The sequence below is a fragment of the Xiphias gladius genome, chromosome 21 (assembly GCF_016859285.1).
Source record: "Xiphias gladius isolate SHS-SW01 ecotype Sanya breed wild chromosome 21, ASM1685928v1, whole genome shotgun sequence".
Classification (NCBI taxonomy): domain Eukaryota; kingdom Metazoa; phylum Chordata; class Actinopteri; order Istiophoriformes; family Xiphiidae; genus Xiphias; species Xiphias gladius.
In genome coordinates this window covers 27,456,693-27,523,028 of record NC_053420.1, presented here as the reverse complement: position 1 = coordinate 27,523,028, position 66,336 = coordinate 27,456,693, and the positions used below count along the sequence as shown (strand labels likewise).

General features: G+C 39.0%; 1 protein-coding gene across 4 annotated transcripts; it reads right to left on the bottom strand.

Annotated features, from left to right (window-relative positions):
• Window positions 1–9,530: 9,530 nt before the first annotated feature.
• On the bottom strand, window positions 9,531–54,182 carry LOC120783469 (contactin-4). Of its 4 annotated transcripts, XM_040116518.1 has the most exons (22): window positions 54,118–54,182; window positions 49,694–49,817; window positions 49,257–49,432; window positions 47,454–47,549; window positions 44,133–44,336; window positions 43,496–43,598; window positions 43,152–43,336; window positions 39,653–39,795; window positions 39,323–39,452; window positions 37,466–37,616; window positions 32,897–33,024; window positions 32,166–32,338; window positions 30,221–30,338; window positions 28,131–28,289; window positions 27,128–27,277; window positions 26,471–26,541; window positions 25,808–26,042; window positions 25,581–25,696; window positions 16,638–16,818; window positions 12,645–12,757; window positions 11,812–11,980; window positions 9,531–10,665 (listed from the first exon to the last, which is right to left on the bottom strand). In XM_040116518.1, the coding sequence occupies exons 1-22, from the start codon at window positions 54,176–54,178 to the stop codon at window positions 10,577–10,579; spliced, it is 3,075 nt and encodes a 1,024-aa protein (XP_039972452.1). In that variant the 5' UTR covers window positions 54,179–54,182; the 3' UTR covers window positions 9,531–10,576. The 4 variants fall into 4 exon arrangements, 3 of the variants coding, with proteins under 3 accessions (XP_039972452.1, XP_039972451.1, XP_039972453.1); XM_040116517.1 differs by lacking the exon at window positions 9,531–10,665 and having other exon boundaries at window positions 11,708–11,980; XM_040116519.1 differs by lacking the exon at window positions 9,531–10,665 and having other exon boundaries at window positions 11,862–12,002.
• Between the last annotated feature and the right edge of the window lie 12,154 nt (window positions 54,183–66,336).

The following is a 66,336-nucleotide window of genomic DNA, read 5'->3' as shown; positions in this document are numbered from 1 at the left end:
ATGATCGTATTTTAAAAACAAGCTTCAGACTTCTCAAAATAAGGCAGTGAGTTGTTATTCTGAAACTCCCCATGGGAACTCACCTTGACCCTTCTCATTTTGGATGGTTGAAGAAGGAGTATCTCAGATGGAATTGTGCATGGTACATATGATTGTGCCTGGTGCTGTTCCTCAATAAGTATAAAATTATTTCATCCAGGTGAGAGATATTCAACGCCATTCAACAAGGGGCAGGTCCACTGACTTTGTTCCCCTCAGGTTTAACAGTAACGTGGGGAAAGATACTCTTATGTACATGGCAGTTAAACTGTGGAGTAAATTGCCAGGAAATCTCAAAATCATGAGCAGTTTGGGAGGCTTCAAGCTGATGCTGGTTATTTATAGTTATATTATTATATTGAATAATAGGGTATCTTTCAATATTTTATTTTTTTGGTGTGTTTTGTGGTAGTTTATTTATTATGGACAGTCCCACACTTGTATTTAACTGCTGAGGGGGCTGTGAAGCGATTTTGATATACTAATGTCTTTATCTCTGACGTTCAGAGTCTTTAATTGGTTTTTTTAACTGAGTGGCGAGTAGGGCCATGCATTGTCCAACGAAGCACTGAGGTAGTGACTGATGTTCACATAGTGAGAAATTTGCTTGATGTATTGTATTATCGTTTTTAATTGTTTGATAATGTGTTTGTGTCATTCTTTCCATGTCACATCTTCCATCTTGACCCTCTCCTGCACACTCCCATCCCAAAAGAGACCACAATAGAAATAAGCCTCTGGGCTTTATGGTGTTATTCTGACTTTTTATTTTATCTATTCACAAAATGCCTTGCCAAAGCTTGTGTGTGTGCTTTCTTTGATGAAACTGTCAAATACAATTAATCAATCAATCAATCAGTATGGCTGTGGATTCTTCTTGTTATTTGAACAATAGCTCAAATGACTAACAATGTGTAATCTGCAAGGGGCTGTTTTCCTTCTGTCTTTTGTTTTGAGGCAACACAGACTTTTCCCCAAAATTGTGACATCTAATCAAGAAAGACGCTGCATGAATAAACTTTAGTCTACTTTCTGCTCACATCAACTCCAATTCCAGAAGAAAGCCACTGAAAGCTCTGATAAGCCCACTGGACTTCATCGGCCCAGGACCAAACAGCAGCTATATAATGCTAGTGACTAGCTGTATCTAGCAAACAGATATTTTCCTCAGGAGTTGGTGGAGACCAAAACAGAAGGAAATGAACTTCATCAAGTCACGAGAAACATGACTCCGAATGCTATTGTTGCTCCATGTGTGCGGGATGTGGAAAACAGTTAAGTTGTATACATACCATAACAACTTTATGAGGTGATAATAGGTCACTGTAGGGTTTGCTTAGTGTTTGCTTGTTCTGCTGCCTCCAAGTAATTTAAAAGAATGAATGCAGCTTTAGACGATCATTACCTGCTGCGACAGTGGGGCTGGTATTGTTTTCACCTTGTGAGTCTACGTGTGTGTGTGTGTGTGTGTGTGTGCACGCGCGCCTGTGTGTGCGTGTGTGTCATCGTTGTTACATGTCGTCCTGGAGTGGAACTATAACAGAGGCAGTGCTGAGATTTTTGAACACAACAACATTGCTAAAAAAATAGGCTCCAGCAGGGCCAGAAACAGGAGCATTCAGATAGTCAGACAGGTTATAAAATACTCCAAGGTCAGCTTAATTTATTTAAAAGACAGACTTCAGACTAAGGTCCAACTTTGACATATTGTACTTTCTGTGGCTGTGCATACAGTTTTTTTCTGTGCAATGAGAGATTAGTACTGACATTTTGGCTGAACTCACTTTTTAATTCTACCGCCAAATAAAGTGGTTTGGACAATCTAGATAGATTGCTGGCTGGTTTACAACCTTTCCGAGCGTCTCACTGTTACTGTTTTTCTGCCCTGTCACACCCTGTCAGGTGTAGCTATTTCACCGTGTTCCCTGATTTCTCTGTTGTGTATAATGGTACCAAAACTGAATTATAATGATCCAAATGCATGCTTTAAGCTTTGTGTTTGGGCTAAAGCTAAGTCTGTAAAAGGCCTTGTTTGTTACAACACTGACTTTGTAACAATATTACGCCCTCCTTCATCTATGGATATTAGCTTTTTCTTCTGTGATATATCTTGATTTAGGATTCCGGACAACAAAATTATCCAGTGTAACAGTTAGATACTGTAAATGCTGGTCTCCACAGACCACAGTGGTGCAGTGTTTGTCAGTCTGAGCCTTCAGCAGTGGTCTCACACACAGATCCTTTCCTCTGTGAACCTGGGAGGAGAGCTCCACAGGCTGCCTGTCAGCTGTCCCATGGTGCTTGGAGAAGGCTCATGGTCTTTTTAATTCCCAGCCAATCTTCTGTCCATCACACCCCTTTATCCCTACTTTAGAGCTCAGCTCAGGTCCACACACTGTCACTTTTCTGACATATCTCACAGCCTACAACTCAACAATACCAGAAAATATTGTCAGCTCCTCCCCACCCCCAACTCACTTTCAATATGAACAAAAAATCATATTTTCAAACTGGATGTAGGAACAGAGATGCCCACCTACCTTCGCACAACAATCGACTCTATATTTGACTTTTCTTAGGAGAGTGTGTGTCTGTGTGTGTGTGTGTGTGTGTGTGTGTGTGTGCGATGGCCATGACATGTAGAATAAAATAAGAGCTCTGGGTTTAGCTCATGACAGATCATCCCATGCTTATCAAGTGACCCAAGCAGTTTCTTCAGATTGCCCCACACGACTTGTCACATGTTGGTGTTAATAATGAGCGGAGGTGGATTCAAAACCGCACAACATGCACAGCCCAGCAAAGGTAAAGAAGCCTTGAACGCTGCCATTCTCAGGAGATTTCCATGAATAAAGGATTAGCTACAAGCTGTGCGTCAAGCTCTGGTTCTTCCAGTTGCTTTACATATTTAAGGCCAAATTTTGCACCCACAGAACAGGCAGCTTAAAGTTAAAAGAGATTGTGCAGCAGTTTTTCAAAGTGGGAATGAGTCTTAGAGGAGTACATTGATGTAAGCTGTTGAAATTCTTGACATGTATATCTTATCAGGTCTCCAATTTATATTATGTGTCAAACAAGGTAGGTTAAATATGCACATTGCAGTGCTAAATTAAAGTTTTGTCCTAAAAGTTCATCCATAGCCTCTATTCCAACATGTCTTTGAGTTTCCTTTTGCAAATTTCTATCTGAAACTGTTTATTTTTTGGCCTTAAAAAGCTAACTTGGACATATTTACACTAAATCAGTTTATTTATGACACAGAGATTATGAGCCAAGATCAGAAAGCTTCCAGTGAGCTCTGAGGAAAGTCACATCCCTGCAGATTTTATCTTCCAAGACTAATGACTAAAGGATAAACTCCCTAATCCATCATACATTTAATTGGTTTAACCAAGATCTTTGCTACTGATACCAACTTTATGTGTGTATGTACATAACTTTGATTATAGATTTTGCCTCTCTAAAGACCAGGTGATATTATGAGACCGGAAGTCAGAGACACAGTCTTTCAAAATACCTGTGCTTTGTTTGGTAAGATGATGGTTTTCTCTTGATGAATAAGCCTTTTTGTTTTTTTTAAGGGTTTAGCAGCTAACACAACACTGGCCTTATTTGAACAGAAACATGACTATTGGTGCAATTTCAGAGGCTAGAACAGGCCCTTTATCTGTTCTAGTAACTCTCTGTGCTCACATATACAGTAATATAATACAGCTGAATTCCCAATAAAGCTGTTCTCACTTACATGGTTTTCTGTTTGTATTGTCTGACAACGGAACGATTATGAAATAGTGACTGAAACGCGGCCCATTAAGGCTACATGTTAACCAGCAGTCACTTCCAAGCCATTTCCAAGCTGCCGCTCTGCACTGCTGAAATCCAGATTTTACAACTGTGATGTCGTCTGACAAAATCACCATAAACATAAATTAAAGACAACGGCTCTGCTGTGATTTCGGCTGTATTTACTTGTAAATTGATCATTCAGAGAGAAAGTTAGAAGGAGATTCACGTCTACGCAGCTGCCGTGCGGTCAGTTGAATGTAGAGATGTGTGCCGACCTCGCACTCGTGGGGCAACACTGGCGACTCGCTTCTACAGAGAGTAGCTAAGGTTTGTCCAAAAAGTCAATAGATTTGTCGCAAGGTGCTTTTGTGAAGAAAAGTCGCTAAAATCCAAATCCAAACATTCTACAGAGACTGCAAATTGTCTTCTATTTGAAAAAATTAAAAAGCCTTTTGGATAAAGGTCATGCTGTGGTAGTAGTCTTCTCAGATTTACGAGAAAAAAAAAAAAAAAAAACTCCCCAAATTTTCTGATCATACAACACAATAGTTTGACTTTTACCCCAGGGGAAGAGTACAATGTGTGAGGGTCAATGGGGAAATGTTCACCCTCTGTGCCAATAGCCTGAGGATATCCCAGGGGTCTGTTCCGTGTCCATTGCTATCTAGTATGTACTGTATATCAACGACCTACCTCAGAGATGTCCTGGGTTTGGCTGACAAATGTATGCAGATGATAGAGTCATTTATAAATCTGCTAGAACAACTAGCAGGGCCACTGACCAACTCACTGAATCCTTACATTCTGTATCGCAGTGGCTTGAGTCCTCTCGCTGAACACTGAATGAATAATTTCAAAAAAACAGTTTCATGAAAATGAAACATCCATGGTACAAAAAAAATAAATAAAAAAGAATGAGGTCATCAGTGAGGCTAAAGTACTTAGCAATCCTCTTGGACTCACATCTAAGATTTGATAAACAAATTAAAAATTTTTGCAAAAAAGTTAAATCCAATTTCAACTGCTTTGGATTTGGACTCATCAGATATCAGTATCTGCCGTTCAGTAAAGCCCAGCTCTACATTGCATGCCATGATATTTTCGCCTCTATCATACTGCATCACTTCCTAGTCACAAGCCTCACAATCAACTCTAAAACCCATCCCATTACTGTATAACCAGACAAGGAAAATCATGGACAGAAAAACAATTACGTGGCAACCATTGTCACATCTTGGAGAAGCAGCTTCAGCTTCATAAACTATTCCCACCTAAAGTTTACTTTTAAATGCTGGCATGGTCATGCTCCCTCCCTGCTTAATGAATTTGTTTCACGACACCAGTGCTCCAGTACAGTCAGGGCACGGGCCTTAATAAATAGTAACTGTCACACCGCAGTGTGCAAAACCGTATTTGGACAATCAGCCCCTTGTGTTAAGGGACCAAAACTTGGAACTGTTTACCCACTGAGCTGAAAGTACAACACAATTTTCATGTTTATAATATAGGTTTTAAATCATGGCTAAAAGAGAAGCACCATTGTTCTTGTACCTAGTACCCCTGTGTAGACACAACTGTATCTTTATTGTATTCGTATTTTACTTTTAAACCTGTATTATATTTGTACCTGTATTGTATGTTTTTTTTATAATTTAATTTCCTTTCTTTTTACTTTTAAAAAGCCTCTTGTGGACAGGTGGTGTAAATTAGTGTTTCGCTACAGACACTAAATACAGTGCATCTGGTGCTTGTGCATTATTGTATGTTGCAGCACCAATGTTATTGTTATGTCCAAGTCAGACGAAGTAAACTAAACTATACTAAACTAGGGCCCATTTCATGGATTACTTTTGATTTAACCCTGAATTTGTTGCCTTTGACTTATTTTAGAGTTGTGATGAATTCACACCAGATCCGGGGCCAGTTGTTTAAATGATGCGTACGCACAAAACCCATCCACACGTAAACTGCTATTCATAAAGGAGAAATGTGCAGTGAGAATGTGTGTGTGCCTCAGGCCTATTTCAGATGATGGTTACACACAGTTTTCTAGAGCCAGCTGCAGGTGAAATGATAGGGAGGAGATTAAATGTAAAATATAAAACAATAAAACATTGTAGACGTAGGTGTTTTGCCAATTTTCCTCATTGTGTTGATATTTTTTGAAATTTAAACAGCAATTTGCAAAATTACATTAAAATTTTAAATAATTATTAATGAGAGATGATTTTTATCATTCTTTTTATTTACATCTGAGACATTATTGTATTTGACTGTCAGTGATCTTTTAATTACATCCTGAGCTGTGAAGCAGGCTTCTCAGTAAAGTCTGTTTCAACATGAAAGTCTTTCATATAATTCATCATATAAATTAATCTCTGATCATCTTTCAGATGCTTAATAATGGTTATTGAGATATCACAGCGATGCGACATAGTCGCATCACTTCTTCTTTTCTTCTTCTTCTTCTCAGAGACAGCTCTAATGAATTTTGGAGTGGCCATAAGTGCTGATATTCAAATGAATGTTTGGGTCTGATTCCATATCCATTTAAGGAAAACCTTGGGAGTGGAACTTGGGGATCATGCTCGTGTGCCCAGTTCTATAAAGATTGAGATTCATAAAGCGGAATCAGGCGTACACGCAGCTTTATAAATCTGACGAAAAGAACGCATATACATATTTCTGTCTTTGTGCATGCACACAGTTTTAGGCGTGAATCTACAGAGAGTTTTATGCATCTGGCCCCCGGTGTGTGACGTTCAGTTCAGGGGATGGTTGCAGCCCTCGATTAATTGCCCTGGATGATCAACGATCTGGCTACTGGATTTCCCAAGTGGCTTCTGTCAAAAGATCTGTTATAAGCTGCAGTGAGCTCGCTTAAATATTACTGGAGAAGTATTGTACATGTTGTAGCTAACTGTAGTCTCAGTTGAGAATGTGCTGTGATAGCAGAACACATTATGTTGTCCACGTCTTTTTTTTCCATCTTGCATTCTATTAAAAGTGGTATTGCAGAAAGAATGGCTTCCACTCTCTTGTGATATTTCTGATATTTCAGTTTTTCTTTTTTAATGAATCTCAAAAAATTCTAAAATTCTGTTTTGGCTTTGTCGTAATGGGTTACTGAGTGTAGATTGATGAGGGGAAAAGGAATTTAAACAATTTTAGCATAAGGCTGCAACATAATAAAAATTTTAAAAACTTGAAGGGGTTGGGAAAACTTGCTGAATGCACTGTATGGATCTATATGTTCTTTTTTAGGTCAGCAGTTACACCATAAGTTTGATTGCTTTTAATGTATTTGTATCAGGTGTATAAACTTTATATTCCCTACAAGCGCACATCCCAGCGGAGAGAAACTGTCACTTACCTGTTGGAAGTCCATTATAAAGCTGTCAAGTACATAAATCATGTTTTTTCCAAAGCAACCTCTGGAAAGTAATCTTTTGCTAATTGTAGTCCTGAGGGAAAACTCTCTCTTTTTTTCACTAGTGCAACCCGTCTTCGCCTGACGGGGTAAGGAAGCTGCAGTATCACCATATTTGCTGTGATTCTCTGCTGCACGCTCCGCAGAACAGTGGAAATCTCCTCGGACCAATTTTGCAAAATAAATAAATATAAACTTATTGAAGGTTTCAATGTGAAAATTTTATTGAGTCTTCTCATCATCTCACAGAGATTTCTTATTATATTAATACAAAGCTATCACATTACTGAAGTAACAAATTGCAGATTCAGTTAGAGACAGCATGTTAATAATAAATGAAAAGGGCAGAAATATCATAAATACAAATTTGAGACATCATAATTAGTTACTGTATTACAACAGAAGATAAAACCATTAATTAGGCAAATGTAAAGGGATTTCAGGTTTAAGTAAATGGAACAGCACTAAACCAGCCTTCAAGGAAAAAGCAACAAAGTTTGGACTGATATAGATTTCATGTAAGCGGTAGATTTACAGTAAACAGCAAATGTATATAGGCAAAACTGATATAATAAATATTTTTAGCACTTCAGTCATTGAAATAAAAAATAGAGCACACAAATAGGTATGAGGGTCAAACAGTTTTGCCCTCTGAAGTTTGTCATTTCAACACCTGCAGCCCCGCTTTAGGAAAACAAACATGTATTTTACTTTTCAGGACAATAAAAATACATGAATTTATGATAGATGTGTTGTTAGTATATCTTGTGATCGATCTTTAATAATGATGCGTGTTGTCCCAAAAATGTTGCACGTGTTGAAATGACAGACCGTATGAGTGTAAAAAAAAAAGGCATCAACTGATATGAAATAAAAGCTGTGCATAGAAAAAAAAAATCTGACATCTAAAATTTACAGTAGCATTTCTTTACCATTCAAAACGGCAACAACATTTCTCCGATGACCTTTACTACTCAGTAGTGCACTGTATGAAGGTGACAAGTAACTGAAAAAACAACCCCCTAAAATGTGTTCACCTGCAACTATTTTGCACAAGGGAAATATGTCTTGGAGGAAGCGCAATAATGTGGTAATGCAGATCGTTTTTTCTTCATCGTATCATAAAATGCTGAACGTAAATTATCTGCAAAAAAATATTTCATTACTTTAATGTGGTGTCCTGTCATGTGCTTAAGTTAAGGTGCTGTATGTGAAATTGCAGGATATGAAGGTCGTTATTCAGAAATGTCCTATCCATGGTGGAAAGTAACTGTTCAAAGACAAATGTTATTTATATTTGATCAAGTTATGCTTGGGCAGCTAGGTTAGATGGAGTATCAATATTCTACAATGTACTTAGTTATGGTGGATGCTGATGTCTGCGATTAATAAAAAGCACAATAAATGCACAGTTCTTTGGGAGAGCTGTCATACTTACGCATCTGTCAATTTTGGGTCTATAATAAATTTTAGTTTGACCTCTTGTATGCCATCTACTACAGTTAGTCATTAATTTCCCCCACGCACAATTACGTAAAATACAATTTTACAAATAAAATAAATAAAGTATTCTACATTCTACATTTTATGTGTGATAGAGGTTTGCCCTTAAGGGTGTTGTAAAGACTGCTTGACAACAGGTTTGAAGAATGCAAAGCAGCTTTGTTAAACAGTTAAGATGAAGAATTCATCTTAACTGGGCTTGAACCTCCTCCCATTATACAGCCCACTTAAACAGCAAATCCAGGTGTTTTCTTGATACGTCTTTAAAAACTATCAGAAGATGATCCAGGGTGTCCTTGCATAAAACCAAGACAGAAAACTTTTAAAGCTGTCCTAACGCTGTGGATGATTGCAGGCTGGTGTTAAAGTGTTATTAGTGAAGATTGTCTGTTTAGATGAATTTGGCGACACCTGTGGTGAGTGTTGGTTGCACCAGGTTACACTTAACCTGAACGGTTTCATGCAAAATGAAATATGGAGTGTCGACTATGGCGGCAGCAGTCTGACAGATATAACTGGAAGAATCTGTACAGCTATGACCAAAATAAACCAGCACGGCCAGACACAAACAATGCACAACGGCAGGGCTGAACTAGAACACCTACAGTGGACGAAATGCAGTCAATATTAAAATGAGTGCTTTATTAAAAAAGCGCCAGATTTTTAGAAGAGTTTTACTTTGAATCTGAGGACAAATAATGCAAAAAGTAGAAGTTTTGATTTTATAACAAAATGTAAAATATTTTGTTGCACAGCGTGGCTGTGCCTGCAGGGGGAGCTGAATTAAGTCTGATAAATTTCCCGTACTGTTAGTCATACTTAGTTATGGATATATGTATATATACTGTATATATACACCATTCAGCCACAGTATTAAAACCGGAACTGGCTTTAATGTGTTGGCTGACTGGTGTATATTTCATGTTGTATGAAACCAAAGGAGGAACCATTGTGTCTTACTAGTTGGCTAACCAAACACACACAGGATATTGGGTGTATGCATAATTTTCTGTGGATACTTGTACATCCCATACCGGTACAGTACCATTTTAGGAAATTTTACCAAGGGTTACATGGGAACATCAGTCCCATTGTCATATCTGTGCACTAACTATGGAGCTAGAGATGGGAGTTAATTAGCTTAGCTTAGCATAAAGGCAGGAATCAGGGGAAAACAGCTAAAAATCAAAAACAAATATTTCCTGAAATGTCATATTATTCCTTTAATTTTATGGAGTAATTTTGACTCCACCATTAATACAATCGAATATATTTTCATATAAAAATGTCAAGGATTAATGCTTTCAGTTCAAATGAAAAGAACCAAGTAAATAGACATTAACTGAAGTTTTCAAATTGCATATACTATAGTAGGTCAAACTTGTACCTTCGTTTCTATAACATTCATGGGGGTCACAGCAAGCCAAGAAATAACTTGGAATTTGAGGCAAAAAGGTGGAAACATACATGAGACTAGGACATGAACCTGTGCGCAGGTTCATCTCACAAATAAAGACAAGAAATTCATCTTTCCATGTTTACCAAATGCATGCATCCTGGAGGATTGCAGTAATCCTGAAAATAGGCAGATGAAAATATGTTGTAACTGGGCTGCTGCCTATGAATAACAATACAGCCGCATATTCATGGCAATTTGACAACCTGTCAGAACACTCCCATCATTCAGTTCGGGTTTGCAAACCAGTGGCCGAGAAACTCTCCAGTTAGCTGCTCATTCCACAAATCTGACATGTAGAAGAGAATCATACAAATTATATTCATTCTAATGTCCAAAGCTAAATATAAAGGCATCGGAAGCTACAAAGTGAACATAGAAAATATAAAAAACATCATAAAACAGAAAATCTTCATTGAAACTGGGCACACCCATCCTTTTGAGTTAAGACCTAGGAAGAAAAGAAAAAAGCTATTATTAGCAGTGATATATGTTTTGTGTACTCTTTTTGTGATACGCAGTCATACTCAGTTGTTCCAAATTTCAAGCAAGTCTGGTTAATTAAAGCTGAATTATGGTCATTTAGTTTATATTGTTGCTGTGGTGCCCCCGATAGGCAAAATCCCATCAAATCTTACAGGTTCACTATATTGTTGGTATAACTGTCATCTAAATTTAGCTGTACTTGTCAAACGTATTGGTAATTCATGTATGATAGAGTATAGTTATGGCAAAAAAAAGTCTGCATGAAATATGAAAAAAACAAACCAAAGTTTGTTTTTGAATGGAAAAAACATTTTTGACCAAGGAATTCAGGGAAACTACAGTAAGAGCTATGAATAAAAATGTAACGTGCTCTCTAAATGGCCACATGGTGGCACTATCTTCACCAAAACCTAGTGAGATCTTCCTAAGCCAAACAAATGTCTTTAGCCCACCAAGTATCACTAAAGGAATAGTTCAATATTTTCGGAAATACACTTCTGATGAGGGGTTCATTTTGGCGTTAGGTTCATCAAGAAATAGCTCCAACGTGTAACTCCCCCCAAAACAACACATTATTGCAAATTTCTGTGTATGCATGATTCATACTATACAGTGTGTAAATTAGTCAGCTTTAGATGTGCTGGTGGGGAATTTTTTTAACTTTAGAGAGCCTGCCTAGCTGTTTCTACCTGTTTCCAGTCCTTATGCTAAGCTAGGATAACTACGTTATGATTCCAGCTCCGTGCTTAATGCTTGATATCAATCTTCTCATCTTACTCTTAGAAAGAAAGCAATTAGGTGTATTTCCCAAAATGTTGAACTACTCTTTTAAGTTTTTGAGATGACCTGCTAGCCAACAAACACGGAAGACTGAAACATAACCTTCAGGATGGAGATAACTTTTCACATTTTGTCTCTTTATCGTACTTGTAAGGTGCAGTCTTATTACTATTTAAATGTCTATTCTGAACGCCTTGTTCAAGTTACAGTGAAGCTGATAAACAGTATCAGTCACACTGGGGATTAGTTACACAGAGTGCACCCATCCCATTGCTCCTCTGCCTAATTCCAACTCTAATCATGTGCATGCTGCAGATTGGTTGAAACTTACTGGACATCTTTGGTATGCGGATGGGGCCACTGCTGGTGCCGTCGCCCCCTTTGGTAAGAGCTCTGATCTCAATTAGGTAGTCCTCTCCGGAAGGGATCTGCAGCTCCACACTGGTCTTATTGGTTTCCAGAACAGTTGTCCTGTCATGCCAGTTCTGACGATACACAACCTGGAGGAGGGGAGCATGGATCCTAGTATGAAATTAAACATTTCAAAACAGGACTTCAGACATCCTTTTTTATTCAATAGCCCTTTTATCTTCATCAAAATGCAGCAAAATGTTTTATTTCATAGTTTGGAAGAAACGCGCAGCACAAAAAGCCAAACTTGTGTATTTAGTTATGAAACATGGAAAATATGTAAGAAACTTTCTTTTTTTACTTCACAGTGTTACTTTTGCCGAATTATTAAAATATTCCTGTCTACATGCGCTGCACGTTCCCTTACAACAGAGCTCCACAAAAGACTTATCATTAAATGAGCGAGGCTGCATATCTCTCGAGAATAAAAAAATGTATATATTTGTGGATAGCATTATCAAAAACAGTGGTTTTTTTCTACACAAGTATGCAAAGTGGATCAAATATAATTCACAGTTGTACTGGTTGCAAGAAGATGAATTTCCCTTTGTGGCATTACACCTTTCATTTTATCACCCGGAACAGATCTTTTAATTTTGAAAGGCCAGACAGGGCCAATCCATAATGTAACACTGGAGTGCTGAGGTCTATCTTTCCACTGCAATGAGAAAGCCATTTATTGGGATGACAGCTGCTGAGGCTCTATTTGTTTCCACAGTTGCGGAGTTTCTCCTATTAGTCTGATAAACTCACCTTGTATCCTGTCACCTCAGACTCATTTTCCATCGCCTTGACATGTTCCCAGTTTAGAAAGATCTTAGAGTTGGTCAGGTTCCACTCAATATTCCCCGGAGGCTGACTTGGAGCTGCAAGAAATGAAATTATATAGACACAAGTTTCACAAACGAATGCATAAACCAATGACATAAATAGTAATCTCTAAACCATCACTACAGTCAGCCTTGATTCAATCATCTGGTGTTGCAGCAGAATGCATTTCACACTTTATACGCTTCAACCTTCAGGAACACACTGCAGAAAAAATGAGTTCAACAAAAATAGAAAATACATGCTCTTTGGTTACCCTTTGCAGAGTACCTCACCAACAGGCTGCAGTGTATCAGGCTGCAAGGCTGCTTGTCAGACATGGTGACGAGCAACACTGGCGCACTCAAGGAACTGTACAGTCACCTTTTTTGTTCACCCTTTACACCTCTGACTTCTGCTTCGACACGGGACTGTGCCACTTACGGAGGTTCTCGGATGACTCCTCCGTTGTCGGCTGTACCACGGATGACAAGGAGGAGGGGTACGGACACCTAGTTGAAAACTTCACAGGATGTTGCGAGAGCAACCCCCTTTAGCTCAACATTGGGAAAACCAAGGAGCTGGTGGTGCGAGAGGCCCCCCCACCCCTGTTGCTATGAAGGGGGAGGGAGTGGAGACGATTGACACCTACTAGTTTTCTTAGGGTGCAGCCCTAAGAAAAAACTGGACTGGTCAGACAGCACCCAGGCCCTCTACAGGAAAGGACAGAGTAGACTGTTTCTCCTTTCTGGGGAGGCTCAGGTCCTTCAATTTGAGAAATAGGCTACTATGGATATTTTACCAGTCTGTAGTGGCCAGTGTTATCCTCTTTGCTGTGGTGTGCTAGAGAGGTGGCACTGGACTTGTATTGCCAACAAACTGGGCAAGCTGGTGAGAAACACCAGCTCTGTGGTGGGGATGAACTGGACGGTGTTCAGGCAGTGACGGAGAAGAGGATTAGAGGGAAGCTACCATGGACAACCCCTCCCATCCTCTGAGCCGGCTCATGAGCAAGTTCAGCCACAGACTCATCCAGCCACGTGCCTCAAAGCACTTAGGGGGCTCTTTCGTGTCATCAGCCATCAGACTCCACGATGCACCGGGTACCCAGTACCTCCTACCTCCACCGACTGAGACTCAACACCATACACCAATCATAGTTAAACAGTCACCACCACAGATATTGCACTTGTACAGACAAACAGATACTGTATGAGGCCGGACCAAGTCTGACAGTCTCTGCCACCTAGTACTGAGCATCCGGGACCGCCACATGGACTTGGGTTAAATTTGATCCCGAGTGGTAGCGTGCTGCGCTTGCTTCTTGCTGCAGTGCATTCGATGCATTCACTTATCTCTTAAAGTATAGGTTCACAGTTTTGAAACCTGTCTTAAAACATTTATATTTGAACACTAAAACAGTTTTTTTCTTGCTATAATCATTCCTCCAGTTCATGCTGGCCTTTAAGAGATACCTTCCTAAAACGCTTTTAGTGGTGGGGGCAAAATCCACAGTCCTTGTTTTGTGCAAAATGTATTCCAGCTGTAAGTTTATCTGAATCTACTAAGAGCAGTCTGAGTTAGACAAATGAAGTGGTATCTTTTAAAGTTACAGTCTTTTCTAGTATAAAACTCCCTCTTTCTGTTTCCCCAGGCTGTGTTTCCCTGGAGAGATACTAAGGAGGGAATTTTGTACTAATAAAACTATAACTTAGGAAGATATCCACTTGATTTAATTCAGGTTGCTGTAGCCACAAATTATCTTCACATAAACTTTTGAATACATATTTGCACGGAAAGAGGAAGGTGGCTCTTGTCCCCCATCACAGCCATTGGAAGCACAATAGGAAGGGATCTTTGAATGACCAGTATGAACTGGAGGAATTATAAGAGCAAGCAGAAAAACATTTCAGTGTCAAACCTGAACCTAGCTATTGTTTTGAAAACAGTTGTGTTTCATTTTATACTGTTTTTTTGTTACCCAGCTGTAGCAAACTGGAGAAAACAAGGTTTGAACAGCGTTTAACAGAAGGCAAGAGTAGACGCTGAGTGCAGATTTCAGATTACAGCCTTCTGTTCAGAATATTTTGAATCTTGTTCTTAATGAAAAGAAATGTATTTCTGTTGTTTAGCCCCTTTCACTATTTGAAAACTTGCCGAGGTAAAAAACGTTTGACTGTATAATCAGAAAGAAGTCCCATGTTAATATGGTGTTTGCTAACAAAAATAGGATGCAAAGAGAGTAGTAGTAAAAAGCAGCTGTGATGTGGGAGTGTGTGTGAATGTAAGGTGGGAACAGTTGGAACTGATTTCTTCAGTTGACAATAGTGCAAGCAATTAACTGTATGGAGCTACCAAACAAATGTAAGGATATCAATGGCCTTTCTTCCTCAAAACATAGTGATCTTTATATAAAAAAAAAACATTTATTTATTTATTTTGCGTTCAGAAAATTTGCAAACTCAAATCTGATATCCCGCTCACACCTCACTGAGGCCTGTGATGACATCACCGTAGTCATGGCAAAACTGGGTTTAAACTGGAGGAATATTACTCCATGTGTGATTTGGATAAAAGTTTACGACCTGATGTAAATCCTTTGCAGGATATGGAGAAATAAACAGACTGCCTGAATACTTTGGCCATTTTATTTTCCGTTTTGTGTATCACCACTAAAGGACTCTAGGTTGATGATTGATGATTTGATGATTTGATGAAAAAGTTAATTTTTTTTTCTTTTTCTTACTGTCTCTGACTAAGGAGTTTTATTTTACTTTATTTTCTTTTCAGACACCAGTATGTGATTTACATGATTCTGTGTAGAATTTTCAAGCAAACTGAAACACAGTTTTGGGGTTTGTGTCACCTATTCTCAAACAATACATAAAGAAACAATTGAGGAGAACTGTAATAATAATTATTGCAGGTAAAAATTTTGTAAACAGCTTAAAATAGCTTTAAAATGTTCAGTCATTTAAAGTGAAATATATCATAAGAGTCACATTTTACAGTAAGTTGAAGCACTTATGTGAGTCAGCTAAAGCTGACACCCTGAAATGACTTCAAATGTCAGTTGAAGTGTCAGTTGAAGCATAAGCACTGAAAGGATTCGAGGTGTCACTTTAAGTATTAAGAGTTAAGACAGGTAAAATTAGTTAAAGTGTAATTGCTGACATCATATGAAACTTCTGTGTAACAACCGTAGACAGTTGAATTGTCAGCACGAATGTAAAAACTGAAAGAGTAAGAGCTGGAAGCAGGTGAAGTGTTAGCTGATCAATAAGGAGTCAAAGCAGCTGAACTGTCCGTCTGTGTCTAAGCAATGAAATCAGTTCAGCTATCATTTGAAGAGTGAGATATGAAAGCAATGTTTAAGTTAAAGCTGAAATACAGTCACTGTCACTCCTCCCCTCCACATTGGCCAGAAAGAAAACCCCTGCTCTCAAAACTCTTTAATTACATTTTTCTGTAAATGTTATTTTAATATGATCTTTACGTTATACACTTTCTCTACACCGCCAGGTATGTAGTTCTGTTGGAGAATTTCCAATTTTGCCTATATAGTTTATTTTTTATATATATCAGAAGTGTGAATCAAATGTTCACACTTAATACAAGAATAAGACTGGAAAAGTCCCAAAATATATGTGTAATTATAGAATGTAAACTCCTCTTCATGTCATTAAAATGCCCAAAGTCCCTGAAATATTGTCATATGATCCTGGCTTCCTGGCAAGTATGGATAGACAGATTGATTACAGCAACCAACAACCCTTTCAGCATACATACAGCACGGCATGTGAGTATTATATTAAAATATACTTGAAACTATCCTCTAAGAAAGACCCTTAACCCAAAGAAATAAAGGTGGTTGAAGTAACTGGCCAAGCGCAATATGAAACACATCACTTTTTTTTTTAATCCTGTGTGTCGACTCACGTGGTTTTTTGGTAGTGATGTTAAATGCAGGGCTGCAGGGTCCAAGTCCAGCGCTGTTTTGGGCTCTGACTGAGATCAGATAGACTGTGCTGCCCTTTAAGCCAGAAAGTAGAGCTGTGGTGTTGATAACCCTCACTCTGTTTGCTTCGCTCTGCTGAGAGCCATCCTCCCAAAACAGAACCTAGACCAAAGAAACAAGGATTACCATGGATCTCCAGCCATATTGCCTTCCTTTGCCTTTTTCCCTTTTTAAACTGTTTTCAAATCTGTAAAGCGGTGGCGACTGAGTCAAGTCAAAGCAATTTTATTTTGCCAATTTCCTACTGAGAGCGTAACAATGTGCTTATAAAAAAGAGCATCCTGTACAGCAGAGCCAGTTGGCATACAGTATGTGGTAGCATTTTGGGGCTTTTTTCACCAGTTCATTAAGTTGTAAGAAATCTGAGGTCATGAAGGTTTAAGTTTTTAATATATTAAAGCTGTGGTTCTATAGGACCTCACTTAAAAGAGTTTCATACTATCAGCTCCGCTACTGTAGGTCCTGAGGCAGTCCAACCCACATTTTTAAACTACCAAGTGATACTGTATCTGACAATCAGCAATACTAAAAGCAGCACTGGGAGTGAGGAGTACGAGGATAAGAAGCTTGTCAGGATCTGTATTCATAGGAAGATCATTTATGACCCGAGAACACGTGACAGAAAAAGCCGACAGGACAGTGTCAAACAGATGGTTTGAAAGCGGGCACTTATTCAATTGGCAGCACGCAGGTTTGCAGGGATCTTGCTTGGGAAAAGGCAGATTAGCGACAGGGCCTGGAGTTGCTGATAACAGATGCATCTATGTGTTTTTCTTTTTCCACCAGCAGGTTTAATTATAGCAGTTTTACCGGCACTTGGGAAAATACCTAAAATACCTTAGCAGGAGAAGGTTACAGTTTTTTACACCACATCTAAGAGTCTAAAAACAAACTCAAAGAGGGATGAAAGAGAGGGATCTAAGGAGACTTAAGCTGCCTTGCTGCATCTTAAAGTCTTATGGAGACAGTGGGAAGTGCATCATACCACCAATACAGTGTTTTAATGACACCGACTTGTGTGAGAAGCACAAACACTGAAATGTTGCTTAGTTCCCTAGAATATACATAAATTCTGTATTATTATGTTATTATATTATTTGTTATCATTATTCTAAGTAATATAACGAAAAAATTATTTAGATGTACACTGACTCAGTTGCCAGTTTATTAGGTAAACCTGGCTAAAACCAGTGCCGTCTAACACCAACGTTCTACCAATGTTCAAAGCAACTGCGCTCAAGGTACTGGTCAGGTGCCTTCTGCAAGGGAAACAATCAAAGGTGAAGGGGGCTTTGGCACTCTGAAAGATGTCTCCGAATTCTGTTCTTTATTTTCATCGATAAACTTACATGGCTGAGTGGAGACAGACGTCTCGGCATAAATGTCTACTGCAGTGTGGACAATCCCTATTACACCTCAGGTATTTCCACCTACCCAATGTGACTAGTGCAGGTGGTACTCATAACACTGATTAATGCTGACTCTTGTCAATTAGAAACATTCACGACCAAGACCAAACCAAACCAGTGGAAAAATTAAGGACAAAAAAAACAAATATGAAACGACTGTACTGTACAACTGAATAGTAACCAAAATAAAATCATACATACGTTACACATTTAGTTAAATAACCACATACATAAATTAAATCAAATCAAAAACTGGACTGCAACCATCAAGCTGCAGGCCGTGGGAATTAAGATATTTAATCTATAAATCCACCTTGCCTCAAATTTTAACAGCGCATTGTCTATGTTATACTCCCAACTTCTTGATTGTATGGTATCAATACCGTTGCACCTTAAATCTTTTTCAGTGTGGTACACCATAAAATGGTGTGCTACTGGTGAATTGACATCACACCTCTTAATAGAGCTCCTATGTTCATTCGGGTGAATTCTTAATTTCCTTGTTGTACTCCAAACACAGAGCATGTTACAAGGACAGAATGTAAATAACACTGCAGGAATTTCAGGTTATACACGTTTTAATGTTGTATGTCCTACTGGTGTATACACATGTCGTTCGGACTATGTAACTGCAAGCTCCGCAGTTTCTCCTGTATTACAAAAGTCCTGCAATAAATCCTACCTTCTTTGGGGTGTGCTGTTTGTGGTGCTGTTGGAACTATTACGTTATACAGAGAGGTGTTTCGCTTACTCTCATAGATATAAATGGGTGGACAAAATTACTGAATACAGTTCAACAGCACCAAAAAACTGTATCCTGCAAAATGATCATACAGTTGAATCAACACCTCTACGCCAACATTCTAACCCTCATGAAGGTAGGATTTATTGCAGGACTGTTGTATTATACTGCATTTGTTTTAGCTAGATCCTAATAAACTGACAACTGAGTGTATAAAACCAGCCCAATTATTAAAATTAACTGACATACACAAAAGAGTTCACATTTACAAGGAGCCCTTTAGTAATGACCAGGTATGCAATTCTAAAATTTGTACCCTGGGGAGCTTTGACCATTTGCAGAGCTATGGAGAAATTTTTACAATTAGTGGGTCACTTTTTTTTATTATCATGCACAGGGGCAGCACGATACACATTCCTGCTGATGGTTTTTCCACGGATTTACAGCTAGTGGCAATACAAAAAAGCATAGCAATATGTCAACAAAGGCAGGATAGAAGAAGATTGCTAGGTAGTAAAAATGGATGTAAACGATGAAGGATGTAGAATATTTTAACAAATCAACTTTGCTAATGTTTTATCAGGAATGAAGTGCATCCAACGTGTTCGTTAGACCTCAAAAATAAATACAGTGCATTTGGGGGAGTAACATGTAAACATAAATTTTGCTTGTTTACAAGAAAACTCCACAGGGTACCTTCATATTTAGAGATGGTCATTTCAGTAACTTTTGAACCATAACCGTGAGTCTAACGAAGTCTCAGCCAGAGACGAGGCTGGATTACAGACAAGTTGTGTTAAATCAAATAATGACAATCAAGTGAGGCAAACCCCGTGGAAAACCCCTGGCTGGCGGTGCGGAGAAGATGCACGAAAAAAAGAAAGCCGGCTTTGTGTGCTAAGATAGCGGATTTACTTAAGCAATCTGCAGGTGATGGTGATGATGGTGAGGATTATTCTATGCCACCTCCTGGGAACTTAAGGTAGGCTATCGGCAGTACTCCTTTGCATTAGAAAGTCAGTAGGTTATCTGTGTGCATATGTTTGTGGCATAAAACAGTGGCACAATCCAAATGCTATTTTGGAATATAAAATGAGGAAATGTCACACAAGGCCCATTTTATATAAACAAGACGGTGTATGTAAACAAACAGATTGTGTTATACTGTTGAACAATTGATTTTTTCTATCTTCAGATGATGGGTATGTATAGGTCTGACAAGTATGAAAACATTGTTTGCGTGTGGGTGTGTTTGTTTGTGACCTAAACCAGGGAAGCAAAATGGACAGCAAAAGTCCATCAACCATGATTTGTAACCAACCAGCTAACTGAGCCACATGCTGGTGAGCTCTGTGTGAACCTTTCATGTATCTTTTCTGCCTGTTATGTTCTCACCATGAAATCTCAACATTTTACACACAAACCAAAACCACTGTGAATATAGTGTTTTTTTCTGATATAATGTGTATATAATATGCTTAATTTGATATTCTATATTGTTCTTTATGTGAATTTAGTTTTCTGTAAATATAGTGTGCTTTGTGTGTGTATATGTAGTGTGAATATAGTGTGCTCCTGTGGATGGTCTGCTGGGTCTAATTTAGTTCTGTGTTTAAACACTGTGTTTTGCAATAAATTAAATAATTCTGATAATGAAAACAGGCTATGAAGTCAAATTAGGTGTCAGGTGATCATTACATAAGTTCAACTTTGAATTTTTGCTCTTCCTCCGCCAAAAATGGGGAGGACTGCCTTGGAAAACTTGTTTCATCATTTACATATTAGCCTAATGCAAACACTACAAACTGAAAGATTGTGTTTTTTTTTAAAAATAATTATTCGTTAATCGACAAACATGTGTCAGTTTGAATTTGTTTTGTCAAATTGGGGCCGCTTGACGGTAAATTCCTGGGCTGTTTTTGTTGCCAGTCCTCCCCTTGGTCAAGGCTGACTTGAATTTGCAGTTGTTATCTTCTAACACAACATTGGAGGACATTTAGGCAATGCTTCCAGTGCCTAAATGGTATTCTTTGGCCACCATGTATGAAGAGCCCTTTGGGGCTGATCTACCCTGCCGGGACAGATTGGCAGAGCCATACAAGAGCTTTCTACACTCTCTCCTACACATCTGACTGCTCAGCCTTTGGGAATGGTCGTGGAAAACATTTTATCAGTGCAGATGGCAGTATTGCTTCTACTTATGAACCTGATTCTTCATTTATTCCTTTATTAATCCCTTTTAATGGAAAAATAGCATATTGATGGTGTATAGTGATATCTTAATTGTTGAACAAAAACTTTTTTTTACTGAACGGAATGCAGAATATATCCATCAAAAACCATCAAAAGAACAAATAACTAACAAGGTACAAACATCTTTTTTCCCAAGACTCAAGTCCTAAACTGAATGTAAACATACTCTGAGAGCATGCATCCCATCAATCATGCTTCACAGTTTCCAGCTACACTGTTTTCCCATCAGAAGACTCAGCAGCGTCTCTGGAAACAATTTACAACCAGTCCTAAATAAGGGCTGATTCTTCTTCCCATCATTACAAGCCTCTGATAAAATGATTTTTGGCAAAGCACTGTGCTCTGGCAGAGTATATGGACAGAACATCATGAATGGGCTATGCTCTCCAGTTTCACTGCCTCCCTCCCTCTTTGGCTGAAGTGCAAGACTCACTATGGGAGGCTCTGGTTATCCTCTTCTGGGAGAGTCAGGAGAAACTACAGAATGAGGTTATTTTTGGAGTTCCTCCTGAGGACAACAGGTACAATGGTTTGTATTTTACAGTAGCTATTTTCTGGGAGTCAGAAAAAGTGGCTATACTAATCTTCTAAAATGATATCCAAAAAGACACTCTGTTTCTTTTATGTGTTTAATGTGATGAGCTACTGGAACTCACACTTGCTTTCTGCCAGATATGCTGCCAGTGGGAGTTCCTGCACTTTCACTTTTCTTGGAATAGTGTACAAGAACAACAAGCTACCATTTGGCATTTCTATTGCCCCTCATCCCTTTTAAAAGTGTGAAAATATGACATTAGAGCGACTGCAGTCTTCTTCTAACTAGATGCCCTAATTCTGGTAGCCTAGGCCAGGGAGTGTTTAGTTCAGGCATTTCCAAATGCCATCGCAGTTTACAATCATCTAACAGAAAAGGAGTCCCGAAACCCAACAAATGTATCACTGCGCATTATATCTACACAGGCTGCTTAGTGAAAGCAGGACATTAGCAGAGCAGCCTTGGTCTAACCAAGCCCATTGGTCGCTTGGGCTTGGTTAGACTGGACTGTTCTGCTGATGTGCTGCTTTCACTATGGGCTGTCCCAGATCAGTTTTCAGAATCTGCACGGCCCCAATTATGACACCTCATCAGCCCACTGGTGTGCCAGAGTTGGAGTTAGCCCATGGCTAGAAATGCAAGTGGGAAAAGCACTGTAACTGTTCATAATGTAAATGCACACGTGTTTTCCATAAATTTTTACACCTATGGAAAATATTACAACTGTCACACTTCTCTAAACCAACAACTTTAACTGTCGATCAGTATTTTTTGGACTGATCAGTAGAGTAATGACCTGATCCATTAGTTAACTAAACCATTAGTTGAAACTGAATTTTGTTTTTTGTTTTTTCCTCTACTAAAATGATGCACCATCCTTCATGTGAGATTTAATATCAAACTTTTGCATAAACTTTCAACAGTGGTGAAATCCTGAAACTAAACACCTACTTGAACATGAAATAAGCCACTTTCCAAAAGTAGTCTCACCATCTGTTCATCCAGACTCTAATGTTTGATAATTACTCTATATTTTGCAGTTGCAACAGTATGTAACTCAAATTAGAAACCACAGTGAAACATAACTGGGTGCTGTAGCAGCTTTTTACAGTACACTTGTTGGCACTGTACCCAGCCTCTATGATTCAAATGATTCACTAAAACATGATGTGGGGTAATTTAAGCTTCAGTTAGATCAACTAGCTGACATGTCACAAAAACCCAGTGAAAAGTTTGTCATTGTGTGCATTTGAATAATTATCTGCAGTACTGCCATGTTGTTGACACCAGATGAAGCTGGTCCACCCAGCTGCAAAAATACTATTTAATGATATAAATCCTACAGAGAGACAATTCAATTTTTTTCAATAGGTAAGGTAGGTTAGGTAAACCTTTCACTTCGTACAATGCAGCAGTAAACTTGAACTTAAAAATACTGAGATCTGGTCCTGTAGTTATCAAGGATCCCTCCCTAAAATCGTGGTGAAAGTTAACCTACGACTAAAAACACTGCGAACTCTGATTCAGACTTGAGTGTGACTTATGAAGCATCCGACAGTTACTCTCAGCAAGGAGAAGGAGGAGAGAGTGAGATGTCACTGTTTTATTACACAACACAATTGCACAAAGTAGAAATTATGATGACATTTTGTAGTTTTTCTGACAGTTGTGGGTTGAATTCTTTGAGAGTGCACCACCTTTTTATGTAAGCTTTATGCGTATTGGTAAATCATAGGTAACTGAGTTATCAAGATTTTGAATGCAATACTATGATGTCAAAATTCATACAAAGCTTAAATCTTATAATGATATTTAACAATAAACCATTTGCATTAGGCTGTAAGTAAGCACGGGCAAGCCACTTGCAAGGATTAAACACTAAATGTACTGTACAGACCTATATAAATTAAACTTGTAGTCTAGATAATATGCTTCAGCTGGGTCCTGATCACATCCTATTCATGCCAATGCAGTTTCTTTATTTTACAATGCCTGTGCATCATGGCACCACCTCTTGCATTTGTTGTGCAATAGTGCAAACAGAGCAAACAAACTGTGGGCCATCTCCATTGAAAAACCTGAAATTTTGTCTTCTCTTCCAGTGGCCACCTCACTCTCCGACTAGACTTTCTTATGAACATGTGTATCCTTACAGGTGGCGAAATGATTTATGTCTGTAATATCACACAGCGTTAGGATATACAGCATAAGAAAACTAGCATACTTCTTAGATACAACCCCTCCATCTGTTTTTTAACAAATTAATGAATGAATAAATGAATAAATCCATGATTTGCATGAATCAAGCTTTTTCCCATAAAGGCCCCGTTACACTGCGATTTTGGGCTGTATAAGACACAAGTTGACTCTTGTGATAGAACCCTGGTAAAATCTTTGGTCGTCAATCCAAAACAGTGATCATAGATCGCACTGTGAGACACGTCCATCGACGGCCAATTTGGAGTTTTGGTGATCAAAGACAAAGTGTCCGATATGTAGGATCAAATTCTCACAGTGTGACTGCGACTACGACACACGTCTACAAACCAACCAATTGGAACACGACATGAAGTGACGCAGGATACGCTGGCCAACTTTGTAAGTGCCATTTTTGAATAAAGTTTAGGAAATAAAATCTGCACCTTTTTCCCTTGCCCCAAGCAGATCCACCATCTCCCTCTCCTCCTCCTCTCTTCCTCTCTGTTTGTGGCATAGATGTGTCACCACCAAGCTTGCTTATTGTTTTGCTACATTTTTTTCTATTTACATCGTAGTGCTCTATGATTCACCAGGCATTCATTGCGCAATGTGACATGCCTCAAATTGATACTGTACAGTCTGTCACAGATTGTGAACCAGGATTTTATTAGACCCATCCTGCACAGTGTGACTTACGGTAAACTTAAACAGTCATTGTTATTGAACAGTCTAAAGCCGCTTTAACTTGACACTGAATGGTGGGAAAAGGAATGAATCTGCGCATTATCCGAAGAGCTGTAGGACCAAAAGAGAGATTTATTATTGCTGAAATTGTTTGGTGTGACAGACCCAAATCATCAGTGTTCTCTCTATTGCATCCCGTACCAGGTCCATCAAAATATTATTTGATGCCAGCTCCTGGCAGCTCCTAACAGGTTAGGACTCCTCTGGAGTTCTACTAAATATCGGGAGAGACAGGAGTGATTTCCTGAGTTAAGAAATCATCACTCTTTTTGGCCTTTCAGGAGTGATTTTCTACTCTAAAATGCTTGATAAATACGGGCCTTGTTTTATACAAATAATAAGAAACTAAATACTATTTCAACATTAAAAAGTTTTCAAAATACATGTATATTGTTAAGGAGCTGTGCTTTTTTTAATTTGGAGCAAATCTGTACAATTAGTTTCCCTATGTTTAGCATGAAATACTCTTAGCACAGCTCCGCTGCTCCATCTCTGTTCGAACACACGCCACTATGGTTCTTTAAACTCCTGTCTTATAACAGCCCGTGGACCAAACAATGGCGATGAGCTCACAGCTTCTCAGCATCGGTCAGGCCACCTGGGGATCCGCTACCAAGGAAAATATTTAGGTTTTCCACGCCAAATCCTGGAGAGCATTTGTTGTAGAGGATAGTGATGCATGATGTTCACACTTTCTTTGATTCATTTATTTTTTTTTAATATCAACTCACAGACAGCCTTGGGTATTGAGCTCTTTTGGAGACTGGAGCAGCTGCCAACAGACCTCTTCATCCCCTAGATTAGCCTTTGAAAAATTTGCCACTCCAACACATACAGTATTTTAACGAGTATTTCCATGTTGTCACCATAGGCAGTTAACTGAACGCCAGCTTATTGTACTGTCAGTCATTCTGGGATTAATGTCTACTCCTTGTTTCAATATTCCTCGTAGGACTATAATTTCAACTTTTCTTTTTCATACCTCATATGCAATGATCTTCTCACTGTTGGACCTGGGGGGAATTGGTTCCCAGTACACCTCAATCTCAGAGGCAGACATATCGCGGCCCCACACTCTTGATGGTGCCTCAGAGGGCTCTAAGAATGGATAGATCATGAATTATGCATCTTTGCAATTAAGAGTGAAAGCATACATTTTCTTGGCTTAACACAATCAACTTTGCAGCATGTGCAGGTCAGTCAAATCACCTTTCTCTGCAGAAAACACTTTAACAACACGGCTGAACTGCCCCTCTCCCAGGCTGTTGTACACTCCCACTTTCACTTCAAACTGGGACAGTGGTGCGATGCTGTCATTTCTGTAAATATATGTGGATGCATCAGGTGATGCCAGCACTGTCTGGATCCAGGTGCTGCTGCCGAGTGGGCGGAAAGCCACGACATAGCCAAAGTCCTCTCCGCTCTGCTGTTCCTCTGGAACTGGCTGAGATAGGAACAGAAAAGTTACGCCTGTGACCCAAACAACTGTGAGCAGAAATTAAATTAGGGAGTTGTAAAAAAAATTGAACAGAAATTGTATTTTGTTTTCCAAAAACTGTTGAGAAAATGTACTAGTACAGCATCTTGCTATGCTTTGAACCTAATCCAAGAAATAGAGAGTTGTCACCTAATTTTCCATTCACACATACATTTACAATTTGCTCTAGCTCCATATCTTGGTTTTAATTTACACAACAAGGGAAGTCGGCAGGCAGCAAATCAGAAAAACTGTGCTTTTAATTAAAAGCCACTGCACTGATGCCAGACGCCTGCAAACACACTAACTCTGCCAGAAGTCCATTCTCATCAAAATATTCAAAGAATGCTGTGTCACTATGAAGGCCCACTCAAAAATACCAATGATCCTCTTACCTCCCATATGATGACAAGTTCCCCTCGAGATCCTCCGCCGCCACTCACATTAACTGGTGCAACCTTGGGAACTAAAAAGGCAGAAAGGAAACTTAATCATCCCGCAGTTTGAACCGTTATGTCTAAAGTAGGTGCAGAGGATTCCGTCAAACCACACAGCTTTGAATGAGGTGATCACAGCCACTGTGTAGAGCTTCTAATGAAAACAAAACATGGTTAATCACACAGCGGAAGAATTAGGTTTTTGTTGACAGTGGCATTACCACCCGTTAATAGCCCAGCGCCGTATATCAGGCCCATGTTTGAGGCACAATGGGAAACTTGTTCCCTTGTGATTCAACCAGCAGGATGGAATTACTCAGCTAAACAGCTCAAAATAGACACTTTCATGTCGATGCCTCATGGCATGTATGGATAGGTCACATTTTCCGTTGATGTAATCATTAATTAATCATGGCATAAGTTCCTGAGTGCTAAAACACACACACAAGCTTAGTGCTGATACTTTCACTGGCATGATAAGGAACAACGGAATTGAAATGGGTAACATCACACAGGACACTGACGGATAGCAAAACTAATCAAACAGTTAAATTACATTTTCCAAATGGGGCTGATTAATTTGTTGTGAAGAGAAACAACAAATTGAGAGGATACCTGCTGCTTTGGTTCGAATCGGTTTTGATGGCGTGCTGGGTTCTCCTACACCAACACTGTTGATTGCCAACACCCTGAATTCATAATCCACCCAGGGGTTCAAATCTTTCACTGTTGCGTGCATCATCTGTCCAGGCACAGAATCAGGAACTAGGATTAAAGAATTTAAAATTGAGATGTGTTTTGTTTTTCTTATTTTTTACTGAGTCACATTTCACATTTTGTCTCCAACACATATTAACAAATATTTCACAAACACGTGAAGTACATCAAACTGAAATGGTGACATTTGTAAATCTTTTAATACTATTCCAGTTACAATACAATCAAAGGTGACATCAGTCCAACAACTCTACATGTTCTGTAATTGTTCCTTGATATTGCATAGCAATGCCTGCATCCCACAATGAAATTTTACACATTCATGACAATGCAATTACAATAAGCATTTTGTAGTTCATATATTTTATTAGACTGGTCACGGAAGGTCCACATTCCCTCTATATTACATATAGTTATTTGAATATGCTGCCTATGCACTGCAGTGTTTCCAGAGCTGCATCATGACTTATGTCAGCAACCGACTGGGAAAAACACAATTCTGGAGAGAACAAATGTAACAGTGGAGTTTTTACCATTTTTTTTTCAGGAGAAACACACTGGGTATGTACAGGGAACAGTACTGGGAAACAGAACTGAATTTTTGGGAAAAATGGTAGAAAAACTACTTACTTCTTCTCACCGTATAATTAAAGAGTAAAAAGGAGAGAACAGTCAAGACTTGAAGACTCGTGTGCTCTTTTATAAAGTGTGCTGCCATCTAAAAAGCTTGCAGACTGTCTTTCATTCATAGGAATATCTATGGAAGACTTTTCTCTCTTCGAATCTCAGAAAGAGAAAACAGTCTCCTAAATGACTGTAGCCTCACAGATTACAGTGCTTCCTCAGTATTGACTTACACTGATTGAAAATAAAAAGTGTTTGACGGTGGTGCAGCTGTTACCTGTTCTCACATTCTGCCAGCCTATAGAGAAAGGGGTCCTGGCCTGCACCATGTACATGATAACAGGACTGTGGTTGTCAGTTCCAGAGCCCCAGGACAGCTGCACAGTGGTGTCAGTTATGTCAGTCACCACCAGGCCCTCCGGGGCTCCAGGAGGTCCTGCAATACCCAAGAACAAGGAGAGATACCTGCATCAGTCTCAGTGCACAACAACAGCCAAAACAAATGAAATCACATCATGTTAGCTTCTTGCATGGCAGACTGTGACACCGCCAGAGGTGTTATTTGTTTCATAACGGAGCAAACAACCCCAATTCATGGCTTGTGGAGATATAATGGGCTCTTCTGGGAGTGCCTCTCTAATCAATACACTGAATAGTGCAGCTCCGTGGGAACCTAGTTAGACCCTCAGCTGTATCGGCTTACATTTGCGTGAGGCCAGAGAATTTCAGTTAAACTTTAACTTCAAGTATCCCCACTCTTGAATTGTTTGGGCTATGACGTTATAAATTCCGTGCTCATGAAAACTGTTCTACAATTTTTAAACTTTGAAAAAAAAAAACATGGTCAGGTGAATGATGCTGTACTGTCAAATGACAAGCACATTTAGAACTTAGACAGTGTGCCTTCTCCCAGACAGGAAAAAGAAAGAATTCTCTTTATGGAGCCCAGTTGCCTAAACTTGCTAAGTGAGAGGAGAGAAATCAGTAAACATGGGACAACATTAATGACTGTGGATTTAGAAAAAACAAGGCAGGATTTTCAATGGTGATCTCATTAAAATTAGGGAAAGCAGAAACATGAGATCAAACAAACAGGCCGGGACTTGACATGAGATTTCCTGCTAAGCCCCACAAATCCGCAAAAGTAGCACTGAGCCCTCAGCGGGACTACCTGCTGATGGAAGAAGATCACTGGGTATCAACAATACTTGGTTTCAGATTATGCATACAGAAACATACAGTATAATCTGTATGTAAAAGTTGCACCGTCTGGCTTTGGCTGCAGACTCTTGATGCCATGTATAGTCTTCTCTCACATTTGGTTACGTGTTTCAATCATGGGCGATTGGTTGTGATCGTGACTGACTGTGGTTGGAACAGCAAAATTCTCAATACCATTTGACTGCAAGAAAAAAAAAAAAGATTCGATCTGTATTGATAAATATCAAATTTCAAATATATAGTGTATAAGTGTATAACAGGCTGTGCATTGTAGTCTAGCGAGGGGGTGCTCCAAAAATGCATTGTCTGTCTCACTGATTGCCTACCGTCCTGTCCGTTAGCTAGGCTATTGTTGTTTTTTACCACTAATCTAAAATGGAGAAGGATAATCATGACACCAAATCATATGAGAAGTAAAGCGTGAAAGCAATTTAAAATCGGCACAATAGATGAAAACTGTTGTGAATAAAGTCAGGTGTTGGCTGACTATACTCAGGTTTCCATCCAATGAAGCTAAAATTTCAACCAGATCTCTAAAGTAGCAAAAGAAATGAAAAATGCAATTTAATGTTTGTTTCCATTCACTACTGTTATCTGGTCCCAAATCAAAAGAATCAAAAGTAACCTGGGACCCTTGAATTAAACTAACCCCTGATGCTTAGCACATCAACCTCAAATACTTGTCTTAAGATATTTAAGGTATTTAAATTTCAACATCAAAGATGCAATCCACAAAATATATGGTGTTGAATCTGTTGAAAAGTTACTCAGTAAAATATTTTATCTTAAATAAAGCTGGTCTCTGATCTTTTACTTAGCCCTGAAGCTTTTGTGGTAATTTACCTGTATCTCCAAAAGATGAGCTAAGTGTAGTGATCATGGAGCCCACGGCTTAAAAACAGAATAACTCTTTAATTTCAAAAAGTTCACAGCTGTCAATCTGAAAGTCTAGTAAAGTAAAGTTTTTCGCAATCTCTGAAAACTGACATCTTGGTGATAGATCTCTTATCTGATAGCAGTGAGATATGTGTGTCGTAATCTTAAGAAACTCACACACACACTACCACATCAAACAAGAAATGGAAAAACCTCCATAGAGAGTGCTACAAAATGACAAGCAGTTTAAGTAAGAAGGAACAGGCATACCTCTGACGATTAGGTCTGCGGCTGCTGAAACTGTGTCGACTTCAGTGTGTACCATACAGACATACTTCCCAGAATGCTTCAGCTGAATGTTCCTCACCATCAGGTCACCTGCAAATCCCTAATGACAAAGACACATACGTGTAAGAGTCTCGGAGCTGGTGAAAAACACAAAAGGCAGCAAAGTCAAAAGAAGTATGAACAATCCTCGGAAGACACTAAATTTCTTTCGCAGTCATATGCTGTAAATCCTGAACAAAAGAAGCTTGGAGGATTCCAACACAGGACCACTACAAAAAAAAATTACATGATAATCTGGGCAATACACATTAATTCAGTTTTATATTGTAAGGAATGATGCAAAAAAAATGAAAATCAGTGTTTTGAAACACCTTCTTCCTTGGATCAGTGTTGTGTTTACACTTTGTCATTACAGCTCAGGTGAATGGCTCTAGCAGGAATTGTTATTGTTACAGTTGCTTTTTGGACTTATCTACTGTGTGTACACACACATACACACGGATGATTTTCAAAAGTTTTCTTTCAGCAAAATATAATGATTCAGAAATCAGTCCCTTTGTGTAAAAAGCAAAGGCAAGTTTTACAACTGTTGTGATTATGCTCACTGTGGAAATGTCAGTGTTGTACAGCGACTTTGGTGGGCCTGGTGTGCTCAGCCAGAGGGAACATAAATCTTGTAATCACAAAAATTTAGCATCCTTTGTTTTGGGAGAAATTGATTGATTTCACCTCAGGGCAGGAGAAATGTCATCCCTGTTTACAGGTTTTCCCTTCAGACACAACACACGGTAACATCTGCTGGCGTCTCTGAATTAAGTGTATACGAGTTGACATGAGCTTAAAGGCAAAATCATAAAACAAGCATTCCCATGGTGCTTTTATGTTCTCATACAATTAATTTGATTTATACTTAAAGGAACAGTTTGACATTTTTGTAAAAATACCACTCTCATGTCTGTGCATTATGGAGCTAGAGCCAAGAGGCGCTTAGCCTAGCTGGGCTGGAGGCAATTCAAAAATACGCTAACAAGCACCTCTATAGCTCACTAAAGAAGTGAAAGATTGAAGATTAAAATGTTTTTAAAAATAGTAGAAGGCAAAAGACAGCAGCAGGTTAGCTTAGCTTATTTTAGAGCTTAGACTAGAGACAGGAAAACAGCTAGCTTCGCTCTGTCGAACCACTAAAGCTCACTAATTGACACATATCTTAGCGTTCATGAATTGCCATTTCACTAAGCTAACCGGCTGCTGCCTGTAGCCTTATATTCAACAGACACACATGAGAGTGTTTTATCTGGAGATCTGATGCATGCCATAGCTGGGAAAGAGGACAGTGGCACACGTTGCCGCAGCTCACAGTAACATACAGCATGTCAAGATTTCACATTGTTACATCACTTTTTTTTCAAACCAAACTAGTGATCCTACTGACCTACCAACAGCTGCAGGTGCTTTGGGGCGTATTTTTGAGCTTCAGAGAAAGATTAGCTGTTTCCCCCTGTTTCCAGTCTATATTTCCTGCTAGGCCTTTTTACTGCAGAGATACGACAGTGGTATCCATCTCATCAAACTCTCAACACGAAAGCAAATTTTAAAAAAAGGTCCCAAAATGTCAAACTAATCCTTTCTAGGACACACAGTCTGTAGCACACCATCCCTAATGTTTCCTAAAGTTTCTCTACCATTGAACAGCTGCAGTGGGTCTCCTGGTATTACAAAGCCTGTTACCGTCCAAAACAATATTTTTAATCCAGGTTTTGATGAAGAATTAGATAGCTGAGAAGCATTCAGGGAAATCCAATGCACACTGAAATCATCTCTCATCTCAACTCTATCAGAGACTATCATGAAAAGTGATGTAGGTCAAATCCTTGCAACTGATTTTTTAATATCACCATGCACGAGTGTTCACCCACATTATACATACCCCTCCAATCATTTCAAAGTGCTCCTGCCTGCTGAAATCAATGGCTTTGCCGTTGAAAAACCACTTAAAAATGGGGCTCAGGGAGGAATCACTGGACACCTCACATGGCAACACAAGGCTCTGTCCCACGGTGGCGTCCAAACTCAAGGGTGGAACCATGATTTTGGTGGGTTCTATGGCATTATGGGAAAAGGAGAGGGGTGAATCATCTGTTACTGCATGTAGCCCTTTATTTCTTTAAAATCCAGCCAGATGAAGGTTATACGCTTTAATTTGCCCAAAATAGTGAGACAGATTATGCTCTATCATTGAATTAAGTGACCTTAAATAATTTCACTTAGGCAGGGAATGCCTAACTCAGTAATGAATAATTAAACACACTGCAATCACAATGTCAACTAGAAAGAAAAAATCTCTAATAATTATTATTTAAAAACCCAAATCTGAAAGTGCTACAGCAGCTTTTTTTAAATTTAATGTTGGTGAGAAAATATTCTTCTCACACAGCCATAGACGGCAGTGGTTTGCCCCACTCTGCTACATGAACAATAACTCACAGCTGACAAAACCATGGATGACTTATACGTCTGTCAGACCACCGGGAACATAAAATAGCTATATATTTCATTATCAATTTCATGCTTGAGCTGCTATTTTTTCCTTTAACAAAAGTTTAAACCCTTGGCTTAGAAGGTACAGTAGTGGAAACCTGTGGGAAAAAAAAGAAACACCTTTCACCACCAGCGTTCCTGTGCTGCTGGATGTTCCGAAATGGTTTCTGGCCACACATGTGTACCTGCCTCCGTCAGATTTTGATGTGTTGGTGATACGCAGAGTCCCATCCTCCATGATAGTCTGTCTGAAGAGAATGACAAAACTGAAACAGCGCATCATGAGTTCAGATCTCTCATTTCCTTATCATTTCTTAATTGTTAATTGAATGAGAAGTGATGATAAGAATCAAATGAACTACCTTCTGGCTGAGATGTGGTCTCATTTCTCAAGCCATTTGAACTTCTGTCCTACCATTAATTTCATTTTGAATGAAGGCTTCAGAATCTATTCCAAAAGTCTATTTTGTATGCCTCAGAAAATAACAATTATCTTAGCTGAGGCAGAACAGATTTGCTCTAGGGTCAGCATAATATTGACAGCACAATAGCTTAAATGCACATATTAAGTGGATACACAACAGGCCACCAGGGCCGGGCCGGACGGAGAGAGGAAGAGGAGAGAGCAGCAATGAAGAGAGGCAATTTGAATGGGATCTTTACCTGCAGCCTTATCACTCTACAACACGTGGAGATGGTATCAACGCTCTATAAACCGTTTCTGTAAAGCAATAACATGGATATATGCATCTAGAAGCACCTAAGTTGAAAAAATGTCAAGCTGGCCTCATGGGAGAAATAAAAAGGGGGTCTGATGAATGCGCTTGAAATAAACGTGACTGAAACAACAATTACATAGAGGAATCATGAACTCGTTATTGTAAGGGTGTAAAAGCTTGTGACTTACTTTCATGAACTACATTTCCCTTTGATGTTAGATTCTATATATATATTTATATAAACGCACCGTGATTAAATTGGCAGTTGTGCTTTCAATAATTATGGTAGTATAAAAAAAAGAAATTCTTTGTAAACCTAAACCTCTTTTTGTTAATGCACTAACCCAACTTAAAATAATTTTAAGTTTCTCATACTTTCTTATAAAAAGGACTGTTCTGTCCTTTACCTTTTTTCAGCACTGAGTAGTGACTGTAGGTATTCCTTTCAGGCAGCATATAGCCCCAACAACTGCCAATAAGCCAATAAGATAAGATAAGACAGCCAGTCTGTACCCTGAGAGGCGAAACCGAAGGCAAAAAAGTCAAGTGAGTGCTCACCACACCATTCGTTGCTGTTCGTTAAGCTCTTTGCTCCTGAGTGCACTTTAATAATTGAAGACAACTGAGATGAGTGTGTCAACATTTTTTTCATCCCAGGTCTCAGGACAATGACAGGTTATTGTTCTTAGAGACTTGTGTCAGAAAATCAACCAGAAACAATGAAAATGAGGGGGATAAAAATAGGATTGTAAAAAGTGAGAGGAACATCTCCAGTGGAAATTACACCCTTTTTAGCCTGGAATAGTTCATTTGGTGCCTTAGTTCTGAACAGACAAGTTGAAAAGCATGTAAACATATGCATAAATGAGGCAGATAATGCTCTCCTGTTGTGACCTTTGGATTCAGTATATCAAACAGAAATACTGTGAGCAGCCAGCTCAAAAATCAAACAATTTCATATTGGCTCCCAGGAATAAATATGTATTCACTTGGGCTGAGCTGAGACCCAGAGAGCATGTCTGACACAGGGTGCTTTGCGCTGATTTATTGACAAAAATATCAAACGTTGAGTGATGGAGGCGCACTGAGAACATGACCTGAGGGCCAATGAGCTGCAAAACAAATAGAAACATAAAGAACTATCTGCTTTGTAGACAAACTCTGTTCCATGCTGTGAATTTCTATTCTTGTCCAAATGCACTGCCTGGGTAATGCCTGGGTAAGTTTTTCCCCTTTCCTCATCACCAGGCCATGGAAAATATGATAACTAATCAATCCCACTGGTCATATGTTGAGGCACGTCCAGTGAGTTACAGAAAGCCTATGGAGAGCTGGCTGTACATATTGATCCAAGCCTGAGCCCAAAAGAAAATGAGAAGGGAAAAAGCAGCAACAGAGCAGCCATACACTTTGCACTTCATCTGACACATAACCAGTATCCAAATTAAAACTAAATTAGAGTTAGCATATGCTCTATTGTTAAATAAGGACTATAAGGGGTACTTTGGTCAGATTGTCATGAATCTTTCTCTCTTTTTAGCATCTACATTTTGGCCCACGATAAATAAAGATTTTGACAGTCAAACCACTCTCCCGTAAATTTAGCTGAGAACCAGATGCTGGTTACATCAGATAGGGATTTTTCCAAAGAGAATGAACAGCTCTTACAAGATACAGGAGCTTTTTTAGTCGAATGAGATAAAACTAAGTGAGATTCCTTTTTATTATCCTGTTGAAGCCATTTTTAGTTACACTTTCACTTTTTTAATTATTACGTTTGTGATCATTCACTCATATCTTAGAACTGAAATAAATGAGAATGAACTGTATTAACCAAAAAGATTATTATTGAAAACTTTACTCAAGCCCCCCGCCAGCATGTTAATCTCAGCTACTAAGGTTTATCTTCCTGTACTCACTCATGTTAATGAGTGAACCTTCAAGATTCATCATAAGAACCTGATGAAAAATCAAGTGCCCTTGATACTGCTATTAAAGCAATTATTTTACCATTTGTAACTTTTTCTTGTGAAGGAAATCTCAGAAATTCAGTAGAAACTTTCTTTAACAGATTCCAATGCTCAACTCGACTTTCCTGACAAAAGATTGAGGAAAGTAATGTTAAAAGTTAAGTTACCACAGGACTAACTGTGCCCACAAAAATATTGCAGCATTTGGGTAAAAGCCTTGTATCTTACCAACATAAACTTTGCAGGAACTGACAACAAAGAGGCTTTTTTAAGTTTTATGAGAATGTACTTTTAGGTTGACGGGTTAAGCCCAAGAGTCACGTTTGCAAAGTCCCATTTGATCCCCAGAGTTATTAAAATAGACGCTGAATCCCAGTTCTTTCACTGTAATGCACCCTTGAAAACAGTCATACATAATCCAGTGTCACGTGATGCAGAATGGCTCAAGGCAATGATTATTCTTTAATTAGAGCAGCTACTGTATAAAATAGAAAGTTTTGGACTTCTGGACCATTTTCATTTGAAATCAGTGTATCTACTGAGGGAACAAAATTGAGTAAAATAACAAATAGATGTTAATATGAGAATATAACTTTGAAATAAAGATATTTAAAACAGAAAACAATTGAGGAGGGAAAAATAGATATGCAAATATCTTTTGAATTCTAATATTTATGTATTTATAACAGAAAACCTGCTGTTAAAATCAATAGAGAAAGAAAATTACTACAAGTACAAGTTACAAAAGCAACAATGTTCTTGAGACAGACTGAAATCTACACTGTTCTTGTTGCCCACTGTATTTGCAAGTCTCCCCTTTGGGAAGTTGTTGTAAGTCACTAAAGTCGCTGCCTGAACGGAGCAAGGAGGCAAGGCTCTCAGAGAAAATTGATGCTATTAGGTTAATTATACGGTTCGAGACTGACAAGGCCTTCTGATGGTGTTTCACCCAAAAGACATGCTTTCAATTGCATGTCTGATATTGTGCGGGGATGCTGAACAATGGCTTTTACAGGGGAAACACCAGGATTGCCAATACTGTCCTTCCTTCCCCTAGGAAATTGCCTAAATCCGCCAATATTATGTCATTAGACTAAAATAATGATGTCAACACTGGGAGGTATGGAGTTTCATTTTGGAGCATCTCTAAGAGAGTCCCATAACGCTGTGGGTGGATTAACACTGGAAAGCAGTTTCCACTGATTGTTGATGACTGCTAGACAGATCTGAAGTTTTTCTGGTGAGCGCAGAATTTGAGTCTCTTTACTTTTTAGACCTTTCTAGCAGTTAACCAGCTCAGCCCTTATTTTGCTGAACCTACATGAACATTTACCTCCCCCTTCTTTTCCACCAAACGTTTAATGAAAGCAGCTCTCATACTGTGCTTGAACTTTGCTGGCTGTTATTGTGTATTAGTCTCTGTGAAGGCTGAGTGCAGCAACAAACTGTTTGTTTTAGTTTGTAGGTGGTGTGTCAGAACTTAAATCATGACATGGTGTGGCCTGTCATGTCGCCTGAGGTAAAGTTTCACTGAAGGATGCAGTTAGATTGTTTTTCTCCGTGGTTTTCACACCAACAGCGTCCCTGCAGGATGTCTGTTATACATCCAGCACTTTGACTGCCTTGAAGAGCCACGGAAATGTGGGACACTGGATGCTTTGAAGTCTCAAACAACTTAATCATATTGTGCTCTTGACATAAAACTGATAGACTCGGAATCATGGTTTCACTCTTAGATCCATTAAAAAGGCATCAGTCAAAGTTTCTATATGTCAGCAGAAAACCAACATCTATATCTATTTGAAGAATAAGATTTCTAGCTGGAAAAAAAAAATCTTCAACCAAATAAGGCTGTTTTATGCAACCCTGACTTCTAAAGTCCCCTTGAGCAGAAGCATAAATAACAATGAGACCTAGAAATGAACATGACCACAAGAATAAACCCTTTAACAGATGCCATCAGTGGCATGAGCAGTGGTGCATACAGTACAATACCCTACCTCTTGCTGTCCTTCAGGAGTTCACCCCCTCTCCACCAGGAGATTGTAGCCCTTGGGGAAGCGTGGGGGCGACACTCTAAGACCACCTCACCACCCCTCTGGATCACTGTTGACTTCTTCACGGGGCGCCGGGTGAAGTTAGGTGGGGAGGCTGAAGAACAGACCCAAGTTAAGGCCATTTTTCTCGCTTTGTGGAGGGGCAACAGCTGTGCATAGGCCAAAATGTCAACTGCATCATCGGCAATTGCAGCAATTGCATTTCAACACCAGACTGGCTTACTTGGTGAAAGAATTATGTAAATTAACGAGCAGGACCATGGCTCAGTGAGGAGCCACTTCAGCCTGTTTTCATTTATTTATCGTGTGATTGCTGCCAATGCACTATTGTTATCCTCATTTTCTTGGCATGCTACTATGTTAAGCATTTTTAGGAGATACGTGCTATTACTTTAGTCCAGATATCTGTAACAGTTGATTTTATATGATTTGGGGTTGTTTTTTTTTTGGCTGGACCGTAACAGCCGCGCAAGCCCTATAAACACAAATGTCCATGACTGAATAAAGTTACACCATTGGTCAGCTGGATGCTTTGTGACTGAGTGATAAAGTTACACCATTGGTCAGCCATCTGAGTGTTGGAGTTTCCCCATTGGCTGTTGCTATTTCAAAATGAATTAGTAGAAACAGTCTCTATTGCACCATCAGGGGTGTTTACAGGCAGTGTTGCCAACTTAGCGCCTTTGTCGCTAAAATTTATCGACTTTTCAGACCCTTTTATCGACTTTTCTTCACAAAAACACCTTGCGACAAATCCAGCACCTTTTTGGACAAACTTTAGATACTTTCCGTAGAAGAGAGTCACCAGTGCTGCCCCATGAGCGCTAGGTCGTGCTTTCCTTACGCAGGCACACCTCTCTCTGTCTCATCCAACTGACCACACAGCAGCTGAACAGGCATGAATGAGCTTCTAACTTTCTCTCTGAGTGATCATTTTACAATATAGCCGAAATTGCAGCAGAGCTGTTGTCTTTAACTCATGTGTATGGCGGTTTTGTCAGATGATGTCACGGTTAAAAAATCGTATTTTAGCAGTGCCGAGAGGCAGCTTGGAAATGGCTCGGAAGTGACTCCTGGTTAACAAGTAGTCTTAATGGAGGGAGAGATGGCGATTCCGTCACTATTTCATACTTGTTCCGTTGTCTCATCAGAGAAAAAGAAAAACATTTAATTTAATTGGGATTTTGGCTGAGTTAAAATACTGTATATGTGAATACAAAGAGTAGGAGAGAAGCAAACAGATAAAGGTTGGTCCAGCCATATACTAGGTTTTGACTTAGTCTTGTTATTGAATGTTTTTTTTATGGGGAATAAGCAAAACATGATGAAACGTGAAATATCTTAAAAACTTTAAATGCTACAGGACTGAAACTTGGTCAAATGTTTTAGCTAGTATCTTGGCAACAATTCAAGCATAGAAGAGAAATTCAGGTGTCTATGGATTTAGTGGATGATGCTGAAGAGATTGATATAGGCAATACCCAAATTGTTCTGCTATTTTGAATTTTTTGCTAGCTATACTTTGACTCCCTATCCTACATCTTTCCTCCAAACTTCACTAAACTCCATACATGCCATGGATGGATGACCCCGAACACTGCCCATATGCTTGATTTGAGATATTATTTATTGTTTTTCCTTTATTGGCTAACAACTTTTGTGTAAAATCAACTCAATCTACTATAACTCTTAAATGCTTCATCCAATTGCAACCAAACACAATGTACATTCATTGTATCTCTGCCTTGCCTCTGGTACAGTTCATTGTAAATGATACAGGTCAAAAAAACTGCTTCTTACCCACAACCTTCAGCTCAGCGCTGGCATAGACAGCTCCATGTTCATTCTCTGCCACACACTGATACATCCCTGAGTCCAACAGACTAATCCTTGATAGGGTCAGTCTACCAGCTTCCACATGGATCCTACCCTGAAATCAGGCCAATTGATTAATGTTGGATAACATTGTACCAATTTGTTCAGTTTTTTACTTTTAATGAACTCTACTTCTAAAAGGAATTGTTCAATTATTTATTATTTAGTGCATTTTATGTGTGTAAAATCAAAATCGTGTCTATAACTATTTTTTTTTATAAATGTCAAATCTTAGTGTTACTTATGGTTTCTTACCTCTGCCGTTAATGGCTGACCGTTCTTCAACCATCTGTATGTTGGCCTCGGCTTACCGACTGCTTTACATTCCCATTGCAGATTAGCATCTATTGCCATATGAGCATCTTTCAGTGTCTGGACCCAGTGCAGATGTTCAACATCTGTGAAGAGGACCAATGCATATGAAAATTTTTTGACAAAAAATGTCAAAATTGAATATCAGATATACTGTATTTACTGTAGTGTTACCAATATCTGAGAGCCTTGTCATTATGAATTTGAACATTTAAGTCCAAGAACCGAGGAGTTTAATGATATTTTGCAATAAAAAATTTTTGTGAATATAAAATATGGATTGTGGTAGCAGGTAAATTTTATGAGTTTTTTTTTCCCAAAAAAGAAAATGGAAAATGGGTGTTCACTCTTAGCATGAAGTAAATTTCAATATTGTTATGATTGGACTGGACTGATTTTGCGGTATTCGGGTCCGATTTACATACACGAAAGGCCATGGCAAATTTGCACTACTTGTTTCATTCAATTTGCATTCACAGTCTGTGTGTAATTAGCTCCTGAATTACTAGGGCAGCAGCTCATTACACAGCTAGTGCCTGGGACTGACCCCAAGGTGCACTGTGCGGTAGGCACAGTTCTGAGAGATTTGAGATTATCAAGTTCAGAAAAGAAATGAAGATTACTCATTAAATTGCAATACAGCCTGACCTGTGGGCCTCCTTGTATTATTAAAGAAACAGGGGTCAATAAACAAAAAGATAAAAGAAAATATAACAGAAAAACTGTTAATACATGCCCCGTAATTAGACATGAGAAAGCTGAGAGAGAAGAGTGGGATAGAGAGGCAAGTCAAGCAATAGGGAGGAGGGTGGGGATGATGTTGATGCTGAGCTCTCATTGCAGTACTGAGGTGAATGTAGCCAAATTCAGACTGTAAATGCCTTAAAACCCCAAAAAGAAAAAAAAAAAAGCAGTTGCTTCCTACAGGGATTTCACAGTTCAGTGATTGTCAAGTTCAATTTTAATGAGTTCAAAACCATAAATCCTTTTCCCCTCCTTATTTGGTGTTCTAAAATATAGTAAGATATTGTTCATTTATTCGTGTTATATTACTGACCTGTTTTCTTTCTAAGAATCTATTTTAGTTATTTAGCTTTTATTAATTAATTTATTTTTATCCAACTAAGTCATTGGAGCTTTCTTCATGTTTCTGTGTGTTGTCTGTCCCACCATGACCTACTTACTTCAATTTATTACCCTTCAGAAGTGCAGGATTTTCCATGTGAAACCTGAATGCGTCTGATGTCATAAAAAAAAAACTAATAATGACCCTTGAAAACACTGTTTTTGTATATGTCATACAGAGGGGAGAATAACTAGTATTGTCAGAGGTTTCAATCAAGCTAGAACATGCTTTAGCAATATTGCTAGATTTACATATTCATTTTGTACAAATCTGTATTAGGCAACATCATGCAGAACTATAAAATCACCAAATATTTCCAGGTGACACCCTAATTTACCATGCCTCTTCTGTGCTCCTGTGCCAGTCTGTTCATATAACCGGTTCTTGCATGAGGCCCAATGTCTCGGTATTGGGACAAAAAAATATATCTAAAATGGGCAGAGTGATATCTGCTATTAAAAGGTGTCACTCAAGACTATTTCCAGGCGCATTAAAGCAGGTTGTACATTGCTTTTGACGCATCTGGACGATTGTCCTGTGACATGATCCAGTACGACTAAAAAAGTTCAGATATGTGTATGTATGTTCTAAAACACCCAAATTCTATTTTCACGAGAATAATCTTTTCTAAGAAAACACAGTATTAAAAAAATAGACAAGTGACAATGGATAGGGTAGCTCTTCACTAACCCTAAGCTAACAGAGAACTTTTTTTAAACAGGGCAGCCTTGAAATAATTTTCTATCTTTCATCAGAACAGCTGAAAGTTTTCTGATGAGTCAGATTCATTTGAGACTATTCAGACTGACACAGGGCATATATACAGTAGTTTATGGCAAGAATTTGCAGTAGAGGGGAATTGTGTTGTCCTAAATTGTATTTGTAGACTCATACTGTACCTTGTATAATTTGATTTTGATCTTATAACCTGATTTATATGAAAGTACATGGAAATATCCATTTATCTATGTAAGTGTCTTACATTTATTTTTGATCAACATAATCATTTGAAATTTTTTTCCCACCCATGGACCCCAGGAAGAGTAGCTGCTGTACTGGTACAAGCTAATGGAGAACTAATGATATATACAAAAAATTGAACTTGGTGGACTCGTGAATCGTTGACAGCCACATCAAGTCAATAATCAAGTCTGGACATCATCTCAAAAACATAATAAGAATAGTTAACTAAGGATTCATGTCCTTGCAGGACTTGTCCATGCTTTTCTCTCATTGCAGGTTTGACTACTGCAATGGTCTTGATCTCATACAAAGTGCAGCTGCTGAGTCCTAAGTTTCAAATGATGCTTGTCTTTAAATCTCTCAGTAGCTTAGGAACAATCTATATCTCTGACTTTCTTTTTCCAAAATGAATTCTCTCTGCCTCTCAAGTAGTGGTTTGGTAACAGAGTCCAAATTAAACATGGAGAAGCCGCATTGAGTTACTTCAGTGGAAAAATCTTCCAGAAGTTTTAGGACTTGGCTGGACTGTGACTACCTTTAAATCCAGGTTAAAACCATTCATGTCCTCCACTGATTTCCACATAGCAGCTGACATGTATTTCTATGTTTTATCCTTTTTCATTTCTTTTAAAATGGTTCCTGTCTTTTGAAGATGTGCTTGCCTTTTGAATGTATAATGTAAAGCACCTTGAATTGCCTTTTTGTATGAGATGGGCCACACAGACAAACCTGTCTTGCACGGTTTTTTGTCAACAACCATTTACAGCTCAATTTTAGCACTGCTGAAATTAAACTGTATGTTGTAGAATCAAACATTCTTCGTAAAACCAAATTTACAGACTGATATGCATATTTTTTTTAGCTCCCTATCAACACATGCACCACAAAAGACAGGAACAGGGGAGACTCTCTCTCTTCTCTCTGCCTACAGAAGACAGTTGTGAATATTCAGTGATGTTCATTTCAAAGTTTGCAGTTTGACAGCCGGTTCCTTTCCACTCTGTGGACGTGTTAGACCTATCCGTACATATGAGTAATCTCTTTTTCTACTTCAAGCCACTGGGTTAAAGGAAATATTGAGTATGCCGAGGGAGATCTCTAACATCATGATCACAAAAAATCAAAGATAATGATCTCAAATTAAGTCCAGATTTTTCTGGCATTTCATACTGAGAAAATAACCTAATTACTTCAGGTAGAACAAATACTAAAGCACTTTTGATATTTTCCCCCAAAATGCGTATACTAATCAATGATATAATAAAGTGTATATATGGATATTAAATACTATTGATTAAGGAGAAAACAATTCAGGAAGAGAGACAGAAAGAAAAATGTATACATGGTTCTTACTGTGGAATATAAGTTGCCCTCTGGCAACATTTCGTCCTCTGCTGTTTTCGGCCACACACTCATACACACCAGCATCCTCCGGGCGAAAATATGGAATTTCCAGAACCCCACTGGAGTGATTGATTTTAATCTTGCCAGGGAGTGGAATTCCATCAGCTCTACTCCATGAGATGGAAGGCACAGGGCTGCAGAGGTCACACACAAAAAAGGTCACGCTGGCCAGAAGGACTTCTGCCTTGTTTGTCAGTTTGTTTGTTGTAATGGAGGGTGTCTGGCCACTTCGCAAATTTGCCAAAGCAACGTGAAGGGTAGAGCTACACCGCGCTAATGTGTCTGACACTTACTTTCCTAAGGCAAAGCACTCCAGCTTCACTGATGATCCTTTAGAGACATGAAGGGTGTCAGGAAACTGAACCTCGATTTTTGGCTCGTATTCACCCATCACTACTGCATAACAGATAAAAGCAAATCACATCAGCCAAAACACAAAACATGGACATACAGTCTCCTGTAATTCATTCTGGATTTCAGAGCCATGGTGCGGATATCACTGGCAGAGAGCAAGTGTGCGTGTAGATGCCGTATACAACAGCGTTTGGCTTAGCGGATGGATGAGTTTGGATTACATATCTGCCTCAGCTCAAATATGAAGTGGTACACATAAATGATCCTGATGAGTTTTAGTTTGTGTGGCAAGCTCTTTGCTGCATTTGCCTGTATGTATTTTTGTCATTGCAGACTACATTTCTGGTTATGTAAATATGTGCCCTCTTGCAGATAGAGAGGGTTTCTCGCATACATAACCCTGTATAGTTCAGAGGCTTTTGGATGGAACAAAAACTCGCTCGAAAGCAAAAGCAAAAACAGTGTCACGCTCAAGACAAGCGATTTATCTCCTAGGCTCGCCCTCCCTTCAGACAGTATGTCAGTTCAGTGCGCAAGATAACCAGGAGGCAGCAGAGGCGAACTGAGGATGCCTACCGTCCCTCCGCACCACCACAGGGGTTGAGGAGCTGAACACTGTGGCATTGGTCATCATGTTTCTCACCACACACGTGTAGTTCCCTGCATCTGAGGCTTCAACTTTGGCTATGTACAAGTTGCCCGTCCTCTGAGAGATGAAACGCCGAGCATCCGGTTGCAGAAGGCTGCGCTGTCCGTTGAAAACCCATGAATATTTGATCTCTGAACAAATAAAGAATAAGTCATGAATTTTGGATATTCAGACATAAAAGAGATACAACTTCTGACACTCCGAAAATGACCTAGACAGCAAGACCTGTAACAAATATATAGGGAATATATACTATTACAAATAGATATTCTATTTCTCTGCCAGAAATATAGATATAACATGAATTCAAACGGTAAGGCTGGTGATATACAGTATTTTTCGCTTTGACAACAAATCCCATGAAAACTGATCCTACAAATTACTGCCTGTGTAGCCAAAGCATGCTCATATTAGGCCCAGCAAAATAGCATTTAGAGGGCACTAAGCTATTCAACAGAATTTGTGAGCAGGATTTTAATTACCATCGTTCAAAAAAAACATCTCCGACCCACCGAGGCATGGACTCTACAAAACCTCCAAAGGTGCCTGTGGTGTCTGGTACCAGGACGTTAGCAGCAGACCCTTTTGAGTTCCTGTAAGTTGCCAGTTGGAGCTGCATGTTCCAGAGCTTCCCTCAACACCCTGTGACTGGTTCATGGTTTGTCACTCCTCAGACCACTGTCGGTAATTACTCACCACTGCTGACCCGGTGCACTCCACGAGCCTTGCAATTTCCGAGATACTCAGACCGGTTGCCTGGCCATAATGATTTGGACCTTGTCAAAGTCTCTCGGGTCTTTTCACCTGCCCATTTCTACCGCAGCCAACACACTGACGGCTGTTCACTAACTACCTAATATATGCGTGACTTTAACATGCACTGTTTTTACAAGATAATCAATGTTTTTCACACACACACATACACACACACACACACACACACACACACACACACACACACACACACACACACACACACACACACACACACACACACAGACCCAAATGCAGTACTTAACTTTGAGTAATGTTTTAAAAAAACTACAGTGTCCAGCTGTTTTGGCTAAATGATTTCACTTTATTTCACCAAAAGGAAGGAACTGGCTTGGGTCTGAGTGCCACAGAAGTTGGAAAGTACTGAGAGATGGACTAAGGTCAAGATCAGACAGACAACAGCGCTGTGCGAAATAATGCAGGCCTCTCATTCTTTTGAACTGGACCGCTGTATAGCCTCAGCTGGGTTGCGGACACAGGGGGCTCCTGCAAAAGAATGCAGGGTCGTCCTGGATAGAAGTTGAACTTGGCTCAACTTTTGCAGCAACACAATGCAACTTCTTCAGGCAATCATATACAGTATGTTCCAGAGTATCTTCCATGCAGACTACTTGCTGTTTCCTCAAAATCATCAATGGAGATGTCTTTTGATACATCTCCAGAATTGTCCTCTCCTGTCTCTGTGGATTCTAAACTGCTGTGCAGTGTTTTGGCACCTTATAAGCCTTCAAAGTCAAGTTACTCAAACCTGCTTTCGTGGACAGCATTTCATTGTGTCACTGGTACCTGAAACAACACACCCTCACATTTTAATGCAGGACTGTTTTTGGTCTGAACGCCCAGTTTGACAGTATTGGTTTCGATCTTTTCATGGGATTTGTCGAGTATAAGAGAAACACAGAATAACTCAGACCTTATCATTTAAGTATGAACCATTGTTGATATCACAGTAAATTCAAGCAAAGGTGGAATTCACAAAAGGTGTTAGCATGCAAGGTCAAATATTTGCTTATTAGTTCCTAATTGCTTGCTTTACTCTAGTCTGTATTATAGATTTTTACAGGTTTTAGTTGGTCCTCAACTCTTGTCACACACACATTAACAAGGAAGATTCATGTCAAAATAAAGAATGGAAAGGAATGTTAAAAAATGTCAATGTACAACTGTAAAACACACACACAGACAGAGAGAGAGAGACAACGAGAGAGAGATGTCTGCAGGTATTTCAGAATGAACTTGGCCATAAGTGTAGCCCTCTTGTACCAGACACATGACGTTCTGCAGTCCGCCCTTTTGACTGGGCAGGCGTCAAAAAATCCTTCTCACTTGCTTGAGGGAAAAAACTGAATTAAAATCATTACAGGGAAAGTCAGGGCAGAAACAGACAGACCTTCAGACCTTTCACGATTAGGGACTATCAGAGACTGGGTCTGTTTAAGAGCTGCAGTCTCACAGTAACAGAGGACTTGCAGGCGCATAATCTTGTGTCCTCTGACAGTTTAACTCGCAGCAGAGCTCCTTTTAGACCACTTACCTATTGATTGCTCAAAGAAGCTACGGATGATTCCTCTTTTAACCGGGTGCATCACTTTGTTCCTCAAGTGGTGCAGCAACAAACATTAAAGCGTTTTCATAATTTTAACCTTGTGGCAATGAAAAGAAAACCCACCATTTTGCACCACTTTTCAATTTGAAAACACCAAGCTAGCATGGTCACGCAGTGCAGATCCCATCAAATGTGTAACTATGCTCTGTTTAAGAGGAAAAATAAACAGATGGAGGCTTTTAAAGGGGGAGTGAGGAAAAGCTGCAGGGCAAATTACTAAAGTGTGGAATCTCACGTGGCCACAGGATTCAGCTGGAAACAGAAGCGGAGAGAGGCTGGTACACTGGCGTGAAATTGTGCTGGTGGGCACCGAATGGCTGCAGGAGTGCGGACCACTTTGAGTGTCTGCTAATCAGCAGCACACAGACACATGAGCCGACTCACAGCTGTGCCACGGGATAAATGCTCCCCCGGCCGCAGCATCCACCAGCAGCCTTTATTACCCACAGATAACCTGCCCACACTGAGGGGGGAAAAAAATGACAGTTGGGAAAGTGGAACACTGGAGGCTTTATAGATGACAGCATGGTCACAGATCATATGGGCGAGAAAAGTGAGTTCAAGGTTAAGAAATGTGAGGCTATGAACTATAGATGTAAAGGCATGGGTCTGAGCAGGTGGAGCAGTGGCTGATCATAAAAAGTTCCCTGTCTGGCAGATAAGGAGAAGTGAGTGGAAAACAAGGTGTCTGAGTTTGAAAAACAAGAGCAGCAGAGAGAGAAGGAGGGAGGGTATAAAACAAAAGAGACAGAGCAGTGTTATAGGGAAATATTAGGCAGCAGTTTGAGGACCAATGAAGATCGCTGAGGCAAGCAGGAGTATGAAACTACAGCAGACAATGCAGAAGAGTTAGGACAGTGCACTGTACCTCCGTAATGGGGTGGAGGGCCGCAGAGCAAAACCACAGCTTGACCCTCTCTTACCGACACCATGTTCCTCGACTTCCTGCTGAAGTTCTGCAGGACTGTTGAATATAAAATAAAAAACTGCAACTTTTCAGGGTTTGACAGCTGTAATAACTCTTACCTAGAGGTGACATCCAGGGAAGGGCATTTCATTCTGCAGAATATTTCCCTGTCTGTTCACATTGCTTACAAGTGAAAGCCAAGAGCCCTCTGTTAATATCACAGTGTGCATAGTAGATCAGGCAGAGGGTGCACCAATTGAGCTTAAGAGATTACTTTCACCTTTAATTAAATGCTGCTGTGTTGTGTGAAAGAATAAACAGCTTGAAGACATATCAATCCCAAGGTCTTAGAAATACCAACCAAGTCCCAGGAGGGATACAGCAAATATCAGCAGTGGTCAAATCAGAACTCACTTGATTAAAAATGCCCCCAAATCAGGACATACAGTACAGTCGTCATTCCTACAGTCTTCCACTGGCGCTACAGACTAGTATTAAGGGGTAATACAGACATCTCAGGTATGGCAATTGACATTCAGTCAGATAAAAATTCATAAATCAGAATTACCCTGCAATCTGTTTTGCATATAACCATGGACATCTCTGTGAGACCACTTGTTTGTTATTTTATTGTCCTCGTTAGAGCACTGAAAATGTGTAACTAAGAAGTTGTTCAAATGGCATGAAAAACATACGTAATTTTTAAATTTGGATTGAACGTGATTTTGTCAGGTTTCAAAGACACAGGAAGAAATGACACTGTGATGCGATTCAGACTTATTTGTTACTGAAGTTCTAGCTAAAAAGGTTACCAACTGCAAACATCTTATGTATTTTGAAACTTAAAAACATTCCTACAATAAGTGTGAAAAAGATTAAAAGTAAGTCACACAGCTAGCAGAAAACATTTAGCATCCTAGCATACTGGCATGACTCATTTGTTAAACGTGTTTTAGCTAAAAATAACTTTCAGCCTATCATCGAATGCTAACATCTGCTGTATTTTGAAACTCAAATACATAGCTATAATATAATATCTATAATTCGTGAAACAAGACTAAAAGTAAAATTACCAAGTGAGCAGATAAATTAAGTTGATGTGTAGCCTCCTAGCAGGCAATGCTAGCATATTTACATGCCGTAAATATGCTAGCATTACTTGCAGCTGCAGTACTTCCAGCTGAGATAGCATAACATGCTATCTCAGCTGGAAGTACTCCTTGAACTGGAATAGTTTTAGAGGTATCCTGCCATGAATTGTTTGACATGGGGAAAATTTTGAGCTGTTGGTGATGCTAGACAAAAAGTCAGAGGATCACCAAAGCCGCAGGCCTACTTCCTCTGGGGATAAGAAAATGTGCTCCAAATTTCCTGGCAATCAAGCTAACAGTTGTGAGGTATTACACACCATACCTACCATACCATACGTTCTCTGAATGCAGCATCAAACATGTGAATATATGCCATTTTTGCTAAGCTTCTATTACATTAAACTGAATGTCTTTGGATTTTAGACTGTTGTTCTAACAAAATAAAATATTTGGGCTCTTGTAACTTGTGATGTACATTTTTCACTATTCTGTTATATTTTACAGACCAATTAAACCAAATGTTTAATCGACCTGCTGATAATGAATACGATCATTAGTTGGAGCCCTATTCTAAATTCAGTCATGCATAATATCACAACAAATCAAGGAAAAATATCACAATTTTATGTCTGTAATACACACATTCAAAAATCAGAACAAATTATCTACTCACATGCAAACTGGACTTTTGCTTCTCTGCTGACAACGGTCCCAAATGTGTTGGTGGCAATGCACTGATACACTCCTCCATGATTGATGACATGAGGGTTATTGATCGACAGGTTACCCTCTACAAGACTGTAGTTTGGATCTGACTCTGTGTTTATTTCTCTGCCATCCACTTTCCACCTGTAGATACAATAAATCACAAAGTAAAAATCCTCATGTGGAAAAGGACCAGAAAACATCCAACAAGTACACGAATGGTTAAAAATTTAACTGCCCTGCTACATCTAATGAATGTCTGCACTTAAATATTAATGTAGCAAATTCAGTAACACAGCCTGCTGTCATAAAAAGCTCAGTAGAGCTTTCAGTCCCACACGTACACTGATGCTACATGCTGTAGTGTCACCTTATAGACAGTCAAAGGGCAGTCAAAACACTTACCTATAATTCGGAGGTGGGTTTCCCTTCGCTTTGCAATTAATAAACACCTGCTTATCATCAGTGCTCAGCGGGAAAATACTGTCACTGGGCTCCTGGGTGAAGACAGGACCATGGCGTGTTGTCTCTGTGTTGAAAAAAACACATTAGCGGTACAATGGCGCAGAGCAGGTGACACTGAATTAATGCAAAGATAAATCAGTCAGCACTCAGGAAACTGTAGATAAACTCTACAACCATATAATTAGGTGTGACATGGCTATTTGAGTAGATTCTGCATTTAATAAACCCTCTTATGAACATGTCACAAGGCAGATAATGCACCGTGATGGGAGAGCAATTAACTAAAGATAACCCTGTAGCGTATCAGCTAACTGGCATATTCTGTGCATTCTACAACACGAGTCATGAAGTTGTCGTTTATTTTTCTGCCCTCATTCACAGTCAGTGCACTTACATGCAGAGGTGTCAGTTTATGAGTGTGAATATCCAGATAAAGGTAATAGGTAATGCATGGTTTACAGTAACCTGACTTCTCCAATAATATAGAATTAACATTTTTTTTCTTTATATTATTATTTTTAATGTACTGTTGAACCAGAGGTGCAGTTACAGGAAATATAATGTTTTTCATTGTTTTTTTTTACACCTCTCAAGCTTATTCTCACACATTATCAGTTGCAGTGGCACCAGTGGCAGATTTAACATTTGAAATTCTTAGTAAATTGTAAAAATGGTGGATTTTGCTGTCACCAGCTGACTTTGAACGTTTCTAGCTGACTTGTTTTGCACTTGATGTCCGTACATACTACATACTAAAGAAAAGGCTTTTAGGATGAGGACTAACTGATGTGTGGCAAACGTAGTGCTTTCTCCACTAATGTTAGCTGGGGCTGCTGGAGTGTGTTATTCAAGTCCAATAAAGAGCAAGACAGAGCTGCTAACATTGCCATAAACTCAGATAACATCCGAGACTGGCTTCCACACAGAGGGGAAATAATAAACACTGAATTGTGCCGGATGTGCTGGTGGCGAACGGCACAGCTTTTTTAAAACCCCCCTAGAGTGTTCAAAAGGGGTTTACACCCTTAGTGTTTGACCCATGTTTGAATTCATGAGCAAGCACTGAAAAAAAAAAAAAAAATTCCGTAAAATTTTTATCTGCTAAGTAACTTACTATTCATCCATTACCATAATATATGTATCCTTATTTTGATATTTTATGTACGCTAGACCACATTTAACTTACACCAACAAATTGTTATATATGTCATATTTGCTGCATGTCACTCTACAACTGAGTTCAAGTCAATTCGCTTTTTTGGCATAAAACATCATTTTAATATTATTACAGAGTATTATTATAGTGTTATTATAGAATTTTATTGCTATTAATTTTGTTTTGTTGTCATTTTTGTTATTCATGATGGTTCAGCAACATTCACTATTTATTTCTCTGTATAAAAAACACATAATTACTAACGAGTGAAATTTGACCAATAACACCACAGATGTATTACATGTCAAGAGTTTTTAGAAAGACTGAGTAGTAACCAAGTTGGTTAATTGATTTATACTTTATTTCATTACAATCTTAATAAAAGTAGGATAACTCAGTTAAGGTGTTTACATGAGAGTTGCAATAATCAGAGTATTCCCTTACCCTGTTTATAATGTAATTATTAAAGAGCCAGTAAAGCTGTTGTCTATATGTGTGTTGTTTGGACGTGTGTGTCTGCTCAGCTGAGCTTGTTGTTCCAGTTTGCTCCAGCCAGACTATCAATACACAGGAGTAATTAACCGATGTTTCACTAATTACTACCATGAAATCAAACATTTCTTCGATAGATGCACACTCACACACACATACACACTGATGTGCACCCTCCCTTTCATCTGACAGCATGTGTCACACGTCAAGCTGCACACCAGCGTTGCTCTTAAAAATTGTTCATTTCTCTTTGTGCACTTGAGAGGATGAAATGCTTTTTTATACGTCTCTAACCTTGACTAGGACAAAGAGCGCTCCCTCCCTTGTCATCATCATCATCATCCTAATGAGAGTGGGAGTCTTTGCCTCAGGTAAGGGCCTTGTTTCCCCAGCCTCTGAGGGAGGTGCTTCATTTTTACCCTGGTTGCAGTGTCCTTTAAATTAAACAAATTAATGAACCTTTAATAACCGGGCTATTTCACCTGGGAAATGATCGGGTGGCTTGTGTGAATGCTATCCTGTAAACACAGCAACTGGAATGACCACTAGCGCACATTAACACACACACATACAAATGACACTTAATTAGATTTCATGGGAATGCATAAAAAATTGAGCTCAATAGCGGGCATATGTATGTACGAGACATCGTGCGGCGCCATGTGTATAGGCCCTCATTCTGTACTCTTTTGTTTGCAGGCTGCATAGATAAACTGTACCGCAGTGAAACTGCTGACTTGAGATGAGATGCTAAATCAATGGAAATGGAAGCATAAGGAGCAATACAATAGACCCCACTCCATATGATAATATATACATTTCAGTGTATTTGTTTGATGACTTGTAAACGGTCGGCTTGAGTTCAGTATACAGTATATCCGTCAATACCAACATTAAATCTCACTCGGTTATCTAGACTGCACAGATTACCACATCCAAACATAAAGTGCGAGTGCTTAGTGAGGTATAACTCCTTAGCTGTAGCTCATAGCCTACAAGTATTAGGGGGCTGAAGGCTAATGTTATTCGGCTTTTCTCTCAGCCGAAAGAGCATTCCGTGGATCTATTTTTCTGAGAATAGAGTACAGAATAAATTAGAGTTAAGAAAAGAGTTAGTGTGGATTTTTATAGTGCTTTGCCACATTTCATGTAAATGGCAGCAGTTAGACATAAAGCAAGAAAATTGCATAATAAAACAGGGAGGAATAAAGAGACCAGAGAGAGTGAATTCTTTCCTACATATTAGTTGCTCTTTAGAGGTGCAGTAAATCTAACAGTGAGTCAAGTTTATCAGTACTGCCCTGAAAAGAAAATTTAAACTCTGGTTGAAGTTGACAATTGATATCAAAATGTCATTATAATAGAAAAAGAAGAAGAAGAAGAAGAAGAAGAAGAACCATATTTAGTCACCAAGTATCTCTTTACACACACAGGAATTTGACCTCTGCATTGAAGCCATCTGTGAGCAGTAAACAGACACACCCGGAGCAGTGGGCAGCTGCAGCGCCCAGGGAGCAGTTGGGGAGGTTAGGTGCCTCGCTCGAGGGCACTTCAACTGGGGACTTTCCTGCCTGTCCATGGAACCGGACCGAAAAACCTTTCGGTCTCAAGCCACGACTTCCCCACTAAATCTTACGACACAAGGCACTTTTTCATAAGGCACTTTACCTTGTGACAACTTCATCATGTTAAATAACAAGAAGACTGCGTCAAAACCTAGTAAATGGCTGGACCATGTATGGTCAATATGCAAAATTTAGGATGTAATTGAAAACTGTTGTGAAACCACTGTAAACAACTACTTTAAATGGAAAGTAGCCAAAGCTTGCTTGAAAAGTCGCAAAATGTCGCTAGGTGATGTAAAAATTAGCATATTCATGACATCATTGCGTCGTATTTGCATTCTGCCAAGTGTCAGCTGGTTTCAGCCCTTTAACTGTTTGCTTCTCTCCTACTCTCTGTGCTCACATATACGGTATTTTATTACAGCGGAATTCCCAGTGAAGCTGTTCTCATTTACAACTTTTTCTGTTTCTGTTGTCAGACAACGGAACGAGTATGAAACAGTGACCGAAACGCGGCCCATTAAGGCTACATGTTAACCAGCAGTCACTTCCAAGCCATTTCCAAGCTGCTGATTTTATAACCACGACAAGTTTTTAAAGGGGTCTGAAAATTTGGCGACAAAGGCGGTAGGTTGGCAACACTGCCTGTAAACACCCACTGATTATGTAATAGAAACTGTTCGTGTCAATTCATTTTGAAAGAGCAACGACCAATAGGGAAACTCCAACTCTCGGCAGGACATCCATTGCTGTAACTCCATCACTCAGTCAGTCAGTCGCTCAGTCAGTCAGCATCAGACATTCATGTTTATAGGGCTGGCCCCGCTGTTGTGGTCCGTCCAAAAACCACACCTCTGGATTCAGATATCTGGCTCTGTGGTTCTTATTTCCCCTGTTATGCTTTGCTGAGCTCTTTACAACTAAATTGGAATCTACAGATTTTGTCTTGTTCTTTCCCATTTTTTAAAAACTGTTTGTAGATTTTGCCCAAATACAAAAGTTTCTAAAATGATGATCCCTTCTGATTCAATTATCATTCCCTTTCGAATGAAACGATAACCTAAACACGCGTGAGAAAGAAGCAAACCCCCCCGTGAGAAATGTATGCATATCAGGTGTGTCATGAAAGGCGACTTGACTTGGCATCTTACCAGACAGGCACTCTTTGAGTGACAGAAGGATTAACAGTTCCCATGGCAACAACATCTTCATTTTCCAAGGTCAAAGATTCTCCTTCTTCCCATCCAGTTGCCAGAGAGTGAAGAATATTTCCTGGGCAAACGCTGCTCTGTTTGCTCTGGAACACAAGGAGAGCAAATGAGCACTGTGGAGATGAGGAGATGCAGTCTACATCAAGCAGTCTGAAGAAAAGCAAACTTGTGCTGGAACTTGTGGAAAAATCGGTGAGCCATTAATAATTCATTCAACCAAATAAGCAGAGCCGAGATCCCATGCCGAAGGGCCAGCTAGCAGGTGATACTGGGGAGCTGATATTTAGTGTATACTTACTGCTTATGCACTACCCCCCCCCCCCCCAAAAAAAAGGGGCTCGCAGCAGCAGCAGCAAAAGATGAACAGAGAATCCTGCTGAAGGTAATGTTAAGCTTTGTAAAAAATGTTGGTTAAACACACTTACTACACTAGTTAAATGTGTGATGTGTTTAGTCTACAGCATCACGGGGAATGCTAATGAATGAGGACAGACACACTGAAGTGAAGCAGAAAAAATAATCCATCTGTGGATAAATCATTCAAACCCTTTTCAAAACATCTTCCATGAATCATGATGCCAGGAACTAATGACATTGATTCATAACTAAAAGAAAGCAATTATTATACAGTATGTGTTATTGTGGCTTTTCTAAGAATGCATCCTTGTCTTAAGATGTGGATGTAAAATTTTTACTTAATTTGAGTCACAAAAGTTTTACCATTTGAGACTTGATTTGGGCAAACTTTTATGAGCTCTCATAAAAAGAAAATTTATAAAACAAGCACACAATGTTCTTTTCTTTGTCTTTTTGTGTCTGAGTTCATGTAGTAAATTGTTGCAGACAGATTGATGTAACAAAACAGGGTGAATAACTCGTCATGAAGGGAAGAAGAGAGAAAAGCATTAGCTGTGTAAGAAATGAAGTAGATTTATTCTGCATTCCATTATTATTGTAAGAGGGCACAGTACTGATCATCCAAGCTTCATCTTGTCAGTCATCATTATTGATTTGGTTTCCACTTGTTTTTGCTGTCTGCCTTTTTGTTTGTCATCCTGCCCACAGTCTTGTCATGTGTCTCAATCACATATGGATCAATAATGGGTGATTTGGTTTATTTCCTTCCTTATGAGACTCATTGGGTTGATGTATTCGCCTGATCTGGAAAAAAACCAATGGGACACTTTGTCCATCTAACAATAGAAGCCACATTGTTTTGACCTACTTGGAAATATGAAATGTTGCTTTGCCTTGTGCTATATTCAGTGTCCTTTAGACAAGGTAATTATATGTTGACTAAGGTGCTGGAAGGATAGGTGGAGGGTGAATGACATAAAGCTGGATATGGTTAAATGCAAGGCCTGTATTAAGGGCTCTGAGAAACTTTAAATCATTCTGAAATGTTTTCCGGACATTTTGTCATTACATCTATCTAGAGTCAATACTAGGCCAGCACCTGTAAGTAATTCCAAATGAATATGTTTTAAAATTCAGACACGCTTGACAATGGGGGAGAGGAAGTCAGAACAAATCAAATTACACTCAAATGAAAATACAGAACAAATCTGAATCTTGAAAGTAATCTCATGACTTTGACAGCTTCAAATAGATACGTCATAGATGTTTACATATAAAAAAAGATGAGGTTCTTCATATTAATCAACTGATTTGGTAAGTATGTCTCTGCCATTTTGAGGTAGAATTTGAGCTTCAGAGATTTTGAAGCTTATAATGAGAAGCATTTACTCATCAACTCAGCATGATCAGTAGATCTAACTGCACTATTTTAAATGTAACTTCCAGGTTATATTTTAATATTTACATTAATGCCCGCATAATTCATTGATGCTTGTGAATTGAAGACAGATCATTTGCCAATCCGAGGAAGCTCAATGAGGAATTACAGCCATAGGTATTTAGTGGATTGTGAGGATATGGGAACCATTACAGTCCATTGCAGGAGGCTCAGGTTGTCTAACAAGCCCCTGCAGCCCTGAGTCATTAGCGTACGTGCTCTGCCCAATGATCAATGTTAATTTATGTTCGCTGCAGTCAGCTATCCACTTTCACTTTCAAGCTGAACAACTTTATTTCTTCTACTCGCAAACACATGCCCTTTGTTCATTTAGCATTCAAAGTCAGATTTAAAGACCCTGATTGCGTTTAGCCATAGACAGTAGCTATTGTGCATAGTGCAGAAATGCAGAAGCCACAATCCCAAAAGGTATATAAGAGAGGGAGCTGGCAATGTTCCCCTGTCAGATAGCACAACTCTGTTTTAATGATGCATAGCTCCTTGGCATCCTTGGGGAGGATATGTTTCTTGGTCACAGTCCAGAAATTTAAAGTAGTTGCTTCTGATCCCAATGATTAATTTATATACCCTAGAAAAAATACAATGGTAATAATTCTTGTGCCCAGTGGTTGGTGGTCGCAGGTGTTAGAAATACCAAATGGGATGAGGCTTAGTTAATGGTGCCTGGAAGGGAAACTATCTGTCAGGGATAACCCCTAATACTGTAACACCCCTACATAGATAACGTGCTTCCCCCGCCTGTCTCACTAGCCTGTGATATTGAGATAGCTGTGGAGAAATGAACAAGGAATGGATACTGACACAGATAAATGTATGTATCCAGAGTGAAGTATTGCCTGGTTTAATGTTTAGTGATGATTAGCTTGCCACTCTGGAATAGCCAAACTAGGCTAAGAAAAAAGAAGGATGGAGGGTGTCCTATGAACTCTGGTGAGCCATGTTCCACTTCATTATGCTCTGAGTAATTGGTTAAACACGTGACTCAAGAAATTATCTTCAGCAGCATGGCGAGAGGTAATTAAGCCTTTTTTCCCCCTTTTTTTAAAACCATTTTTTGCCATGATAAACGCGACATTCATTTCTGCTCAGGGCCCAATAAAGACATCGACCTGATGCCACGTAATCATGGCTCAGAGCACCAACATTCTGAAAACATATAGCCTTACTGATTGTAGTATTTTTTCAAATAAACTAACACTCATATTAAAATACTGTACTTATCTGTACAGACTTCACTACACAAATTTGCTTGATCACAAACGGTGCCAGACTGTAAATATCCAGCCTCCTGATCTGAGATTAAAGTCCATTTCAAATCCAGTCAGCCACATGGGAGCATGAGCAGTGCTGCAGCTCAGGTGGCAGACTGCCACTCACTGTGCAGGTGCATATTACAAATTGACTAAGAGAAGGAGGAGAATATTGAAAGCTAACATCCTGTCAATTCGAGACACACTAAGAAAACAGAACCTTACATGAAGTCTGGGTGTGGGGAGATCTTTTATTTGAGGTGAATACTTATAAACACTCAGAGAAAGAAGATACAAAGAACCTCAGTGGTCTTTTGTCAACTTTTGCTTTTCATTTGAGAGAATTGGGTCAGGATTTATGCTCAGCTTCTGAACCACACAGGCAGTCCATTCCTTTTTCACTTTTCAGACACCAAGGGTTACACTTTGTGCTCTCTTTAAGTCTTAGGTGTCTGTATTTTTTCCAGTGAAAATTCCTTCTACTAGAAATGAGCCAATAGATCACAGGGTTGGATATACTGGCTTATATTAACTTATTGCAGATACAGTGCATTCAGAAAGTATTCAGAGCCCCGTCATTGTTTTCACATTTGTAATGCTGTTTCAATTAATTTTTTCCCTCATCAATCTACAGTCAATACCCCATATTGACAACGCCAAAAAAGAATTTCAGAAGTTTTTGCAAATTTAAGAAAAAATTTAAATATTACATTGATATAAGTATTCAGACACTTTGCTGTGACACTTGAAATTCAGCTCAGGTGCCTCCCATTTCTCTTCATCTTCTTTGAGATATTTCAACACCTTGATTGGAGTCCACCTGTGGTGAATTCAATTGATTGGACATGATTTGGAAAGGCACACACCTGTCTATATAAGGTCTCACAGCTGACAATGCATATCAGAGCAAAGACTAAACCATGATGTTGAGGGAATTGCCAGCAGAGCTCAGAGACAAGATCGTGTCGAGGCACAGATCTGAGGAAGGCTAAAAAAAATGTTTGCTTCCTTGAAGGCTCCCAACAGCACACTGCCCTACATACTTCTTCAAAGGAAGAAGTTTGGAACAACCAGGACTCTTCCTAGAGCTGGCACCTGGCCAAACTGAGCAATTGTGGGAGAAGGGCCTTGGTAACAAAGGTGACAGAGAACCGGATGGTATCTCTGGCTGAGCTCCAGAGATCCTGTGTTGAGATTTTATAGAAACTTCCAGAAGGACAACAAATTCTGTTTGGCGTCAATCTTAATTGTCAAGTCTGGGAATCCATAAAACTGAGGCCAAACAGTTCAATCTTGGTTTCATCAGACCACAGAATCTTGTTCCTCACAGTCTGAGAAACCTTTAGCTACTTGTTTGCAAACTTTGACCGAGGAGCGGCTTGTTGAGAATTTGTTGTCCTTCTGTCCTTCCCCCATCTCAACACAGGATCTCTGGAGTTCAGCCAGAGTGACCATGAAGTCTGAGCACTTCTGAATGCGCTGCATGTCAGCCAAAAATTAGCAAACAGCAGATAAGCAAAACAGATGTTAAAAAAGTTTTTCCCTCACATTGTGTCCAACAGAGCACACTGACGAGTTTTATATTACACCATTAACATGTCCAACACTGAACATATCTTTGCTTGAAGAAGCCCCCTTCACAAATTCAAACAATGCAGTCAAACCCGGTCTCCAACTTCACTGAAGTTATAGACTGTGGTTCACAGCTCCATAAACTACAAGTTTTAGCTTACCGAGGTATGGAGAGTAACAGAACCGGGGAGGGTGTAACTTTGCCCCAAACACTAACACTGATCAGCACTGTAAACTACTAGCTTACAAATAGTCGTAGTTGTACTGTTTTCATTACTACTCTCAGATGCATGCACTCAATCCCTCCATGTTTTCGTAAATTTCAACTCCACACTCATGACAGCTGATTTCTTTATTTATATGCCTGAGAGTGAGGGTGCGGAGGGAGTGATGAGGAAATTAAAGGGTGTGGTAGGGTTTGTTTGTTTTTTTTTGGATGGCTAACTAAGTAGGTGGGGTTGTGAGCTTGGTTTGTTACACGGCATTAAAGTGATGAGACATTAATTTACACAATTTTATTTTATTTCATTGTTTTATTTCACTTGTCTTATGTACACTTCACATACTGTATAATAATCAGAAGCTCATCATAGCACAGTGCATGTAATCACTGTCCTCAATAACCAACAATTGTGAATTATTAGATAAGCCCCCACGTATACATGTACAGTATATCGACCCACACACACGTTTCAAGGAAGAGGAGATCATTATATTATACCACAGCTCCTCTACCTGGAAAAAAGGCTATAGTCGCAGTCATTTAGAGCATGTAATAAATCACAAAGCCCAACAGACATGTATTTTTCCCACTGACAGAGTACTCACAGGGTAAGTGGAATCTGCTCACTCTTCCTCCACAGCCAAGACACAATCAGCCCTTTGGCCAGCTATGAGAGAGAGAGAGAGAGACAACAGAAAGAGAAAAGCAGAGGAAGTACTGAGAGCCATTGTAACAATAATCTGAAGACACTAAGATTGAAACAGTCAGAGTTTTAGTTAGTTTGTATCAGAAAGGATACAATCTGCAAGATGTACCCTGTTTAGGATACGTTTATGTTTATGTTTCATTAAATGATGAGTTCACTGCTGGCAACAACCAAATGCTGTATCTGTACATGGGCTCATTCTATCAGCCTTAAAAGATCAAAAAGACTCACTGTTTTCTTTTGTTTGAACACACACCACCTGTGGAATTACTTTTCTGAATAATGCCTACACTATAATCATACAATATTTATATATACTGTATATAGGTTATTATAAATACAGTATATAATAATTGTATTCCTATGGGACTGTATATAGGTTAAACATACAGTGTATATATAGTTGTATTCCTATGGGGTTGCCATTGTATCAATTACTCATGCACTTGCTCCAAGGACAGACATTTGACTCAGACATATAATCAGAATTTATAAGAGATTTCATGTTTAATTACTGTTTCTTATCTACAAGGAACGAAGTGTAAACCACTTTGCAAATGGAAAACTGCTTGCATAGCGCAGTAATGTAGAGGACACTATGAAATACTGTTTCCTTATTTTTTAAATATATTTAACATAGTGTTACCCTTTGGTTTACTTCTCATTTAAACTGTGATCTGAAGCTTTACTGACCTGAAATAAAGTTATGTTACATGTTCAGTATATACAGTATGATTAGTACACGCAATAACCAATACAGCTCATTACTGCTTGTTTCTTCCATTCTGTCCCTGCCATTTGTGCCTGGCGAAAAAGCGCTGCTGTCACATTGCTGTAGTAGTCCATCTTTGGCTTTTACAGTAGTCTGATGTTGGTAGAGATAGTAGTGACAGACGACAGCAGTGAAAACCAAAATCACTTCAACTTAACCAGTCAACAGCAGTATTGGGGTAGTGGACTGTAGCTTGTGAAGCTAATCTTCATCGGAAGCAACTCAGAGTAGCTCAACATACGTGGTGCTAAAATAGCTTCCAACTGGAAATGTAACATGATTCAGAAAATACAGTAGCTATCCTACCCGAATGGGAAAGATAGTTAAACTAATTTAGTGGAGCTACTCCCTAACACCAGCTTGTAACTGGAAACACACCATGATATTGAAAATAGCACCACAGAGTAGCGTCGCTAAACAGTGGCTTCTTTCCTAAGTTATTTACTGTTTTCATAATCCTAAACTCAGCAGGCTAGCTATTTTACTAAGATAGTTACAGGCTAGCATGGCTATTTTAAACTTGGAAAATCAGCTATATTTAATGAGCAAGGGCAATATAGGCTTCATAATAATTTCTGGCTCCTCATATGGCACCCCACCTTTTCATTGGGCTTCACTGTGTCAGCAGCTGTGACCCATTTCAGGGAGTGGCCTCCTTTTTTGAAGAGCGAGGATTACAAAGATGTAGCCTTCACATGACTGAAAGGCTTCTGTGCTAAGCAGGTGTGCCTCATACCCAAATGAGACACTCCATACAAAGGATCAACCATAACATTATATAGGAAATGTACTGTAGGGAACAAACCATTAGTCCTGCTTTTCTGAATCTCTAGAAATGCACTTACACAAGAGATGACAGTTATTAGGAGAAAAAAGACAGATATTACAAACACATACTTCTAGACACACAACCTAACTAATCATAATGGCCTGGATGTCTGCACTGGCACCATAGAGGCCATTTACTCGGTGTAATTTGGTTTCCAGCAAGACAGACTCCAGCAGAGCTATCACAAAAAGACTGATAGATTCTGCAGGTGGATAGAGCCAGCCCTGCTTGCACTAGCCACAATAAAGAAAATACTCTATATTTAGTAGTTGGCATTGTGAACAGGGAAAAGTTCTCTTTTCCTTGTGAAAAGCAAAAGGCAAACATTTTTGCACCAAGGAGGATTTTTTTGGGGGGGAAAAAAAGGTAACTGGTCTTGGGTATTATGCAAGAGCTGTGCTTGAGGAAAACATAGAACCTTGATATAAACAGCTTCCTTTGGGAACTTGTTTGGGAGAGTGGAAAATTTTCAGTATTGATATTCAAGACTAAGTTCATTCAAAAATGAATAAGCAATTGCATAAGCAAATTTTTGATTTGTTGATGCTATCGTTATTAAATTAAGTTACCTGTTTGTTATATTTCGAAACTACATTAACCTGATTTGTTAATGATTTTTCATCTGCCAGCTTTTTTAGTTCTTCAAAGAGTTTAATTTTTCCCTAAAGTTAATTTTTTTTTTTTTTTTTTTTTTTTCAATGACTAAAGGTCATTGAAGATACAGAAATCGATTAGATTTGGAAAAAGTTGCAGTAACAAACCCACTGAAAAACATCACCAGACTCTGCAGCGCTCTCATGTTTAGCCTATTTTATGTCTTTTTTTTGTTTATTTGTTTTATGGCAGATTATTTATATTTCAGTCTCAAAGCTTCCAATCAAACCCCCAAGCAGGCAGCTGTTTGTTGTCAGTAAACAATCTCTGCTAAAACCCACTGTACACTACCTACCCACCTTCAAACAGAAAAGGCTAGCCACTAGTTAGTGGTGAAAGCTGAACATCTAGCAGCTAGATACCCACATTATTTCAGTGAAGACTGAAACCAAGCTAAAAAGCAAGCAAATATTGCAGTTGCAATATGAATGTTGCTATGTGACTGCTACATACAGCTGTTGCTGTGTTTGAGGTTTTTTTTGTTTGTTTGTTTGTTTTTTGTTTTTTGGATAAATCCCTCTCTGCGCACATGTTTGACTGAAACTTCAAGTCATCCCTATAAAAATGGCTGACAGAGAGGTCTGATTACACAGAGTAACCAGGACATTGTTTTTTGGACAGACATGTTGCTGTTAGACCTTTCAAATGTAATTTTCAGTGTTGTGAGGAGCATAAATGAAATTCCAGCCATCTCTATCGAACTTCTGTGCCATCAAAGGTGGACATATCAAAATATGACCACGTAAAACCAAAACTCTGTGAGGGAGCAAGTGAGTCAGGCACGAGAGAGAGAGAGAGATCAATTTAAGGGTTGTATTTACCAAAATTTCAATGCCCAAGGCAAACACATCACCTTAACTCAAATACATTAAACAGGGCAAAATAATGCAGCTATTTTTAGTCCCCTATGAACTGAAGTCCAAATCAGAAACTGAGCTTACAGCATGAGCAATGGAAACGCTGAAATGACTGAAAGAGACGAAATTGGAAGATGTATACCTGTTTGGACAGACAATAAACACTAATGAGGTACAGTACATTAATAAATTAAAAGGATTGCTTTGATATTAACTGTCAAAAGCTTCTCAGTTTAATCCACAATATTTCCTGGCTCCCCCATGGATCCGGATGAGTGGGTTTGGGCTGATTACAGTAGGTATAGTATATACAGTAAGTGTCTCTTTTGCTGGAGGAATACCACATCAGGACACTGATGACATAAAATAGGGCAAAGCTAATACTGCAATAATTAAGATAAATAAACTGAAAGTGATATAGTGTATGAAACCGTGCATCATGGTTTAACTTGTAAAATTCTAAAATGAACATCAATGAATGACAAAATGAAAAGGTTTTGAGAAGCAAAACTCAACCTGAGGGCCATATGACTGGGCTGTCATAATCTCTATGGCTACATCAGGGGAGACTTAATGCTGGCTCATTCAAAGTACATCAGAGCCTCTTTTCACATGTTCAACAAGATGCTGTGATAGCAGATTTTCAGGATGTTGGGAAATGTAACTAGGACATATATTTTGCTTGGGGTAATCTAACCAGAACTGGAAAAATGGTGTTATCTCACATTAACCAATGCCTCTCACACGCTATAGTGTCCTCTGATTCAGTATTAATACAGTGAACAAAGGCCAACAATAACCAGTTTCAGGAAGCTCATTCTCATCGACACAGACTGTAGGCTAACTGAGACACTTAGGTTAATAGGTTAATACTTTTGTTAAACCTTACCCACATTTATGCTTCTCCTCAAGGTCCCCAATCTGACTACATCCATCTGAGTTTTCCTAAACTACATGAAAATCAGGACAGGCCTTTGTCCAGCCCAAGCAGTGGTGGTAATGCACCTGATGATGTTTTGGTAATGGCTAAAAAATGTAAGAAGCAGAAGAATAATTTTACACTTTAGTAGTCGGGTTACAACGGTATCATTTTTAACTAGGTAGCTAACAAGGATCCGTCAACTTACATCAACACATGGATGAGTGAGACAAAAAGGTTTGCTTGTCTATGCGCACTCCCTCGCCCATACAGATCAGTCTTGTCTTGGCCACATAGATCGCTCAATAGATGCAGTGATCAGGGATCAGATATGTAGTATAACGGCGTGTTTTTGTCTCTTTATGTGTGAACAGAAGAACAATGGCTACATTGTGGGCATTCAGACCAATAACGGCCCTGTAGTGAAACAGCTTTGTTTTACAACGCACAACCAGTTATCAATGCAGCAACTAGTTTATCTTTTTGTTGCAGAAATTGTGGGATAAACAGTAGAAATACACTGTTCATGTTACAAAGTAATGTACCAAAAATGTGTGCTTGCAAGTATGTGATTGGCCGCCAAAGCAGTTATTATTTCATGTTGTGCTGTGGCAAAAATTGAGCCTGGTTTAACCTCTTTGCCAGTTGACACTGCTTTTTTGTGCTGGGGCCCTCTGTGTTGGCACTCCCGATACATTCAAATGAATGAGGGGGCTGCTTTTTCACGCAGACCTAAAGTCATTAAGAACATAGCATTAGAGTGTCATGTCATCAGTGCATCCATTTCCATCTTTTCAACATCAGGTTAAAATGCTTAAACATTTCAGTTTCTCTCGAATGCTTCTTGTGCGCATTTACACTTTGACTTTCTAAATATTGGATTGATATTCTTTGCCCGAGATGTATTAAATGGTTTTAGTAACCATGTTACCAGTGTCAGACTAACTATCATTATATCATTGGATCATCATAACATTGTTTTATTTATTTTTTTCCAGACGGTGGTCTGAAACCTGGATATATTGTAGTGTTTTACATGCTACGTTATCCTAGTTTCTTTCAGAGCAACCCAGCTAGCATATACAGGTTTGTCAACCAGAATAAGAGTTTATCCAGATTTGTGAAAGCAGATGTTTGCATGAGGGAATATAAACAAGACACTAAAACCTAGATTTATTTTAAAGCTTGGTGAGATGCTTGTCACTATTATTTTTTGTCTCTCCTCATATCCATTTACTGTATTTGTCACACAGATTAAGTACATTTTAATTTGAAATAAGAGTTGAAGAAGTTAAGGCTGGGGTGAAGGAAAAAAATTAAATAACCATATCATAAGAATAAATTAAGGCCGACAAAGCTGCCTTTAAAGCTGTCGCATGCTGTTAATTTAAAAGGGATCAATCAGTTTAATTCCCTCTTCATCTCGTTAGGCTCCCTCGTTGCCTTTTGGGGCTTTGTGCCTAACGAAGGTACTACAAAGAGATAAGATGGCAAAGCTAAACCACAACCCACAGAACATATACACTTAATAATGCACTAAATAGTAACCTACCTGCAACATTTTTTTTTTTTTTTAACCTGTCACAGAAGCACAAGCTCTTCAGCATAGCTAGTGAAATGCACTGATGATAATTAGCATTCTACACCAGATAACATTTCTTAGAAGTTCAGTCCTTGCCTATGACTGAAACACAACTGAAAACATTTAAAATAATTTATTTTTTCATTTTTATAACTTAGATTTTGGAAACAAAGTGTGATACTGCATAAATTTTGCTACAACACATCAATGGTTTAAAGCCAGAATGCAGTTAAATAATCAAAAATCTTGCAGCCAATCACAAAACAATCATCATCTCCTTGATCACAACATTATGGAGATTCAACCCATGACGGAGTAGGAACATTTTTCCTTGCATTCATTGCAACATATACACAGATCAGCCACAACCTTAAAACCAGTAACTGGTTTTTAAGGTGTGGCTGATCGGTCCATACAACAAGCCACCATGGCTGTTCAGACAAGAATTACAGAGACTCTATTTTTATCAGCTGAAAAACCCAAGGAAGAAGCATCAACACATAAATAAATTAATAAACATGCAAATGATAAATCAAGGACAATTCAGATGACTTTTTTTTCAACGTCACAAGTAGAAATATATTAAATATATTAGTTTTTATGTCTGGGTTACCATCCTTTTTAAGGTAATGTTGTTGTGATTTAGCACAAAGTCATAATACGAATCATGATTAATTACTGTCATCATTTGTCTGTGTCCTTCCTTGTGTCCAGCAGGTAATTTATAATGGATGTGATGCTTCAAACATTCTCATATAGATGATTCCTTGTTCCTGAACTCCCAGACAGTCTGTTTGAAGATTGTTTCTCTAAGGGCTAATGATACATTACTCATTTTAGTGAGTAAGATGAAACTCTAAATAACTAAATGATTCGTATTGCCCTCAGTCGTAATTTTTGGGAAATAGTATCAGATATGGTGCAAAAGTTCCAGGTTTTTCTCTCTCTGCATGCATTGGACATTTATTTCAAGCCCTTC

Excerpts from the sequence above, each read along its gene's own strand:
- LOC120783469 (XM_040116517.1), bottom strand. The coding sequence starts at position 54,178 with ATGAAGATGTTGTTGCCATGGGAACTGTTAATCCTTCTGTCACTCAAA. Across the intron at positions 33,025-37,465 it reads CTCCTGAAGGACAGCAAGAG|ACAGACTATCATGGAGGATG; the intron begins GTAGGGTATTGT and ends CATTCTCTTCAG. Across the intron at positions 26,043-26,470 it reads AACTTGTCATCATATGGGAG|CCAGTTCCAGAGGAACAGCA; the intron begins GTAAGAGGATCA and ends TTCCTATCTCAG.